The sequence below is a fragment of the Pinus tabuliformis genome, chromosome 2_2 (assembly GCF_031772625.1).
Source record: "Pinus tabuliformis cultivar Carrire ecotype Pingquan chromosome 2_2, CPIR1, whole genome shotgun sequence".
NCBI classification, from domain to species: domain Eukaryota; kingdom Viridiplantae; phylum Streptophyta; class Pinopsida; order Pinales; family Pinaceae; genus Pinus; species Pinus tabuliformis.
The window spans coordinates 1,130,023,378-1,130,095,466 of NC_142300.1; the positions used below are offsets into that span (position 1 = coordinate 1,130,023,378).

A 72,089-nucleotide genomic window follows, 5' to 3' on the forward strand; every position below is an offset into this window, starting at 1 on the left:
CTGGTGATGATCTCTATATGACACCACTGCACGGGCCACCCTACACAAGAACCTGCTAAAAGGTCCTCAGACCCCGACTACATAGCGCTGAACCCTGATTGGAATATCATCTATGGTAGTCTCCGGTATATCTACAGTAAGACGCTCCAGGTCACTTTCCAACTCAGCCAAAGTCTCCGTGGCCTCGTCCTGTGGGGCCGGTGCCGCTGCAACTGGTAGTCTCCTCTCGTAAGGCCGGAGATTGGCTGGACGTCGTGGGCCTACATCTGCATTTTGAAAATTATTACTATCAGTTTTGAGACGATATAAAACAAACAAAAATAATAGATAGTTTAAAAAACTTGTGAAAAATGAAGTTACCTGTATCATCCCATTGTTCTCCCGGTGGAAGAACCATGTCCGGATCTCCACGAAAATCAACTCCGGCATAAGGAAAATCGTGTATAGAAAAGACCTGGTCTTCTAACCACCGAAAGTACTCTGGAGTAAATCGGACAACCTCCGTCCCCTCATCAGGATGATGGGCCATAACTGCAACCCATCGCATCAATTTGGGCTCTCGAGGAAGCCCGACCTCAACAGTGAGCTGCTGTGGGATCAGCATCAGAACCCTCTCTAAGCCAAAACTCACAACTAAAGCCCCATAACCAAAGGTCTTTAGCTCTCCGTTTTTGGCTCTAGTCAGTTGGCCTTTTACATTGGCCAACACAGCATCACACCATTTGAAAATGGTACCTCGATAGCAATCAATTGCCATCCGCATCTGGGATCCAGTGGCAATGTGTAAAGCGGCAGCCCCGCAAAGTCTAGTAATTGTAAAGGCAATCACCATAAGTTTAGGACGGGATATAGTTTTGATCTCTATCCCCTTCTCCTGAGACTGAGTGCTACACCACTCTAGTCGGAGACTAGCGATAGACTGGCCACATGGCCTAGTCCCGAACAGAGTCAAGTGTTCGCCTCTCTTGGGAAAACCAGTGAGAAAGTAGATATCTGCCAGCTCCATCTCAAGTTGGTGCCCTCCAATATAAAAACACTGGTCCTGAACGTTCCATCTTTCTACTAGCCACTCTAGAAAGCTCACTTGGGCCCTCATGCCAGGTATGGCCCAGTATTTATAAAGGCCGCATGCCTTCAAAGCATCAATTGACGGTTGATGATTAATGGCGGCCAAATCAACATCTTCGTGCTCTCTCTCACGCCAATCAAGCATGGTGAACAATCTACATGCCAAAAAACATCCATTAGATTCCATAAAATCAAAACATTTTGGTCCAATTTGCAGAATTTAGGGTTTAAAAACTCGTTGCGCGGGGTACGCACCCCGCCTTTAGGAACAGAGCGTGGGTACGCAGGGTCCTTGAAGGCAAGGTGCGTACCCCTAGCATTTTTCCAACTGAGAAAATTTTGGGGTACGCGGGTCCCTAGTGTGGTGCCTGCGTACCCCGAGAGGCGGTTTTTGAAACCACAAAACCTCCCAAAAATGAAATCTGGGGCCTAAAAAAGAATTCTAAATGGATGAAATTGAAGAGGAGGATGTTGTAGATTACCTGGAAGAGACGGCGTTCGATTTCGACGGTCGGATTCTCCGCAATGTCCACGGGAAGTTTCTTGCCAAAAGCCCTTTTTCTCTCCTCAACAGTAAAATGGTAAAAATGAATTGGTAAAAGCCCTTTTTATAGGTTTTTTGGGTAAATAAATGGTAAATTTGTTTATTTTTCACCATGAAAAGGTATTTTTCAAAGTATTTTTATCTATCTTCAACAGGTATGAGTAATGTGTTGGTTTTTGTGCAGGATAAAGGATTTTCAGGGAAAATTGTCATTTTTTACAAACAAAAACATCAGAGTCATCTTTAAGCCCTTTTCTGACTCCTAAAACATGAAAAGATTGCTGAGCGTTTCTTTTACACTCGTTAAAACAAAATTAAAAGACGGTCCTCTTACAGCCCTTTTCTGACCGTAAAAACATGAAAAGATTGCTGGATTTTTGTCGTTTCAAATTCAATATTGGAAATAAAACGACGTGTCCTTGATCGGTTTTTACTTTTCAGATCAGAGACACTAATCATGAAAGTACTCCTTGGTCGTAAAGATCAAGCAGTTCTCTCAAGTATTATTTTATACTTTTTCGGGCTTGGGAGACACAAATTTACGAAAAGGTCAACCCTGGAGTCTTCTTAAGTTTTTCAGACTCTCTAAAATTGGAAAACGACGAGTTTCTCCTATACTGGACTCGTTAAAATTTCACAGTAAAGGACCTGTTCGATTACAAACAGGAACAGACCACTCCTTCTTAGGGTTCGAATCTAAACTAAGTTGGGATGAGCTTATAATCGAGCAAATGTTATCCTCCTCAAGCTTGTAAAAAATAAAGAGGTACTTGCCAGAAATGGTGCGGGAAAAGACAGGAAAATGAGCCTATTTGTTATACTTTGTCTCGGAAAAACCTTATCACCACTCTTGAACACGACACTTTTCATTCACCTGGGTTGGGAAATCCTTTGCCTAACAGTTGATCAAACCACATTGAAAGTCTTCAGCTGGTTTCCGGGTATTAACTTTGGGTCAATTGTCACCAAGCCATCTATTGTGTCGTTATGTGTTCAAGAGGTCACTGCAAATAAGCCATTCATCTGCAAAATATCTGTCATCCATCTTGACCATCCCTGAGTTAGTCCTTACAGCTACATTTCTTCAACTTGATCTATGATTTCGTGTTGTGGGCTTGCCTGCAACGGATCGCTTTCTATCGACATCAGCACATTATCTAGAAAAATGATCTAGGAATCATCAGTACCTTGAGATCTGCATGCCTCAATGGCAGGTTTCTCGCCTTTGACGACAGGTTACATCAATGACCTTCGATCAAGGGATTCAGTGACATGTTCGACATCAACACATTCATTCACATCTCATGGATTGTACTGGGTACTTTGAGAACCATTGACATCACTGGTGGTCTCCCTCACACTTGTTAACAGTTTACATCATTGACTAGTAATCAAGTGGTTTCTACCATGTTCGACATCAACTCATTTATTCGCATGGATAGAATCGTACTATTTCGGGAAGCATAAATGAAGACCCTGGATCTAGTTTCCGCCATCCAGGCTGCGAGGAGTTTTGTATTCATTATACAGTAGATTAATTATAAACAAATGGCTGCGTCCATACTGTGTCTACATATGTCTATGACTATGATGTACTGCGAAATCATTCCTTTATCAGAGCAGTAGTTAGTTTGTTAGTTAAGTTTTTGGTCTGAGTATGGGAATGCCTACCTCAGTGATGATATGATCTCATATATGTATTTTGTGTTGAATATTTGCAGGTTCCGACTGGGCTCTCCACGAGATAATCCTAGAAATGATAAAGTGCTTCACCCTTCCTAGATGATATGAAACCCTAATCTACTACAGACCTCGCACTTTAGGGGGCAATCTGTTAAACTAAAATTTGTCACCATGACTATTTACAGTCAGTATGGCTCCATCAATAACCATACTGTCCTCCTTGGCAAGTCTTATACCTCTGCTCCTCATGTCAAACTCCAAAAAAGAGAGAAAGCCTTTAAAAAATTAATATAACTCTCGTTACGCACTTTCTCTTGCTCTTACCTGCGGGCCCGCACCTCAAGTACATAATACCTGCGTACTTGTACGCTCTGTCTATAAAGGGGTGGGTGCGTACCCCTGTAAAAGTCAAAAGGTGCAAGTTTTACTTCAAAAAACTTACTTGCGGTCGATTCTAGAGCATTCTAGAAGATGGTTTGACGTGGATTGAGCGCCTCCAGATGGTTCATGCATCCCAATGAAAGAGGAACTTATCCCATGAAGAGGGGAGCTATCCCTTTGAAAGAGGGGCTTATCCCATTGATGGTGGACCTGTTTAACTTCCTCCAAAGCATTATAAATACAGGCATTGGGCCAGAGGGAGAGGAGGTTGAAAGTTCAACAAGGGTAGATGCTGCTGAAATTAGGACTCCCTTATAGAGCTTGAGAGGAGAGATCCCAATCCTTTCTTAGCTTCATTTGGAAGTGGGTGAGCTGATCAAAGTAGAGGAGAACTCTTGTTGGACCTTGGGAGGGACCTACACAACACCAAGGCACTGGTTGTAAGGTTTCTCTTGTTTCCAATTAATACAATTAAGTTCATTTTTCTCAACAAGTTGTTATATATAATTTGTTTCATAAACTCCTTGGTCTTTATGATGGATATGTTTTATTATATGAGTTATTCAGGTGCTATGTAATCGTTTGCTTGTTAGTGTATGCAGGTTTCAAGGAGAGGAGCTCATCTGGATCCAAGAGGCTTGGCTGCTACAAACAGCGTTGGACTAAAGGTAAGCCTTAAACACCTGGTTGCTTTTATTTTAAATGCATATTTAGGGAAAGATAGTGCTTGATTGTTTTGTTTGTCACTAGAAACGCCTTAGTTTCTAGGGAGGTCGGTTTTGTCCGCAAAATTGACTCTTTCCGCTTGACAAGTGGGTTTCCCACCAATCCTTGACGTGGGGGGCTACTTTGAGAAGAGCAAAAATAATCTTTTCCTGACTGGAAAAATCATGAACAGAAAAATAACCCTCTAGCGCATTTAACCATTTATCGACGACATCTGCATCTATCTAACCCTTGAATATGGGGATTTCAAAATTAATTTGTACCTTAAATGGTGTGGCATTTCTAGAGTAGCTGTGAAGCCGATGCGTCGCCCCTGGGTATCCATTGAAGGATCTAGGAAACATTGTCTATCATCGTGTTCATTTATCACTCGAGGGCTTCTTCAAGCAAGATTTTGATAGGATCTCCTGCTGCCCTGTCTTTCTTTTCATCCGCCATGGGAGGCCGTCAAGATTTGCGAGGTTGGTCTTAAGGTTCGACCAGTTCAAGCCCTAACTCCTTATATCCCAACCTCGTTGGGGACATGCAAAGAAAAACAAAGAAGAAAAGTAGACCGCTCTAATACCACTGATCTAAATTTAAACAGGAATGGAACAAATTACAGAGATAACCATAAGCACAGAGATGCAACGGAAATAATACTTCATTTCATTAATGTAAAACACTGAAATACGCTTACAAACAGGAATGGAAATAACCAGCTAGGGTGATGGTATCTTATCTCTGAGAAGATATGTGGCAGCTACATGCCTCTGAACTGCCTTACAATGAGGCTCAAGGGCTTTTTTATTATTGAACAATAAGATCAAACGCTAAACAACCAAAACCCTAACCCGAGGAGATGTAACACCAAGAGTTTATGGGCCCCGTTTGGGTGAGTTGGATAGCCAACTTCCCAGGGTCGCGACTTGGTCATATTATCTCCGTTTGATTTTCATGATAGCCCATTGGAGAGATCTCTCCGAGGAATACGATGGAAAATATTCTTTTAGTTAAAAAAATCGATGATGGTAGATTTCCAAAAAAACATCGTATAGGGCCTCAAAACGGCTCCAGAAGTTTAGGACCCGAAAAACTGCTAAAAATAGTAAATTGTGCCATAATTAAGGAAACTGAAAAATTGAAAGAAAGAATGGTGGGGGTCCAAGTGGAATTGGCGGGTGGCCTCCAATATCCACCTAGATCAGATTTCCATTTGAAGTTTCATGTCCCTACTGCCAAAGCATTTTTCCAAGAGATCATTTTCTTTTTATTGACAGATTGATGTTCCCTTAGGAAACAACATCATAAAAGTTGTCACTTAATTTATTTATTTATTTACATTTTTTAAAACAAAATATTGTTTATTTTCTATTTTCTCTTATGTTTTTGTGTTTCAGGTGTTGTTTCCTTCAAAGTCGTAGTTGTCGTTTCGTTAGTGAATGCGCAGTTGTTGTTTTGTCAAATGAACAGCTACTGTTCGGTAGAACGAACGGAACTGATTTGTTTTTGGTATGTTTAATAATTGTTGTTTAATCAATTGAACAACTCTGATTTATTTTTGGTGTGTGATTGAAGAACTGTTGTTCAGTCGATTGAACAACTCCTATTTCTTTTTTATGTGGTTGTTATTCAATCAATTGAACAACTACTGTTCAATTAATTGAACAACTCTCATTTCTTTTTTGTGTATTTTTTCAATCAATTGAACAACTGTTGTTCAGACAATTGAAGAACTCTGATTTCTTTTTTGTGTATTTTGTTGTTCAATCAATTGAATGATTGTTGTTCAATCAATTGAATGATTGTTGTTCAGTCAGTTGAACAACTTCGATTCCTTTTTTTTGTGTTTGATGTTGAATCAATTGAACAGTTGTTATTCAATCAATTGAACAACTCCGATTTCTTTTTTGTGTGTTTGTTGATCAATCAATTGCACAACTTCAATTTCCTTTTTGTGTGTTTGTTGTTCAATCAATTGAATAGATGTTGTTCAATCAATTGAACATATCCGACTTATTTTTTGTGTGTTTGTTGTGCAGTCAATTGAATAACTGTTGTTTAGTTAATTGAATAGCTCCAATTTCTTTTTTGTGTGTTTGTTGTTCAATAAATTGAACAATTAGTATTCAGTCAATTGAACAACTCCAATTTCTTTTTTGTATGTTTTTCTATTCAATCAATTGAACAGCTGTTGTTCAGTCAATTGAACAACTGCTGTTCAGTCAATTGAACAACTCCGATTCTTTTTTTTGTGTGTTTTTTGTTCAATTAATTGAACAACTTTGATTTATTTTTTGTGTGTTTGTTGTTCAATCAATTGAAAAACTTTGATTTTTTTTTTGTGTGTTCATTGTTCAATCAATTGAATAGCTCCGATTTCTTTTTTGTGTGTTTCGTTGTTCAATCAATTAAATAGTTGTTGTTTAGTCAATTGAAGAGTTGTTGCTCATTCAATTGAACAACTCTGATTTCTTTTTTGTGTGTTTTTTGTTTAGTCAATTGAACAGCTGATGTTCAGTCAATTGAATAGCTATTGTTAATTCAATTGAACAACTTTGACTTCTTTTTTGTGTGTTTGATGTTCAATCAATTCAACAACTATTGTTCAGTCAATTAAACAACTCTGATTTATTTTTTTGTGTGTTTTGTTGTTCAGTCAATTAAGTTGTTGTTCTTCAGTCAATTGAACATATCTGATTCCTTTTTTTTTGTGTTTGATGTTCAATCAATTGAACAGTTTATGTTTAATCAATTGAATAGTTCTGATTTCTTTTTTGTATGTTTGTTGTTCAATCAATTAAACAACTATTGCTCAGTCAATTGAAAAGCTCTGATTTTGTTTTTTGTGTTTTGCAGTTCAATCAATTGAACAACCATGATTTATTTTTTGTGTGTTTGTTGTTCAAGCAATTGAATAACTATTGATCAATCAACTCAACAATTGTTGTTCATTCAATTGAACAGTTGTCGTTCGATAGAACAAACAACTGTTATTTATTTTTTATTATGATCAATAAGTGTTGTTATAATTCCGTTCATTTTTAATCAAACAACCATTTTTCTCTCCCATGTTTTCTTATCAAAACTATCTTTTTGGATTTGAATTTGTACCCAAAATAAAGGAAAAACAATAATATTAATACCATTATGACTTGTAAAACCTTTGATGGCTATCTTTATTCTGAAACTGATCTAGTTTATCTATATAATAACTGGCTAAATATCTTCTCTTTGTACATGTTGTACCTTAAGAAACCAATTTCCTGGCTGTATAGAAATTGTGCTTAAGACATTAATCAATGGAATTAGTTTACTTTAGAAGATAGAGAAGAGTCTCTTGTTCAAGAGTCTTGATTGTACTTCTACAATCTTTCTATAATAACATTTCCAAACATCTATGAAAGCGAGAAAGAAAGCATATAAATGGAAGCAAGTAAATATTGTTTTCAGTTCAGTTCTTAGCTAATGGAGAAGAGTCTCCTAACCTAGGAGGACCTGATTGTCCTTCTCACATAAAAACTAGTTACTGAAATGAAATCAATCTTCACATAAATGTAATCTAGGAAAACATATAAGAAAGTAAATCTTGTTTCAATTCAATCTAGTTCATGGAGAAGAGGCTCCTAACTTAGGAGTTCCTCATTGTCCTTCTCACATAAAAAATAACTACTGAAAGTAAATCAGTCTTCACACAACAAAACATGGCCATAACATGAATTCATACTAAAATTATTTACAAGTATTTACAACAAAGAAATAAAATGAACATACAAAATTAAAATTAATATATTCACAACTATGAACATTACTCTACAACAAAGTGTACTTATCTTGGTATGGGGATCCTTCCATTGCTCAATGAGCACACATGAACAACTATCACACCTTAAGAATCAAACAACACTCATAACTCATGATTTGGAGAAAATAATATTATCTACATTGAATGAACAATCATAAATCTAATGCTAATGAATAACTGACAACTGTTCATTTTTTCTTTTGAAGGATGTTCCTCTTATTTATACATTAATTAGGGATATCTACTCAATAAATGTAGATCCCTTAAATATCTACTAGATCCATACTTGTCCCAACTTATCCCTAAATACTAGATACAAATCCCATGACACATCAGATCTTCATGATCTTTCTCCTTGGAATATGGTCCACCTCTTGAGTTGAAATTCGAATTTGATCTTGGGAGGCCACATAAGGGTGCCTTGGAAGCTTCCAAATGATCTACACATGTCATCAAACTCAAGCCACTTTTAGGTATAAGAAAATACATGTTATTTCTCTAACTTTTAATTATAAATTCACTCTAGATACATGAAATTAATAACTTTGGAAAATCTAAATGTATACTCATGTAGTATTGATAATGTAGGTTTATCTAATGATAATGTAATGGAATGAGGCGACAACATGAGGATAAAGGTGAAAATTAGTGAAATTGAATGTTAATTTTGGTGGCCCAACATACCCCACAACTTAAGTTATTGCATTTCCTCATGCAATCTATTGCATTTCCTCATGCAATCTATTGCATTGATTCACTTTATCATGATTTACTTTTTTAGCATTGTCTTAGTTTTATATCGACTTTGGCTGATATCAATTTTTTTAACTTCACATAATTTTTTATTTATTTTTTTTCTTTGACAAATTTGTTCTTTTTGCAAAGTGTTCTTTCCCAAAAACATTTGATTGCAACATATTAGTTTGGTTGGTTCTTGTGTGACAACCAAAATTATTTTAGTATTGGTTCTTGTGTAACAATACTTTTGTTGTTTTTGTGTTGCATCAAAATACTTTGAAAACATTTAATCAAACATTCATTCTTCGATCATTATTTGCAAAAAATGTAACATTTGAATCATAATGCAATAATAGTTGTTTGGAAAAGTATGTTGGTTAGGATGACATGTGCATAAAGGACATATATGGCATATGAAATGTGATAATGAATTATGAATGTGAATATGAGGTATGAACATGAACATGGTGAAGTATTTTCCAAAAATTATAATTTCAGTATTAAATGAATTTTATGATAAAAAGAGAGAGAAGAACATACCTTTACTTACCTAAGTGGACAAACTGTGTATATGTAGAAAAGTGTAGCTCCTGCTGCGGAATCATGGAATGAAGAATACAAGAATTTGATCTCTGTCTTGGTTTCATACATGATGGATGAAGTCGTGAATGTGGATCCCTTATTACTGCTATTGAATCTATTCCAAATTACAAAATATTGTTGAATCTGCTACTGAATCATATAGTCTTCATGTTGTTCCATATCGTGGCACAATTATTTCCATGTGAATAAATGTGTTGATGTCGAACATGGAAAGAAGTCATTAGATTATTGGCCACTGATGAATGTCATTAACCAATGCAAGGCAAACTCACCATTAATTTCAATGAGTGGCAACGTACCTAAGTACATCTTGAAAAGTGTGAATAAATGAGTTGACGTCGAGCCACTTACAAGATCCAACAAACAAGGGACAATAATGTATTCCCATTGTTCATTGGTGAGAAGACTTGCCATTAGGGCATGCAAGCCTCAAGGTACTAATAATGACTCTAGTCTTTGTCCCAGATAAGGTGCTGAGGTCGATGGGTCAAGACTTGTTGAAAGGTAGACCTTAAGGGAACCCCACATCAGTCAACGCGAGTTCATACAAAATGATTGGTAGGACTATAGATACAAGATGTTATGGTCAAACAATTTTTATGGCAAGGAAAACAAGGCAATGTAGAGAGTTGGATGGTTTATTCGTGAGGCAAAAAGATGAACTGAAAAGAAGGTGAAAATGTATGCAACTCAAAAAAGTAAACATGTATGAAGTCATGATGGATAAGGCAATCAATCAGTGGACTTTACCATGGATCACTGATCAGGCTTTGAAGAAAAAGTGTGCGTAAACATATCATGACGCAAAAGATTTCTGTGTAGCGACAAATGTCACGACATATGTAATTAGCTCCGTCAAGCTTTCAATGATGAATGTGATTTCTAGAGATCACATTTGCATGAACTTGGATCCTCTGCCCACCTGTAATAGCTTAGTACAAATTTTGTTGCCTTTGTGTGCAAATTCCTTTGAATTAACTCCAAGAAGACAAGTTAGTATAAAATGTTTTCAAAAGTTATGAAATGCCCACTTGCAAAATTTTCAATTTGTTTTTCAATTTTTTTTTAATTGTTTTATTTTGTTATATATATATATATATATATATGAATTGTTTTGATTTTTTTTTTTATATTTTTGATTTTTTTTTAAATAAAATACGAAATTAAGAAATTTATTACAGCAACCACGAGCTTGGCATGCTTGTAAAAGTGTAGAAGAAAACATTTATAGATAAATAAAATAAAAAACCAAAAATAATGGACATCAATCAAATGCCCTTAAATTTTCCGCAACACAACACTTTTTCTCAAAACAAATCCTAACAAAAATACCAGGACAAATCTTTCAACGGTAGGACTTCTGGAAACGAGCACGGGCACCGCCACCTCCAAACTTCTTCAGCTCGTAGCGCCTATGATCAGCCACGAGCATGGTCCTTTCGTACCTAACGAGAATATATTTAATCTCCTTCTTTGACAACTCATCAACGTATTTTTGGTAAAAGGTGACCAGGGATTTTGCAATGCTTTGTCGAATAGCATAGATCTGTGATGTGTGACCTCCTCCTTTTACCCTAATTCTCATATCGACATCGGCAAAGCGGTGGCAACCTAGCAGAAGAATGGGTTTCGAAAACCTTGTAGCGGAGAATCTCTGGCTCGATTAGCTCAATAGGGCATTCATTGATCTTGATCAAACCTCGCCCTCACTTGCAGTATGTCACCGCAATGGTCATATTCTTTCGGCCGAATCACTGGACAGAATCCACTACCGCCTTTGTTTGATAGATTGTATGTTTCTTTGTCCTGATTTCACCTTGGGGTTTCCACACTACTCTGCGATACAAAATTCTCAACAAACCTTGGAACTTAAAGCATTACTAAGGAAGAGAGCTTGTCTCTGGCTATCAATCAAAGTAGCCACTATCATCTAGAGAAAAGAGCAACATGCAGTGAAATAGTGGCCACAACTACTACTCGACAAATAAGTACCCACAATCCACAATTTTCCAAGTGATGAGAGAAAAAGCCCGATTTTAGCATGAGGAATTGGCGCGATACTTTCCATATTTTACTAACAAAAACCTAATTTTCCTCATGGATTTTCAAGGATTTAGGTTTTTAGTTGAGATCTCCATTATTTTCTGGATTTGTTGTCATCTAGCCATCTTGATACCACTCTGAGTTGTAATTACAAGCGCCTATTCACTGCCAACGAGTGATAGACCAGATCAGGCCAAGAAAAATGGTACTTGGTCCCTTCCTGAAAGCTGCGAATGGAGTGGATATACAGAGCCCTACCCTACGAAAAGCAGAAAAGAATTTGTGTAGAGAAGCGTTGCTTCTCTAATTTTATTCACTTGACTCCATTTCTCCATGGCACTTGACTCCATTTCTCCATGGCGAGGGTATGAATATGATAAGTGCGACGAGCATTTTTGCGAGGTTTTGGCGTGTTGGGTGGTGAATGTGGACGTGTACAGATGATCTTCTGCATGGCAATGGATGCCATTCTCAGTCAGTAATCTTTATGCTTCCAGGCTGAAGTTTGATTTGAAACTGTGAAGAAAATAAAACAGTGTGGCAGCAGTCGTTCGCCTCAAAAGCATGCTTCAATACTAAATGCAGAGCCGCATCGACTGAGACATGGAGAGTAATATGGATTCTACGCTCGGGAGAATTTGTAGAGCTTTGCGATTCATGCGAGTTTGTGTATGAGAAAATGAGATTTTGTGAAACATTTCACTCAGATGATGCTGCCTGGAGGATATGCAATACATATCAAAAGCCTGTCCATTGTGGATGCATTTCACTGACTTGATTAAATTTTATTTCTCTTTTTTTTTTTAATTGTTTATTTTGTATTGTGTTAAAAAGTAAAAAAAGAAATTAAATTTTATTCTAAGATAATTTTTATTTATTTTTGTGTTACGTTAATTTATTTATTTTTTAAACTAAAATTGTTTTATTTTGTATTCTCTCAAAAAACTAAAAAAATAAAAATTAAACCCTATATTTATTTTTTCCTTTAATTAAAATCTTTTAAAAAGAAATTAATTTTTTTTTTATAATTTTATTTATTTATTTTGTATTGTTATTAAGAACTAAAAATTTAAAAAATGAAATTTATTTTGTATTGTTTTTTCTTTAACTAAATTTAAAAAACAATTAAATTTTATTCCTAATTTTTTTTTAATTTTATTTTAAAATCAAAATATTTTAAAAAGAAATTGAATTTTATTTTAATTTTTATATTGTTTTAAAATCAAAAATTTTTAAAAATAATTTAAAATTTATTCTAACCCTAAAAAAATCTGGAAAATTTATTGATTTAGGATGAATTTTTTTTTTTTTTAGCAAATTGAGACAAGTATATTGCAAACCCTGAAAACATTTATAAACATCCTACTTTCTGATCCTTGAGATCATGCAAAAATGCAGGAGGAGAGCATACTTATTCGAGATTGAAAATATCACCCTACCTACTCTATCCTAATTGAAAATTACAAACCATTACGTGTAATTAAATTTCCAATATAACCATTCATGGAATAGTAATAAAAATATATTCATTTTCAATTTTGCAATTCTAAAATGAAAATATACAAGGATGATCGAATCTAGTTTTTGTGAATGTGATTTAATGGAATAAGAACAAAAGCAAAATTGATATAACTTGGTACCTGCTTGAAACCATCGAAACCATCTTTTGATAAGGCTTTCATAGGCGTGATTTCCACTCTGATTCAGATCATGCTGCAACTTCTCTTTGTCCTCTTCATTCTCCTATTCGAATAATTGTTCATCATCAGATCTACAGGATTCTTCGAATGTTAATTCATTGTTTTCTTCTATAGTAGTTAAGCTTTTGGCTGCTATCAAGATTTTTCTTCGCAAGAAGAGGAGATCCTAACATTTGCTAGGATTTGAGTGAGTTGTTCCAAACTTATACTCATCGTTTTTCCATATATACATATGGATTTTGTTTTTGTCTTCTTTTTTTGTGAATGGGGCTTTTTTATTCGTATTCTATTTCTGTGTTTTCTATATCAGAATAGACTTTAAATGAAAATGCCTAAATGCAATTAACCCTAAATAAAAATGATCCTAAATGAAAAATGCTTCTTAAACAATCCTCCTATCTAGCTTACATCTAAGTTTGCTTCCTCGGCAACGACGCCAAAATGTTGGGCGATTTAATTGTATGCTAAATCCCTGTCATTTAATTTGTCAACCCAGGGGTTTCGTAAACTTAGAAGCAAACCAAAATATATGGGACCTCGGATGAAACTGGTGTAGGAAGTTTGTTTAGAATGGGAATGCATATTACAAATCTAAACTATTTTGAAAAGAAAAGATTCAAACCTATTTTTATGAAAGCATAAAATTGTTTGATCAATGGCATTAGTTAACTTTAGAAGATAGAGAAGAGTCTCTTGTTCAAGAGTCCTGATTGTCCTACAATATTTCTATAATAACATTTCCAAATGTCTAAGAAATCACGAAAGAAAGCATATAAATGAAAGCAAGTAAATATTGTTTTCAGTTCAGTTCTTAGTTCATGGAGAAGAGTCTCCTAACTTAGGAGAACCTGATTGTCCTTCTCACATAAAAACTAGCTATTGAAATGAAATCAATCTTCACATAAATGTAATCTAGGAAAGCATATAAGAAAGTAGATCTTGTTTCAATTCAATCTAGCTCATGGAGAAGAGGCTCCTAACTTAGGAGTTCCCGATTGTCCTTGTTGGAATTTCTAAGTCTATCTTTTAGAAATTCTTCTTGTACTATCTGATTTATTTCTTCCTACTTGTTTTGTTAATTACCAAGTTATTTACCATGTAAATATTGAAAATAAATACAAGTACAATCTCAACACATACAGATCATCAACTGAAGGAAAACAAGCACACAAGTGACACCATTATTTTTGGACTAATGTCCCTGGAAAAACCCAATGCTAGAAAACTGGTGCAACTATTCAGAGGGTTTTATTATTATGCAGCTTCAGAATACAATCTGGGTGCCAGAAATGTCTCACCCAATAAAGAATTCCCTCGGTAGTAGTTCCTCTCGGTCGAAGACATATATTCTGGCTAAATCACCAAATGAACGATCCCACAGCAACAATACAAATTTCGTTCTTCTGCGTCACCCTGATAAGGACTACATCACCCTATCTAGCTCTCCATCTCCATTCAGTCCCACGAAAATTTCCCAGCGCTGCCTCTAGGGCCTGCGTCAGCCTCTCTGGCCTAGCGTCAGCCTGTCTAGTCCAGCATCAGCCTCTCTAGGATCTATGTCATCCTATGGAGCCTCTGCGTCTCCCAGGCTGGCCCTCCTCAGGTTCTGTGTAGGTCCTAGGTGCCTCTGCATGGCCTTTAGCTACCTCTACGTCAACCCTCTCTCGACTTCTGCACTGTTTCTCCCGATACTATCTCTGCCTCTTTGCTACTGTATTCATTGCCCCTCAGCTGCAATTCTGATCACTCCTTTGATTTCCTCAATAATCCCTGCCTCAGAAAACTGAATTCTTGATCAACTCGGTGTGTCCTCCAACTGACCCTCAAGCCTCCTCTTATACTTTTCTTTTTGACGATTCAACGGCAGAGATTAAGTCCCTAATCAACAGCTAAGATTATATCTAGCTTGATCCATGAATTTTGGACCATTCTAACTCAGTTTTATATTAATTCACATTAATATTTTATTTTTCCTAAGTTTAGACTTAGGAATTGCATTAAAAATATTAATTATTTTAATATCTCCCAAACTAGTTAGATTCTGCCCAAACCGTTTCTGGGTCTTGGAGATCTCATGTGGTTTAGCCTGTCCACCAATTTTCATGGCTAGATCACATCCGATGCTACCCCAAATCAACACTCCCTCTTAGTGAGGATTGTGCTCTAGTAATACTCCTCACTGAGTATCAGTGCCGATGCTAGGCCTGCTGCCCAACATCCTATGCATTGTTTCATCATGTACTGCTACCCATGGCCCTACCACTACCACTGCTGCATCCATACGATAGCTCCCTCTACATCTGTGTTGCTGCCCATGGCCCTGTCACTGCCACTACTACATCTGCACTGCATACCCTCTCATCATGCTGCATCGTGCTGCCCATAGCACTACCACTGCTAATTGTTACATTGCAACTCAATTACTAAGAAGTAAGCAACTGATCTACCAACTCTAACATCTTTGTCATGCTAGAAACACTCTTGATGCTGAAGCTCCCTATGTTGTTAACAAGTGCTCCCTCTCTAACCTCTGCACTACTACAACAACTCCATGCATCTTGCACCGTTTCCTCACGTTGTCCTGGGACTCCTACAGTGTAGCTGCCTCTGTTGCTCCATCCGCATTCATTTCTACCGACATCTGGTAGTCCTGCTACTCCTCTTCGGGGCTCCTGTAACAACGTATAATCCAAGAGGTTTGGTACCTCAAGTATCCTGAACCTCATTGTCTGCAGTCCGTCTGAATACAGCTCGATGTCTCCCCACTTCCTCTCAATTGGTGCATGAGCACTCATGCAACAGTCATCATCTGTCTCCACTTCTTTCTCCACCCTCACTAGCACAGCCTTGGTCTCAGAAGCCTCTCCCTTTCTCTTCTTCCTTGGACACTAGCTCGCATAGTGACCCAGTTCCCCACAGTGGAAGCATTTGACCTTGGAGAGGTCCTTCTTCTTCCATTTCTCCTGCTTTCCCGCAGATGCAAGGGTAGCATCCTCCTCTTCCTCCTTCTTGACTCTGACCCCGTTGCCACTGCTTCCTGCCTTGGTTAGCCTTCTGATCTCCTCTTGACGAAGAGTCGCCCATAGTTCCTCCCAATCTGGAAGGGTTGACCTACCCAGAAAGCTCTGGACAAATACCTCCCAATCCTCTGAGACTGCGTTCAACGTGGTCCTCTAATCCAGGTGGACATTGGTGGCCACCTGCCAAGTCCACCTGGACCCCCACCTTTGTCTTTCTCAGCATTTTCAGTTTCCTTAATTGTAGCACAACTTACTATTTTTAGCAGTTTTTCGGGTCCTGAACTTCCGGAGCCATTTTGAGGCCCTAAACGACGTTTTTTGGGGAATCTGGGGGCAACACGAGTCCATGGACTGGTGTTGCCCGTTCCAACAATGATAGTGCTCGGATAGATCTTTCTAATGAGCTATTGTACGTGTCAAACGGAGATCATATGCCAAAGTTACGACCCCGGGAAGTTGATGTACCAACTTACCCCCAAATGGGGCCCACAGTTTGGCGTTTCATCTCCTAGGGTTAGGTTTTGGAATGTTAAGGGTTTTCCATTGTTTCTCAACAATAAATAGGCCTTCGAGCCTCATTGTAACACAGTTCAGAGGCATGTAGCCATCACATCTCTTCTCAGAGATAAGCTACCATCGCCCTAGCTAGTTTATTTCCATTTCTGATTGTAAGCATATTTCAGTATTTCCTATTAATGAAATGAAGTATTATTTCCGCTCGGGATATAAGGAGTTAGGGCTCGAACTGGTTGAACCTTTGCAAGACCAGCCTCACAAATCCCGACGGCCTCCCATGGCGGACGAGAAGAAAGACGAGGGGGCAGGAGATCCCATCAAAATCTTGCTCGAAGAAGCGCTCGAGCGACAACGGAACGCGATGATGGACAGCTTTGCGCAGATCCTTCAGCGGCTACCCAGAAGCGGCGCATCAGCTTCCAGCAGCTCCTCTAGAAACGCCACACCCTTTAAGGTACAAGTGAATTTTGAAATCCCCATATTCGAGGGTCAGATAGACGCCGATGCCATAGATAAATGGTTAAATCTGCTAGAGGGTTATTTTTCTGTTCATGAATTTTCGAGTCGGGAAAAGATTGTTTTTTCTCTTCTCAAAGCAGCCCCCCACGTCAAGGACTGGTGGGAAACCTACTGCGAGCAGAAGGATGAAAGTACTGGCTCACTATTTTCAGCTGCACCCACCTGGGATTCGTTCCAGGATGCCATCAAGGAGCAGTACTACCCTGTCGGGAGCTATGAGGATGAATACATAAAGTGGACCACGCTGCGGCAGGGAAGGGACCAAGATGTGCTGGAGTTCACCAATCTTTTCCATACCCTTCGCACAAAGTTGGGTATCAGGGATTCGGAGCAACATTTGATACTCAAATACCGTGGCTGCCTGCACAAGTACATTCAGGAAGAAATACAGTTCCTAAACATCCCCTCGCTCGGCGCAGCATACCGGTATGCCGTCAAGGTCGAGCAGAAGTTTAAACAAAAGAAGCGAGACTTTGGATCTATGAATCCAAAGCAGGGGAAAGGTGCCCCTAAACCACAGAACAAAGGACAAAGCCAAGGCGGGGCAGCCCAAGACAACCAGCCGAAGCTGCAAGCAAAGAACAGCGCCGCGAAGCCGAGAAAGGACACTGGAAAATGGTGTGAGTTCCATAAGAGCTCCACTCACAACACAAGTGAGTGTCGGGCCAAGCAGTCACTGGTGGCTGAGCTAAAGGTTTCAGAATCAGATGCATGTTCCGACTCTGAGTCAGAACCCGATAAGGGGTATGAAAAAGGGAAGCAGATCATTGATGCGGACCCCAGCGCCACTGTTGCTACCGCAAAGATCCAGAAAAATGAACCCGAAGATCCAGAGGAGGAGGAGCGTCTCTTTCACTCCCAGATGTGGGTAAAGGGCTCCCCGATACAGTTCATTGTTGATAGCGGGAGTCAAAAGAACCTCATTTCGGCAGAGGTCGTGAAGCGGTTGGGCTTACCGACCATAGCCCATCCACAGCCATACACCATTGGGTGGCTTCACTAAGGACGAGATCTTCGCGTGAGCCAGCAGTGTCGCCTTCCGTACAACATCAATCCCTTCACGGATGAGGTATTGTGTGACATTGCTCCCCTTGAAGTTTGTGATGTATTACTAGGACAACCATACTTGTGGAAGCGACATGCTGTGTATGAATCAAGGCCCCGTGCTGTTATTATCACATTGGGAAATAAGTTGTTCAGGATACCAGAGGTAGCACCACCTGCCGCCATCTCTTTGATTACTGCAAAACAATGCAGTAAGATCATTTCCAAAACCAGGAAATTTGTTTTCCTGATGATACGCCCTCAAGGGAAGAAGAAGACAGTGGCCGCGACCTCCAAACGGGGTCCCTCTGCACGGCAGCTGCAGATGGACAAGATTGTGGAGGAGTACGAAGACATCTTCACCTCCCCGGCAGGGGTTCCTCTGCACTGTCAGGTCAAGCACTCCATCGATCTGACCCCAGGTGCGCCGCTACCCAATGGACCAATTTATCGGCGCTCCGTTCTGGAGAACAATGAAATCAAGAGGCAGATTCAGGAGCTCCTGCAGAAAGGTCACATTCGTCCGAGTTCTTCGCCCTGTGGGAGCCCGATAGTGTTGGTACAGAAGAAGGATGGGACGTGGAGACTCTGTATTGACTATCGGGCGTTGAACAAGATCACTGTCCGTAATAGGTACCCGATCCCGCGGATTGATGACCTCCTAGACCAACTAAAGGGGGCGAAATATTTTAGCAAGATCAATCTGAAGTCAGGATATCACCAGGTACCAATCGAACCCTCAGATGTGTGGAAGACTGCCTTCAAATCCAAGGAGGGCCTCTTCGAATGGTTGGTCATGCCTTTCGGATTGACGAATGCTCCTGCAACCTTTATGAGGCTAATGGATGACATCTTGCGGCCATTCACCAACTCCTTTGTAGTAGTATACTTGGATGACATTCTGATCTTCAGCCAGAGTTGGGAAGAGCACCTCCACCACATCCGACAGGTTCTCCAAACACTGCGGCAACACAAGCTATGTGCGAATTTGGAGAAATGCACTTTTGGCATGACCGAGGTTCAGTATCTGGGATACATCATTGATGAACAGGGGGTGCATGTCGATCCAGCCAAGGTCCAAGTCATTCGGGATTGGCCCTCTCCAACCACTCTAACAGAGCTCCGCAGCTTTCTAGGTCTTGCCAACTTCTACCGCAGGTTTGTGTTGGGGTTTTCTCATATTTCTTGGCCCTTGAGTCAAGTCACCAAGGGCGGGGCGAAAGCAAAATTCTTTTGGTCTGAATCTCAATAGAAGGCATTCAGGGAGTTGAAGGATCGCCTCTGCACGGCACCAGTGCTCGCGTTACCAGATTTACAACAACCATTTGAGGTCGAGACAGATGCCTCTGACTATGCTATTGGGGCAGTCCTTACTCAACATGGACATCCAGTGGCATATCACAGTGAAACACTTTCAGACACAGTCCGGAAGTACCCCACTTATGATAAAGAGATGTATTCCATTGTACAGGCCTGCCGACAATGGAAGCATTACATTTTGGGGAAGGAAACGGTCATCCACACAGACCACCGACCTCTGTAGTTCATACAGACCCAAGGGAAATTACAGAATGATCGCCATCAGAAGTGGTCTACATACCTGCAACAGTTTCACTTGAATATCAAGTATAAAAAGGGCAGCACCAATAATGTTGTAGATTGCCTCAGTCGACCACCGATCATGGCGCTAACCACCGTGCTCAACTCTTGCGGGCATGAGACTTCTGATTGGCCACTTCTCTACAAAAGCGACCCAGAATTCAGACACTCTTGGAGGGTCGGCAGGTTGCAGATTTTCACCTCCAGGATGCCCTATTATGCCACCTCGGTCACCTTTGTGTTCCTTCAAGCGAGCGTGCCAAGATGATTTGGGAAGCACACTACAGTCGGGCTGCTGGGCATTTCGGGGTTGAGAAAACAGTGGCAGTACTGCAAAATTATTTCTATTGGCCGAATCTTCGACAGGATGTTGGGAAGTACATCCGATCATGTACTGCCTGTGCCATTGCCAAACCGACCATTAAGAAGCAAGGCCTCTATACCCCGTTGCCTACCCCTAGTCGACCTTGGGAATCCATCTCCATGGATTACATGTCAGGCCTTCCTTCCACTAAGCATGGAAATGACTGTGTTTTTGTGGTCGTCGACAGGTTCTCAAAGATGGCCATTATGATGGCCTGCAAGAAGAATATCACAGCAGAAGCCACTGCTAAACTCTTCTTCGAACGAGTGTGGGTGCACTTTGGGATCCCACAGTCTATCATCTCAGATCGGGACAGTCGGTTTCTCAGCACATTTTGGTCCAGTCTTTGGTCAATGCTGGACACCAAACTCACGAAGTCCACAGCCTTCCATCCTCAAACTGATGGCCAGACAGAGGTTGTCAATAGGATGATTGTGCACATTCTGCGCATGTATAATTCAAAGCATCCACGCACATGGGATGAGAGCCTCCCCTATGTTCAGCACAGCTACAACCGAGCTCTTCATAGCTCCACTGGCCATAGCCCTTTTCAGGTGGGTTTGGGATTCCAGCCACTATGTCCCATTGATGTGGCCATGCCACTTGCAGCCACTCACATGAATTCAGCTCATGTCCAGTCCGAAACAGATAAGGCCACCAGCTTCATTGAGCGCATCCAACATATTCGCCAGCAGGTCCATGACATTCTTGAGAAATCAAATGCCAAGTACAAGCAGCGACATGATCAACATCGGGTGCCACACAAGTTTCAGGTGGGCGACAAAGTCTGGTTGCATTTGCAAAAGGAACGCCTTACTGGAGCCTATCGGAAATTGAGACCACTCCGATATGGTCCTTACACCATTACTAAGGCTGTGGGAGACAATGCATTTGAGCTCAGCATTCCCCCATTCCTTGGCCTGCACCCAGTGTTCAATGTGGACCGCCTTCGGCCATACTTTCCACCATTGCTAGACACATCCGACATTGCAGAACAGCTCAAACCCACAGAATTAAATCCAGATTGCCTGGAACAAGCTGCCACTGATCGGATCATGGACACACAGATCAAGAACACTCGCCAACAGAATATCCAACTGTATCGAGTTGTCAAAGCAGGCCAACTCCTTCAGCAGGGCAAGTGGCTCACCAGGGAACAAGTTCAGCAGAAGTTTCCTCATCTCATGGAGGAGCTCAACGCAATGGGGACCATTGCTTCCTAAGGGGGGAGGAATGATCCAGGTGGACATTGGTGGCCACCTGCCAAGTCCACCTGGACCCCCACCTTTGTCCTTCTCAGCATTTTCAGTTTCCTTAATTGTAGCACAACTTACTATTTTTAGCAGTTTTTCGGGTCCTGAACTTCCGGAGCCGTTTTGAGGCCCTAAACGACGTTTTTTGGGGAATCTGGGGGCAACACGAGTCCATGGACTGTGTTGCCCGTTCCAACAATGATAGTGCTCGGATAGATCTTTCTAATGAGCTATTGTACGCATCAAACGGAGATCATATGCCAAAGTTACGACCCCGGGAAGTTGATGTACCAACTTACCCCCAAACGGGGCCCACAGTTTGGCGTTTCATCTCCTAGGGTTAGGTTTTGGAATGTTAAGGGTTTTCCATTGTTTCTCAAAAATAAATAGGCCTTCGAGCCTCATTGTAACACAGTTCAGAGGCATGTAGCCATCACATCTCTTCTCAGAGATAAGCTACCATCGCCCTAGCTAGTTTATTTCCATTTCTGATTGTAAGCATATTTCAGTATTTCCTATTAATGAAATGAAGTATTATTTCCGCTGCATCTTTGTGTATATGGTTATCTCTGTAATTCGTTGCGTTCCTGTTTAAATTCGGATCATCCTCACCAACATCTCCTCATCTGGCGTTGCCCCTATGGAATTCAGCTGATCCCAGATCTCCGTCAATCATCTGAGGAAGTGATCTATCTACTCCCCCTTCGGCATCTTGTATGACCTCAGTTGATTTTCTAATAAGATCTTTCTCTGCACGGAAGTTTGTTAATATAACTTATTTAGGGCATCCCACATATCATTTGTCATATTATTCTCGGAAATATGTGTCACCACATGATCCTTACCCCATCAAGGATAATGCACTAACTCTCACCATTGCATCCTTGTACTTTTCATTCTCAGCCGGGTCAACTGGGATTGCTATTATTTTCAAGGCGAAGTGCTTGAGGTGATCCCTGTATAGAATGGACGAGATCTTGGCCTTCTAGACTACGAAGTTAGAAGATCCATCCAATCTATCGTGATCTTTCAACACATTCACTGCCATTTTGTTGTTTCTCTTTCGACTATTTCAAGTCTTTCTACTTCCCTCATGGAATTCCTCGGATTGAATCCCTCTGAGCCTCGATTTTCGTCTTGGAAATTCCTCTGCCAATGTCGACATGCCCCACTTTGATCATTAGTACAACTGCACCACTGATCCAGATTTCTTAGCTAGAAATCCTTGATAGAAACTCCCTCCTCCTTGGTCATGCCCTGTTCGGTATTGTTCTGACCACAGTATCCCACCAGCTTTGCTCCACAACTTACTCACACCCTCCTATGACCCAACAATTTGAAGGTTGGAGCCTCTAGGCTCTGCGCAATCTCGGCACTCGCAAAATCTGCACCTCCTATCCATAGGCGTCAATCCTTCCTAACTGAGAAAGATGATCGGGCACTATGTAGGTCAGGCCTTCTCCTCTCTGCCACTACGTTGATCCTCCTCTTGGCTCGAACTGATGACACAGGCTCTCTATGTCACCCCTTATTTGCTGCTTTCTGCTAGGAACAACTTTTGTCACTCGGGATAGCTATTTCTATTGTTGCTGGTCTACTCAGCTGATGCCCTCAGTTATCCTGTGATCTACGACCACGTTCTATTACCATGTTGGAATTTCTATGTCTAACCTTTAGAAATTCTTCTTGTACTATCTAATTTATTTCTTCCTACTTGTTATGTTAATTACCAAGTTATTTACCATGTAAATACTGAAAATAAATACAAGCACAGTCTCAACACATACAAATCATCAACTGAAGGAAAACAAGCACACAAGTGATACCATTATTTTTGGACTAATGTCCCCAAAAAAACCCAATGCGGGAAAACGGGTGCAGTTATTCAGAGAGTTTTATTACTATGAAGTTTTAGAATACAACTTAGGTGCCCGAAATGGCTCACCCAATAGTGAATTCCCTCGGTAGTAGTACCTCTCAGTCAGAGACAACTATTCCAGCTAAATCACAGGATGAACGATCCCACAACAACAATACAACTTCTGTTGCTCTGCGTCACCCTGATAGGGACTACGTCACCTTATCTAGCTCTCTAGCTCCAATCTATCCCATGAAAATCTCCCAATGCTGCCTCTAGGGCCTTTATCAGCCTCTCTAGCCCAGTGTCAGCCTATCTAGCCCAGCGTTAGCCTTTGGAGCCTCTATGTCTCCCACATTGGCCCTCCTTAGGCTCTGCGCAGATCCTAACTGCCTCTATGTGGCCTCTGGCGGCCTCTGCATGGTCTATAGCTGCCTTTGCATCAACCCTCTCCCAGCTTCTATGTTGATGCTCCCGATACTATCTCTGCCTCTCTACTATTGTATTCGCTACCCCTCAGCTGCAACTCTGATCACCCTTTGATTTCCTCAGCAACCCCTACCTCAGAAAATCGAATTCTTGATCAACTCGGTGTGTCCTCCAATTGACCCTCAAGCCTCCTCTTATACTTTTCCTATTGATGATTCAACGGCTAAGATTAAGTCCCTAATCAATGACTAAGATTAGATTTGGATTGATCCATGACTTTTGGACCATTCTGACTCAGTTTTATATTAATTCACATTAATATTTTATTTTTCCTAAGTTTAGACTTAGGAACTCCATTAAAAATATTAATTATTTTAATATCTCTCAAATTGGTTAGATTTTGCCCAAACCATTTCTGGATCTTTGAGATCTCATGTTCTTTTGCCTCTCCACCAATTTTCGTGGCTAGAGCATATCCAACGCTACTTGAAATCAACAGTATTTTTCACATAAAAACTAGCTAATGAAAGGAGATCAATCTTCACACAACAAAACATGGCCATAACATGAATTCATACTGAAACTATCTACAAGTATTTACAGCAAAGAAATAATATGAACATCCAAAATTAAAACTAGTATATTCACAACTATGAACATTACTCTACAACAAAGTGTACTTATCTTGGTATGGGGATCCTTCCATTCCTCAATGAGCACACATGAACAACTATCACACCTTAAGAATCAAACAACACCCATAACACATGATTTAGAGAAAATGATATTATTTACGTTGAATGAACAATCATAAATCTGATGCTAATGAATATGTTATCCCAAAACCTTCTCCTAATAGGCTGCTAATTAGGAAGACCTTGAGTAACTGTTTCAAACCAACTTTTGGCTGAGGCTTAGCCTCCTCAACCTGAGAGGGCTCTCTCACTAGGTTAAAGATTTTAGTTAAATATTAGATGGCTAACTTTATGAAAAATAAGTGAAGAAATATAATTGGTTGAACACAATCAATAAACATCCATTGGGCTTATGGAGTCAGAAAATGTTTCAGTATCACAGCAAAATTAGCTTTACATGGAAGTCAAGGCATCGAGAGTTCAATATATCAGTAACACATAACAATATGTAGGGAACACTGTCTGCAAATACATGAAGGAAGTTAGAGAATTTTTAATGAGTTCTAAGTAACATGAATTCATACCACTGCAAGTGAGGAAATGAGGGCAACCATAAGACAATCAAACATTAAACTCTCTTCTGAATCCTGAGTAATAAAGCCAAATCTCTGTAGTACATAAAAAACACAATCTTTCACAATAACATAGTATGAATGTTCTTTGAAAAATTTCCAACCCTTGGTGCATTACACCTCTTGTCCTTTATAGAGCTAATTACATTCTTGGATTCCTTCCTCAAACCTGAGGGGAATTTCGAATTTACTTGACATTGACACCTATTCATACTTAAAACAAACTATTAATTACAACTAGCTGTTAACTGACAGTCCTAGAATCCTAATACAACTAAGAGTGTAACTCCTTATTATGCTAGCAACAACCTCAACTATGGAATAAATTTGGTCTTTGAAAGCTGTCTCTCCTCAACTTTGGCTTTGGTGATGACTTTAAACTCCATGCTAGCCTTCGATTACCTGTCCTTTGACTGTCCTAGAAACTAGGAAACTACCCCCTGTATTGTTGCTTTGGTTTTCAAGAAGATTCTTCGAAGTCTTTGCTAACCATGTTGACTCTTTTAATCACATGACATGCATTAAATTAACCATAGACCCTACTCCTATACTTGTGCTAAGACAAAAATGCTTGAATGTTGCATGAAGCATGACAAACCGATTGAGCTACAAAATAACTACTATTTTCGTAGTGTAGGATTTGGCATTTGTATATGTCTTTCATTTCTTAAATCTACCTTTGCTTAGGGTTCAAACTTTCTTAAGTGGTCTTCTTATATCTTTGCAGTAGCAACCTTTCAAAATAATCTCCTTTTCCTTTCGAAATAGATCCACAAACAATAAAACTGGCAGCTACAGCAGTTTCGCAGCGCGCTACAAAAATGTTGTTCAATACATGTCACCTACAACAGTTTCGTAGCGCGCTACGAAACTGTTGTGTGAGTCAAAAACACAGTTTTTTCTCAAAATTGTCATTCTTGAGATTTCTTTATAGTTTCACCATATGCTAATGGGCCACATAAATTTGACATTATCCATCCAAAAACAATCTTCAAAAAGGTAAGTTCCACATCAAAATTGTATTAAGACTCCTCACTTACTGTATGGTTCATTTAGGCTGAAGCTGTCCTTCAAGTTCACTCAATGGAATCTTCAAGTATTCAATTTGTCTTTTCATCATCTAATTTTAGTTCTTAACTTACCATTGATCCTTCTGATATATCTTGCCTCCTTTATTGTAGGGACAGTCCAAGTGAAATATTGAGCATGATTGTCAACTACTTCATGTCTTGGAACTTTTCCATCTTCCCAAATGGCTTTTACTCTTTTGAAATTGGATTTTTCAACTGCATGTTTCCTTGCCCTTTTCTTAAGTTGAGCAATCTCAAGATTGGTAGACATCAATTTCTTTTTGACCTCCTCAAAGCTACATTCTTCTTCTTGAGTGCTAACTGCCTTGTTTTTGTCATCTTTGTGCATTAGTGATGGTTGCACTGGTGAAACCACAGGCTCTTCAAGGAACTCTGCTACCTCCCCTGTCTCACTTATCTCTGGCTCTACCTCTTATGTTGACACCTAATCCGAAACGGATGAGGTGAAGCCGGACAGTCATCTAGAAGATGAACTGATCCGTTTCTGTACATGTATAAATAATAATAGTTGAATGAATAATATCACTAAGTTGATTTGCGCTCATTAATTTCTGAGCTAACCTGGCCTGACATGGTATCAGAGCACAGGTCCCAGGCTTCAGAAATAGCGTAACTCCTCTGCTGCCATTGCTCCCTGGCGCACCAGCGCTGCATACGCTCTCTGAATGGCCTGACATCTGCTCCCTTCTGACAGCGCTGCATACGCTGCGTTGAGGACCGTTCAAGAAAATGAAGACCTGCGTTTATGGTTTTGAAGACACTGTGACTGCGTTTTGAAGAAGCCTGCGTTTTGTTTTTGCAACGTATTGTGGCATGACATGTTGGACTCAGATGATGCAACCGTTTCAGCGTCGAGGTATAGGTATCGAAACTGAAATAAGGAGTAAACTTAGAAATCTCCATTTCGTGCATCAATTCATGTTGCACATGTTGAAGACTGCGTTTGTTTTTTAAAAAGATTGGTATCACTATTCGACTGTCTACTCTTTCCATTGAAAAACTGTCACTGCAACTAATGTCGTTCCCTAGAATTGGAAACCCAATGCCACCTACAGATCAGATGTTAATTTTGACAAATGATATCATCCGATAACATACAAGTTGATGTCGTTCAATTCTCTATTCGTTTGTCTACTCTTTCTCGGCAAAGAAACTGTGTTGGTATCGTTTTCTTTTATCGTTTTTTAATCTGTGGTAAGAACTGGCATATAGCTGTGGTGACTGCGTTGCGGAAGTGTGGAACCCATGATGTGGGTGCGCCCAAGTGTGAAACTGTGTTGGTCAAGTGTGAAACTGTGTTAATATATTTGAAGCTGCGTTCTGAGAATGGTATATACTGAGCGCTCTCTTTTTTCAAAACTGTGATATATATATGCGCCCTTTTTTTTTTCAAAACAATGGTATATGCTGAGCGCCCTCTTCTTTCAAAGCAGTGATACATATATTTGAACAGTGAAGTGAATGCCTTTCTTTTGAGCAGTGATACATATATTTGAAAAGTGAAGTGAATGCCTTTTTGAGCAGTGATACATATATTTGAAAAGTGAAGTGAATGCCTTTTTGAGCAGTGATACATATATTTGAAAAGTGAAGTGAATGCCTTTTTGAGCAGTGATACATATATTTGAAAAGTGAAGTGAATGCCTTTTTTGAGCAGTGATACATATATTTGAACAGTGAAGTGAATGCCTTTCTTTTGAGCAGTGATACATATATTTGAAAAGTGAAGTGAATGCCTTTTTGAGCAGTGATACATATATTTGAACAGTGAAGTGAATGCCTTTTTTGAGCAGTGATACATATATTTGAACACCCTCGTTTTTTCTTAAAACATAATGGAAGTGATATAAAGAAATGGTGATATAAGAAATGCTCATGATATACTGATGAAATGTTAGAAGAAAAATAACATGCATAAGGCTATCACATAAGGATTTTTTTTCTCTCTCAACAGAAGTGTTTTTGGCAGAGATAAATTTTTTTTACAGAATGCATTCAATCATTTCAATGGTCGGAATAGTTCTCACTGGCAAGGAGAACTATTCTGAATGGTCCCGGATGGTAAAACACACCCTTATCTACAATGAGCTGTGGAAAGGTGTGTGTGTTGGAGAAGAAGACAGAGACCCTGTGCAGCCCACATCAGACAAAGAACTCGCCATTTGGGAAAACAAGAACAGTAAAGCTTTTGCATTGATCGCAACATCTGTCAATGAGGAAGTAAGTCGTCATATTTCTTGCTATTCCACTGCCTTTGAAGCTATACAAAAGCTGAAAGAACTCTATGATACACATTCTGCACTTGAAGTTGTTCAGCTCATGATTAAACTCTTCACTCTTGAACTGAAAAATAATGATCCTCTTGCTCTTGCATCTGAAATAAAGTCTATAATGCGTGATATAAAATCCACTAAGGTTGAGCTGGATATCTCTCTTATTGCCTTTCTCAAAGCACTCTATCCTACCTACTCCAATTATCTTGAGTCTTTACAAGCAAATGGAAACCTTAAAGATATAACCTTTGACTCTCTTGTGAAAAAGTTTGCTGAAAGAGAGAAAGCCTTTGGAAAGAAAACAGTCCCTAAATCTTCTGAAGAGACTGTTTGCCTTGCTCACAAAGAAAAGCATCCTGCTCAAGATTCTGCAAGAGGAAGAGGTGGACGAAGAGGAAGAGGAAGATACTTCAGAGGCAGGGGGGGCAGACATTCTCAAGCAGAAAAGGCAGATCTGCATTGCATTCGCTGCAAACGAAATGGATCACATGATGCTTCTACATGCAAGCTACCATGGGACAAAGTTGAGCAGAGAAGAAATCAGCAGAAAGGTAAAACTGATGACTCAGACAAAGGTAAAGCACCCGAATCTGCACACTATATTGAGGCACAATGTAATATTGGAGTAAATGAAGATTTGTTTAATGCTTCACTTGCTTCTTCGAAAAATGACTGGTTGCTTGATTCAGGAGCAACCTGTCATATGACTCATAGGAGAGATTTCTTTGAAGATTTCACTAACAATGTTGATGGAGCAGTATACTTTGCAGATCAGTCAAAAATCAAGCCATCAGGGCTTGGCACAATCAGGCTTAAACTGCCTGGTCTTCCAGACTTTCTTCTGGATCATGTTCTATATCTCCCAGAGCTGAAGAGAAACTTGCTGTCCCTGGTCCACATCCGCCAGCAAGGTCACTCCATTCACATGTTTGATGGCAAGCTTGAGGTAAGAAAGGCATCTGACCACTCACTTGTCATGAGGGGTATAGAAGAAGAAAGACTCCTTAAACTGCAAGGAACCTCTGCTCATGCACAGCATTTCTCATATATTTCTCATCATGAAGAATGTACACTTCCATCAAGTTTATTATGGCATGCTAGATTTGGGCATTTAAACTATGATAGTCTCCGCTTGTTGAAGAAAAATGGTGTTGCTGGTTTGCCTACAATTCCTAGAAAACATAAACAATGTGATGCTTGCATTCTAGGAAAGCTTAGCAAACAGTTTTTTCATGATTCACATTCAAGAGCACATAGGAAGCTTGAACTTATTCATTCAGATTTATGTGGTCCAATGCCTGTTCCTTCTGCAAATGGAAATAAATATATCATGACATTTATTGATGATTACACCAGAATGTGTTGGGTTTACTTATTGAAGAACAAATCTGATGCTTTTCAAACATTTAAGAATTTTCATAAGTGGATTGAAAATGATGCACAATCTCATATTGGGTCTATTCGCACTGATAATGGAAAAGAATATACATCAAATGAATTTGAACACTATCTTCGCCAACATGGGATTAAACATCAAACAACTGTGCCTTATAATCCTCAACAGAATGGTGTAGCTGAAAGAATGAACAGAACAATTTTGAATATGGTACGATCCATGCTTTTCTTCAAAAATGTAAAGACAATGTTTTGGGCTGATGCTGTTCTATGTGCTGCATATATAAAGAATAGATGTCCATCTAGTACTATAAGAAACAAGACTCCTTATGAATTGTGGTATGGACATGTTCCTTCGGTAAAACATCTCAGGATATTTGGTTCCACCTGTTATGCTTTAATACCAAAGGTACATAGAAACAAACTTGGTGCTAGAAGTCGTAAGTGTATCTTCCTGGGGTATTCAAACACATCTAAAGCATACCGCCTTTATGATGAAGTAAATAAAAAGTTTGTTTTATCTAGAGATGTCATTTTTCTTGAATCATCCAAATCTGACAGTGTTGTTGAGCGGCAACTTGATCGCTTGGATAGATTCACAAAACCAAAATCATTCCAAGAGTTTGATAATCAGATTCCACATCTTGAAGGGGGGATTCCTATACTAGATCAACATGTGGAATCTTCTTCTGAAGAACAATCTCCCCTGCATGACACTCCAACAACGGATGATGCTTTAAGTGATGTAATTGATAGAATTGGGAGACTCAATCTTGATTCAGACCCAACTCAATCAACAGAACAGCCTGGACCATCTCAGAAAGGTCCCCCAAAGTGGCTGACAAAGACACTTGAAAGTGTTCATCCTGATGAAATTGGAAAAACAGGAACCCGAAATTCAAACCGACAAGATGGAGGTGATGTAGATAACTCTAATTCACCTGTTGATATGGATGTTACTTATGATTGTGAATTGAACTTGTCTACAGATTTTGAACCAACTTCCTTCAAAGAAGCTGCTTCTCATGATGAATGGAAAGAAGCAATGCGAAAGGAGTATGATGCCCTCATAAAGAATGGCACTTGGAAGCTGGTTGATCCTCCATTTGGAACCAAACCAATTGGATGCAAGTGGGTCTACAAGAACAAGTACAAAGCTGATGGCTCACTTGACAAGCACAAAGCTAGGCTTGTGGCAAAAGGTTTTGCACAGAAGGAAGGGGTCGATTATGAGGAAACTTTTGCTCCCACAACAAAATGGGCCACCATCCGGACACTCTTTGCACTAGCTGCTCAGAACGGTTGGAAAGTCCATCAAATGGATGTAAAAACTACATTCTTGAATGGAGATCTAAAAGAGAATGTTTTTATGTCCCAGCCTGAAGGATTTGCTGTGAAAGGACATGAACACAAAGTATGCAAACTTGTGAAGTCCTTGTATGGCCTCAAACAAGCACCACGAGCCTGGTATGAAAAACTAATTGAGCATCTTCTGAAACTCAACTTCAATCATTTTGATCTTGATGATGCAACTTTATTTGTCAAGAAAGTTGGAAAAACAGTTGTATATCTTGTGGTATATGTAGATGATCTTTTAATGACAGGGAACAATGAAAGCTATATTGCATCCATAAAGAAAGAATTAGGAAAAATCTTTGAAATGACTGATTTGGGCTATGTTCATTACTATCTTGGCATTGAAGTAACCCAACATCCAAAGTCCATATTTCTTTCTCAAAAGAAATACATTGGAGATTTGTTATACAGATTTGGCATGACAGAGTGCAATCCCCTCTCTACTCCAATGGAACAAAACTTGAAGCTCACATCTACTGAAGGAAAGGAATTTGAGGATGCAACAAAGTATAGACAGCTTGTAGGAAGTCTCATCTACCTCACTACTACCAGACCAGACATTTCATTTGCTGTTGGAATCCTCTCCAGGTTTATGCAAAGGCCTTGTGAGGGACATTGGTCTGCTGCAAAAAGAGTTCTAAGGTACTTGAAGGGAACTCAAGACCTTGGAATCAAGTATACACAGGTGGACGACTTCAACTTGATTGGATACTCTGATTCAGACTTCGATGGAGACAAAGAAACTGGGGTATCTACTTCAGGATATGCTATGAGTCTTGGATCAGGAGCTGTCTCCTGGAGATCATGCAAACAATCAGTACCAGCAGATTCCACAACAGAAGCAGAATACGTGGCAGCAGCTGAAGCAACGAAAGAAATTGTGTGGCTCAGGAAAATTCTTGAAGATTTGCAAGTAAAACAAATACAATCTACTCCACTCATGATTGATAACACATCTGCAATAAAGTTGGCCAAGAATCCAAAGTTCCATGATCGTACTAAGCACATCAATACTAAATATCATCTAATCCGACATCATGTTGAGGCCAAAACAATCCATCTCCGTCATTGTTCCACGAACGAGCAAATTGCAGACATCTTCACCAAAGCGCTTGGAAGAGAAAAGCTTGAAAGATTCAGAACGATGCTTGGACTCACCAACATCCCTTCAGATTAAGGGGGGGAATGTTGACACCTAATCCGAAACGGATGAGGTGAAGCCGGACAGTCATCTAGAAGATGAACTGATCCGTTTCTGTACATGTATAAATAATAATAGTTGAATGAATAATATCACTAAGTTGATTTGCGCTCATTAATTTCTGAGCTAACCTGGCCTGACATCTTGTAACATTCTCAAATGTCTAGTCACAGGCCTTCTTGGCTTGAAAACAAACTCTGAGACCTGGTCATCAAATTGGAGTTTTTTAGAAGATTTAACTCTTTTTGTTTTGCTCTTACCTGCTTCAATTAAGTCTACTTGGACCAGAGGGGACTCTTCTATGTTGATAGCCTGGAGGAGATCATTCAAACTACCTTTTGAAGCTGGGCTATCATCAGTGATCACTGTCTTACCCTTTTCTTTGGCTAATTGGCTTTTGGTTATTCTTCTCTGGACTGTTTCATCAATAGATTGTTTTTGTACCACTTCCTTGATTTGAACCTTCTTCTTCTGTGACTGTTGAGGAGTATCTTGAACAATTAGTGGTGTCATAGGTTCCTTCACCTACTTTCTAGCTTTAAGTTTCTCAAACCTGCTTGACCTTGCTTCTCCTTGATGACTTGCTACTGGTGAAGATATTTCCTTAGCCCTAGGGCTAAGTCCTGTTTCAGTTCCAAAGCCAGACATAAATAGGAAAGCAGACCATTCCCTATCTACCCTCTGAAGCTCATGTAAAACCAATAATTTGATCAAGACATGATGGAACAATGATGTTTCACAAGCTTCTTTTTTCAACTGAATCTTATCAGACATCTTGCCTAAGCTTCGAAAAAGATAAAAAGGTAAGTCTAGAGATATTTTTCCAGTGAAATGTAATAGAAGCTTGAAATGGTAAGAGTACACCTTATGGTATCTTCCTTCATAGGTAAAGTATCTTTGGATGCATGTGAGTAAGTTGGGAAGTGAGTCTTTGACATAGCTCCTATGCACCCATTTAGTTAAGTCTGAGTCTATGAATTTGGGCTTCAGGAATACCCTACAAGGTGCCATTACAAATTTGAAGTTCTTAAACCATCTCTCTTAGCCTCTGGGAATCTCTGTGACTGCAGAAATGACCTCAGGAGAAATGGGTAATTCTAGCACTCCAACCTTTGAATTCAAACCTATGAAATTAAAAGCAAAATCCTTGGTTGCTTGACTGTGACCTCCATGAAGTTTTTCACAGAACCTCCAGCAGCCCACCTGTTTGAATGCTTCTTCAACCTCTCTATTCTTCATGAGAAAATCTAAACCTTTAGGCTCAGCTCTCAAGCATCGGCCTGATCTATGGTTCTTCTTTTCTTCAGACATTTATGTGAAATCCCCGTAAAGAAGACTTGGAAAAACTTGCCCTATTTTAGTTTGAACATTGCCTCGCTTGAGTTGAAATGGAGAACTGCCTCACTGGAGCCTTCAAAGAATTCTGATGTATGCTGACCCTGAGCTTACCAAGCGCTTCTTATGCATGAAAGGAACACGAAAATGACCAAGACTAATTCACCCTTACCTTACCCTTTTTGAAATTTGAAAAGAGTGCATACAAAACCCCTAACGAATCTAATGATGAGAGTGAATGGCTGCATGTGATGAGTAAGGTTCATGAACTGACACCTAATGATGAAACATTAACGAATTCAGGTGGATTTGACAACTAGACTCGATTTGACACGAATCCCCGATTTCATAGTGCATCCAGTGCAAATTCTAGGTTTTGCACTACGAAAACTCCTAACTACGAATCCCCGATTTCGTAGCGCATATAGTGCATTTTCTGAGTTTTGCACTACGAAAACTCCTAGGCAATTTCATAGCGCATGTCAATTTTGAAACAACCTAACACATGACACTTTTGAAATAATGTGGGATCTATGATAGGAGAAATAAGGTTGTTGACCTTTATTTAATAATGGAAACAAGACTCCAACTCTATGATTTAGACTCTAAAACAAAAACAATAAAAATGACTTGACCAAGACTAACATAAAACTTTGGAACCATACCAGTTGTCCAAAATTTTAGAACTTTTTTTTTTTTTTTTTTTTTTTACAATGATAATAGAATAACTGACAACTGTTCCTTTTTCTTTTGAAGGATGCTCCTCATATTTATACATGAATTAGGGATATCTACTCAATAAATGTAGATCCCTTAAATATCTACTAGATCCATACTTGTCTCAACTTATCCCTAAATACTAGATACAAATCCCATGACACATCAAGATCTCCATGATCTTTCTCCTTGGAATATGGTCCACCTCTTGAGTTGAAATTCGAATTTGATCTTGGCAGGCCAAATAAGGGTGCCTTGGAAGCTTCCAAATGATCTACAGATGTCATCAAACACAAGCCACTTTTAGGTATAAGCAAATACATGTTATTTCTCTAACTTTTAATTATAAATTCACTCTAAATACATGAAATCAATAACTTTGGAAAATGTAAATGTAAACTCATGTAGTAATGATAATGTAGGTTTATGTAATGATAATGTAATAGTATGAGGTGACAAAATGAGGATAAAGGTGAAAAATAGTGAAATTGAATGTTAGTTTTGGCGTCCCAACAATGTCCATGTCCAACCCATGCTAGGAAACTAATGTTGGGCACAGATTGCATCAAGAAGATCTGCGGACATATAGAATCTTTCTTTCTCATATCTAGGTGGATTTCGGTTGCTAGTCACATGCACTTTCAACTGAAGAGCCAAGAGATCTAACCAGTTGAATGGCGGCCAACTGATCCAACACAACCACCCAATTCTGCCGGAAGGTCTCTGTGCTTTCTTGACCATACAATCGGCATGCATAGATGAACAAGATTTGATAGGCCTTTCTGAGTGACTTAGTCTTCTAAACATGAGTGGGTGTCAATATGAAATTTGACGACTCTTTCACCCATCGCTTATGATGTCCATAGTATTCACATAAATGTGCATGCCATAGAAAAGTGCATCCATGCGATTGACCGGTTGAGTTAGGTGATATATCTTATGATAGTTCTCGATCATGAAGGTAGAAAATTGTGTTCCACTGGCACTGCTCAATGTCATAGTCTCATGATCTGTATGTGAGATAATCCAGTGAATGATGTCCACACATGGGAAGGCGTAGAACCTACATGCAACCTTATGTAAGCCTCACTGGTGGATGTTGACATATACCTGCAAATCTTCTAGATCTTCCTTGAAGTTCCTTGCAAAGATATCCTTGATTTCCTGCCATGTTATCTTCATGCCCTTCTCTATGAACAATTGTGTGTCTGCATAGACTGGAAAATTCACTGACACCTGTTCAACTTCTTCTTCAGTGCTACTCTTGATAGTATCCTTTGATGCAACTTTCTTGGAAGCCATATTACCCGTAATGATGGAGATTTTCTCAACAACTACTATACCTGGAGACAGAGAGGACACTCATGGAATGCAAATGTTAACTTGAAACCAAAATAACTACAAGAACAGACCAAGCAACAAACTTGAAAATTGTTGGGAAGAATTGCGCAATTCTGGCTCTCAGAGGTGACTGAGAGCCAGTTGGTTCTGTGCATTTCGCAGTCCCAGTTGCCAGTGGGGAGATGTTGCTGACTGGAACTACGCAATGCACAGTTCAGTCTGGGTTGGGCTGGCTAGGAATGTGCATTACACAATCCCAATGGCCAAGGTTTGGGACTGGCTCCTGGAATTATGCAGTGCGCAGCTGGAGCTAGGCCTTGGCAGCCTTTGTGCAATTCCTAGAGCCAAGGCAGAGCCTTGAGATCCAGAAATGCGCATTGCATGCTGGGGAGGAGAAAGATTCAAGCCAAGGAAGCCCAGATCTACCCAATGGCAAAATGAAAATGAGTAGATATGAAATTGTAAGTGATGTTTGGTGCAGATCTAAGTGAATGATGATGCATGCAAACAAAAAATGTGTAGGAATCAATCAAACTAGATAACAATGAAGCTTGTGGAGAGAGTCGCCACAACAACGATTGTTAGTGCAAAAAATGGGTAATGCGCGCGACACTTAGGAAAGGCAATGCAAAACTTAAAATAATAGTTCTACAAGCTAAAACAAATCAAAACACTAGTGGTCATTCAATAAATGGGTAAAACAATGTGCTCACAAGCCAAGACAACAAAAGTGACAGAAAAACAACAAAAGACTAGAAAAGGAAGACTTAACTAGAAAAGTTGCAATGACTATGCCAAAGGTTTCTAGATCTCCTCGGGAATGCCAGTGCTCCAAGATCAAATGTGCAAATTAGATCTAGCAGTGTCCATTAAATAGATTGAGTCGATTTAGGGTTTATGACGCGAAAGCCAAAAATCTAGGAGAAAGTGACACTTGGCGACAATTTCCAAAATAACTCAAGTGTGACCTCTGGACTGCCAAAAATAGATCCCTATTTTCTAGGGATACTTTTTCTATTTTTTCTTTTATCTTTTTTTAGATGGCAAGATGGCAATTGGTATAGGGGCATAAACCACACCCTAAACCGAAATTAGTTGAAAGACACTTCTAGGAGTGAGGACATGATTTCCTCAATTTTTATGTGATTTTTAATTACTTGTAAGTCTCTAGAAGGCGTAACGTGTCTAGAGGATGAGATTCCTTTTATTTGTAATGGATAGGGTTGTTTTCTTTTATAGGGGATGCTTGAAAGTGTGTTAGGTGGTGGCTAGTACCATTGTGAAATTAGGTCAAGAGGTCGTTAGGGACTATGAGGCCATAACTTGTAACTGAGTTATTTCTTTTAATTTAAGTATTCAAAGTGGCTTTTTGTTTGTTTGTGTTTTCTTTTAGGAAACCCTGTCAAATGTCTATTATGTGCATGAACCAAGAGGATTGTTTATAATCGTATTGCAGGCACATATGTCATATGACATTGAAGCCTCGAGAGTAAAGGCTTCGAAGAAGTCTGGGCACAGTGAAGGAATTTAGGTGTAGGGAAATCTCACTTAAATGTTGGAAACACATTAAAGAGGGGAACATTTTGGAGGAGACCACATTGGTCAGGTGATTTGAGCCGTAACATTGTAAGTCACAAATAGAAAATGGGTCGACCAACCTGACCCTGACTTGGGCAGAACCTAGTCAGCTTGGTTGAACCTTGAGTTAGTTAGTAGTCGAAGTGGAAATAAAATGGGTGGGGACTAGCCCAAAGCTGATCTTCTCCGCAAACCTGAGTCGAGACTTGAGTGTTGTTTAATCAACATGTGCACACAAGAAGTGTTGGGGATTTGGATTCACAAGTCCATTGTTGCACAGAAAGGTGGTAAGAGCCAAGATTGTGGACCCATAACCCATAGGCATCCAAAGTTGAACCATCTATGAATAAAATTTCCTGACCCCCAGAATCAGTTTTCATCACAATGTCACTAATTACTTTTTGTAGTGCTATGACACACTTAGCTTTGACTTTGTTTCGAACATGAATTCAAACATTGCGATATAATGGATGACACTTGATATTCTTCAATGATCTCGTAGGTTAGATTATTAATAAAGGAAATCCAATAGCTCAAATGGATAATGGTAATAATAATAATAATATAATGAACTACGACTGCAATGCCATTAACTACTTTCTCTAGTACTATGACACACTTAGCTTTGACTTCCTTGACAACATGAATTTAAACATTGTGAGATGGATGAAACTTGAGATTCTTCTATCATTTCATAGGTCAAATTCTTGATAAAGTAAATCCAATAGCCCTAAGGGATAACGATCTAAATTATAATAATAGATAATGGGATAGTTTTCATTATTCATGGAAAAGAAGTTGCGGCTAACCCACTCGAAAGAGCCACACCATACCCAAACTACGAGGCCTAACCCTAATAGACTCCAGAAAAATTGAACCCGTGCCTCATGACAGAAGGCCAAAAAATTAACAAGAGACTTCAACCAACTAAACTACCCACCAAAAATGCTTCCTGCCCTTCCCATAAAATTTAAACCAATACTATAATTGAAAACTAAACTCCAGGTAAACTAACTCGTAAATGTCTTAATAACATAACATCATTTATTTACATTGATATACATGAATCTAATCTCCCAAACACACATTAGGAAAATGGAGAATCCTTCTTTCCAAAGCATTGACTACTCTATTGTTACCTCTTTTGGTGTGCTTCATGGTATATGCCGAAGGCTGACGAATGCTTCTTAAATTTGAAATCAACATCCAATGAGTTGTATCGATTACGCTGTTCTACTATGTAAGTCTGTTTTAACAAGTGGGAGTTGCCTATAGTCCAGCTGGGAGCGATTATGCTATTCTCAAATGTGTAAGTCTATTTTAACAAGTGGGAGTTGCCTGTAGTCTAGCTGGGAGCGGAATCTATTTGGCTAAATTGGTATCGTATATTGATTTATAAATGTCAATACCAAGTAAATTGCTATCATGACCATGTGCCCCAAGTAACCGTGTCGGTAGTTGGGTCAATCGTTGAAGTAGTGTGCTAAGAATATTAATTGCAAAAGAAAAACTGGTAGTCGCGGGGTGAGGGGAGTCATGGTGAGCACAACTCACGAGCTGTCAAACACTAAACGTCTATCTGTTGGCCACCAACAGAGAGGATCTTTATGTGGTGGGATGTCGCCCACATAAGGCGTAGCTCAACATTGCTTTGTGCAGTTCGAGCGATCATATGTATGTTGGGTTGAGCTTCATCTATCTTGTTATCTATATCTTATCTGCGCCAACTTCATCATCTTTGCATTTGCCAGTTTGTCTTCTCTTGGCTTCATTTTTTTGTTCATCAATGGCAACTGCTCTTCATGGCAAAGTTTTTTCTCTCTTTCCTTCTCGTCCTCCTACTCCACCTGCACTTATAATATCTGTTACGATGTTTCCACACAACGCGTGGTTTGATGTCAAGAACATTTTACCTTTTCACCTGTAGGATCACTGAGTACCATGTTTTTATCAATCACCATGGTCAGGATGTCAAGAACATTTTACCCTCTCATCTCTAGAGTTACCGGGCAAAGAATGGATTGCGAGTTCGCTGGAACTGGTAAAAGGAAGATACACCTTTCTTCTAGAGTAGAAGTTTTTGTTCCAACAATGTCCATTCATATTGCCATTTTATATGCAAACCATGCGCAATCGAATTGGTGCTTGGATGAACTAGACCTTGTGGGAAAGTCAACGTACTACCATTCTTACGATATTTTAGGGAGTCAAGTGACATTCAGTTGATAGATTTGGTAGATCGGATTATCAAACCTTGTGATAGACTGCTGTTATCATTGAAAGTGTTAGGAGCGCTTGTTGGAAGAAAATCACATGTTACTGGTAAGTGAATATATGAATCTCTGTATATTGTTTGTCTTTTTGTAGAAGAAAACAGGGTGCATCAATATGGGGTTTCCAAATTTAAATAACAAATGCCAAGAAACACAGCTGACCTCAACAAAGATTTTGGGAGAAACACTACTAAGGAAAAATGGATCAGTATGAAGTTTTATTGGAGCTATCATCTAGTTCAAGTGCTTCAATCTTTTTAACCCTTTTCTTCTATTTTGAATATTTCAAGTCTGTTTGTTCCAAGCATGATAGATCTGCCTGGTGTATATTTTTCCTCATTGAATTAGTAGATAATGAAGAGTGATAGATCTGTACACTTCTCAAGTTTGTTTAAGGGCAGAATGATAAATCTGTATATTTTTCTTCAATGAATAGGTAATAAGCAAAGTTCACGGAGGTCATTACCTCCATATCCGATATGCAAGGGAATGCAAAAGATAAGGGATGAGGTCCTTGGCGTCTGTGGAGGCATCTATTCACTTGTTTCCAATTTTGTGTTATGGAGAACTGGCATATTGTTGCACCAGAAGATGGTTATTTAGGAAGAAGCTTGTGAATACTTGGTTTAGCACATCTTATACTTCCTTGTATTCCCAGATTTATGTGGAGAAATTCAATGTTACAACGATTGTAGCAGCATGAATTTCAGGTAGACAAACATGTGTTGATTCATATTTCAGTCCATTTCATTTATTCTGAAATTCTGGAGATTTATGAAAACATATTGTCTAACAAACTGCCGAAGCAACAAACAATATTTACAAAGCATAAATAGATGATTACATTATGTTCACCAAAATTGGTTCACTGATTCTTCTGGCTGTTGTGCTCTTTTCTTGCTGTATCTTGAAGAAGTCTCGCCTCACTAGCTTTGATTCAATGAGTTGATGTAATCCACGACGTCCTACAAGTGTTTTCACTTATCCTTTAGCTCTTCAATTTCTGCAATTTGCTTATCTATTTCACTTTTCTTATGAACATTTATGATCTTCATCTCAGATCGTAGATCTTTAAGAGTTTGGATGAAGCGACCTATCATAAATCTATTTGCCTCACATCTCAGATTGTAGATCTTTAAGAGTTTGGATGAAGCGACCTATCATAAATCTATTTGCCTGACACATTGGACAACTCTCATTTTTTTCAACTTTTTCAAGGGGATTACAAGACATATTTTCTTTCTGGTTTGGTCTTTCAGCAGAATTGTTTTTGCCTGGGGTAGCTCTTGTATGCTTGATTTGATGACTTCTATTATTTCTGCTTCTTTTGCCTTCTGTCTGACCTCTTTGCGCTATCTGCTTGACTTTTTTGTTGATTCTGTAATGTTGCTTATGATGCAACTCCCACTTACTGTTACTGTGCTGATTGATGATCTGCTTATAAGAAATTTGATGAGGAAACTAGTAGACTCAGGAGCTAAGGGCTGAGTATTGATTTTGGAGGTGTTGCGAGAGTGAGTGAAATCGAAAGAAGTCAGAAATTGGCTCAGATGGTGTCTGTGGGGCCGGTTAACAAGCAACAAAACAACGCTAAAGGAATTATCAGTCCTAGTGCTGTGAGGAAGATAAAACTGAAAGTGAAAACATTTATATATCTTTTTTCAAGAGAGCGAAACCATCATAATTTCATTATATCTGAAACCTAAATATTTGCATTTACAGGTGCCTCTACGAGAATTAAAAATGTGGGCTCCCCTTTGACACATTCCAAAGACCATAGGGAAGCAGAAGCACCTTGATAACTTATTTGCCAACATCTCAAGTAGTATATTCTTGTAAATAATTGAGGCAATTATGGGAGTTTGGCTGTTGACCGAAACTTTTAAAGTTAAATATCACCAGGTGTGAACAAGTAGAGTAGTTGTAGTGCCTTGAAACTTTGATATCTTGGAGGTGATTGATGCATCTTTATGTCAGAAGCTGCCTGGTGTGGAGAATTCAATGTCTTTGGACGAGTGTAATGTTCCTAACTGTTCCGAACAACAAAAAGGATGGGGGAATTTTTTATCAGTTGCGCCAACAATTAAATAAAAACCTCTGCAGAAGATGGTAATGTTGTGTTACACACAACACAACAAAAGCAGGAACATGTATTGTTTAAGTTATGATGAGCGCTGAGATTGTTTAATCATCATCAAAATAGTACGGTAGTATAGCGTAGTGTTGAGTTATAAAAAACACAGCGAAAACGACAGTGTGTAATGCTTATGTAAAGTTGATCGTTGAAATTGTTTCATGGTTATAAAAATAATGCAGATACAGCCATCGGTTCATTGAATTATGATGCTTTATTTGTAAATAAAGTGATGTTTTTTGGGTATGATACAGATCAGAGATGTTGCCAAATTTGTGGTGGACATTTGGTCTGGATTTGTATTCTGTTTCCATATTCTTTGTACGTTCGTGGCACTCTCCATCAGAGTGGAGATAGTAAGATGAATTTAGAGGAAAAGTTTGTAGCTCTGTAGAATATTTCAACTTTTGTTACTAGATAATTATCTAGGGAATATAAAGACCATTTAATTAGTCTGTTTCATTTATCTTAACATGGTATTGTATAATTTTCTTAAATTGCTGTTCGCTGCCATCTGTCTCAAATTGCAGTTCCAATGAACTTTTGATAACAAAACAAAACTACTGTTTGTTGAAGGTAACTCTTACCTCATAAAGAGGGTAACTCTAACATCCAACTGCAAACCCCTCCTTTAGTGGCTTTCAACCAGATCGACCTCATCAAACAACATCTTTCATAGCATACTCTTGGAAGGGAATAAATCATGCATGTCTGCTTCAAATAGGCAACCTACAGCTACAGCCAATCAAAACCCTCTAAATAAATCAAATAAGGCGACTTCTTTGAACAAAGAAACCTCTCCAATTATAGCGCTACTTTAATGAATTGAATTGTTGTTTAGCATAATCACTTCCAAATTGTTATATTGTTCAGAACTGCATGCCTTTAATGAGATGTTTCCACCAAGCCCATCTACAGAACCTTCACAGTTCACCTGAGATCACTCTGAATCCTATAGAATAATGGTGGGAATTTCTCATGTCTATCTACAATTAATTCAAGCTTTGACAACTCCGAAGGTTTTTTCCTTTTTCAAAGAGTGTCATTGACTTCTTCCTACAACAAACTCGGCCTGTATGCAATCTCTATGTCAACTCCTGTGCCACTTTCATATTCATTAATATTTATGTCGAACCTATCCAAGCAAACTCTCACAGTGCCTATTCTAATTAAGTGTTGCTGTCTCATTGATCTTGTCATGTAGGTACTCTCTAAGTCAAAATAGAGGTCATGACATTCATACTATTAATTTCCTCTAATGCTAGATGCTAGCAATATTTCTCATGTTAACAATGGTCAAGGAAAAGGTTTTAAAACTATTCACCTACCAAAAAATGAAGTCAAAATATGCCCACTACTTGGAAAATCAGATCCCTATTCCACATATCAATTGCATTGAAATTGCTACTTCGTTCTGGTATATTCCATAGATCAAATGCATTGAAATCGCTACTTCGTTCTGGTATTTCACTTGGCAGTTGGTTTGGATATTTGTTGGTACATAGGCCAACTGAGGTAACACCTTGGGGAATTTCTTGAATATATTTGTCTTTATCCATACCTTTAGATATGCCACATATTCAACCCTACTCATACTTTTATGGAAGCCACATATTGAACCTAACTCATATCTTAAGAAATACTATGACACTTACATTATATAAAATCTATATCCTACTCTAGTAGGGATACGGAGGGGTTTGAATCTTGACACCAAACCTGGAAGTGCCTTTGCCTAATTCATCCCGTTCATTTGGGTTTTCTCTACCATTGCTTCAGATTAAATAGTCATTGCCTCCCAATAATTTGGGTTGCTATGGGAGAGTCCTCCACTTATAAAGGCCATTGTTGCTAACACACAACAACATATAAACATGAGGGAGACTTTAGAGTGAAATGGGCATTAATCCCATGGGGTTATTATTGCGTATTCTCATTTTTGAAAGGCTTGAATATGTGCCAGATTTCATAAACAAGTACCAGACTTAGAAGAGAACTCATGGTTGTTATGCAGCTACTGAACGGAATTCCAATTATATAGGTATAGAACTAAATAATAGAACTCAAAGTTGTTATTTTGTATTGAACTCAATTCCGTAGAAACAAAAATCTGAACTAGTTAAAACTCAAACCATGGACAATTAAGGAATTACATTGACAACTTCAAGAATGCTAGCGCTGTGCTCAATGAGAATATATGAAATGCACCAACCCTATCTATGCATTGATAAGAAATTTTGACAAACATCTTTGGCATCTAGCTTTTAATGTTTTACTTGAAATGCATGAAGCCCTTTTTAGAATCCATTCCATGTGGTGGCGATCCCGAGGAGGGGCACGTAGCAGTGACCATTTAACTCTTATCATTTTTCAAATTAATCAGTGGCAAGGTTTTGGTGTGAGGTTTTAATGCGATTTATGTTTTTCAGCCTGCCCTTCATACTGGCCTTGGGTTTGCAAACACGGTCTATCACACTTGCTGAGGGTATTTGGAATTCATTCTTCCATTGTCGTGGTCTAGTTTGGCTCTATGGGTGCACTGTGCCTTTGCTTGGTTTTTGAGATGGTTGGTAAGCGTTGTTCCTTTCTTGTCCTGTATGGTGGTTTGCCAGTGTTGTGCCTTGCTTGTTCCTTGTGGTGGTTTATTAGCACTGTGCCTTCGCTTACTCCCTATGGTGGTTTACTTCGCTGGTTCTTGGGGTTTTCAAGTTGATTTTCCACCTGCAAGTCGATTCATCTCTATGACCCGTCTCATACTTTGTCTCTATTCTGTTTGCGATGATTGTGTTCTTGATGTTGGGTCTAGTGATGATTTGGATCTCTGCAAACATAGGTTCTTGCCTTGCTACTGTATTGGACAGCTCAACGAACTTGTTCTCAGGTAATTTTCTTGTTCCGGTTTCATTTCTGCTTTTCGTTTTCATGTCCCTAACCCTCCAGCTCCTTGGTGAGCAGGCAAAACTCTCTCATGGCATTTCTGTTGGGAGAAACCCTTTGTTGGAAGTCTCGGCTCTCGTCCTCTATCGCGGAGTTAGACCTTCTCTAGGTAAATCCTTACTCCCTCTTGGTTAATCTGCTTCATTGTATTGTTGGCCTTGTTGCCCTACTTAACTACTGCGTTGTTTTGTGGTGGTGTGCAGGTCATTCTAGGGGAACGCTGCTCCACGGCCTCATCCTTGGGAGTTTTTGAAGCTTAGGGAAGTTCTGGGTAGGGTCTTTCTATGGCTGTATATTTCTTTTGCTTGCTATGTCTTTAGTTGGGTATAACCCTTGGGGTTTCGCTTCCTCTGTGTATGGGTGTGGTTTTAAGGGTTTTCATGCCCTCGCTGTTTCACTAGTAGAAGTGTAGGTTCAAGGGTTTTCATGCCCTTGTTGTTCGACTAGTCTGGGATTGTGAATTGTAGTTTTTGGTGTTCATGTGTTTCTGAACCCTCCACAGTTTTTGGGTTGTATAATTTGTACCATGAACTGTTAAATTGGAAATGAAATGAATGCACAGTTATGATTGAATGGTGAATATAAAAGTACCTAATTTTTTTTGTTGAGGAAAGAAAAAAATGTATTGTCTATGCTAGCTTTGCCTTTGTCTGGTTCCTGGTTTGAGATGCCTTCAGCCACAAGATTCTTGTCGATGTCTTTCGACTTCTTCATGAGTTATTTCACTATTTACTCTCAATCAAATGTCTGAAACAATCATGCACAGGAAAATAAAAAACTGTCTTGCTTCCTTAATGACAGGTTCTAGATTCATTTGCTTTTATAGATATTCAAGACAATTCTAAATTACAAATCCTGAGTCCTCTCTTCTCTCTGGATGGCAGCCCCTCAATCAGGCTCTAGTTTTTCTTTTTCAATGCATTACTAGTAGTTTCTTTATAGTTGAGGAACTGTTCCTTAGTTACCTTTCAGTTATCTAACAGTTTCTTTAAACATGCTCTTAACTAATCCTATCTTTACTTGCTTGCCTAATTTTTAAAGAACAATGGCTGAGTTAGCCTTAATTTAAATAAAACAAAAATAAAATAGAAAATCAAAATGTTTCTCTTTCTTTCCAGCAAAAATAAAAAGAACATTTCCCAACTGTCACCTTTTCAGTCAGATGCTCCTACGTCAGGCTCCCGGGGTAAATTAAACTCATGGCTCCTATCCATGAGCTCTTCAATAGAGTACCCAACGCTTTGAATTTGGCCAGCATCTAAGAAGGAACTATCTTCAATAGGATGGCCCTTCCACTTGACTATGTACCGCAAATATTCTTTCCTTCGAGTTCATCTGGCCACCTGGGTGTCTAGGATCTATTCAATCTCTAAAGGCTTTGCTAGGGGCATTTGTTTAATCCATGAGTCGTTCTCATTCTGGGTGTCCCATGTTCGTCTTTCTGAACTGTCTTCTTCATTTGCCACAATGTATGGGTACAGATCTGCCACATTAAAAATGGGTGAAATTCCTATACCTGGGGGTAACTGCAATTCATAAGCGTTTGCAGAAAACTTTCGAAGAATCCTGCAAGGCCCAATTTTCTTCCATTTTAACTTGTTGTATTCGCCTTTAGGAAACCTCTCCTTGCATAGGTGTGCTAGTACCAGGTCTCCTACGTTGAATTGTACCTCCCGCGTTTTCAAATCTACTTTCTGTTTATATTTTTGGCAGTTGTCTTGTAATTTTAATTTCACCTGTTCATGAAGATCACTGATTGCCTTTGCGAAATCTTAACCATCAGCACTCTTGCACTCCAACTGACCCAAATCCCGCAACTCATGTACTCCACGTGGGTGCATTTCATATAGGATTTGGAAAGGAATATTGCCCGTGCTTTTGTTGGGCGAATCATTATAAGAAAATTATGCTTGTGCAAGCACACAATCCCACTGTCGAGAATTTTCTCCAACCAAACTCCTTAATAGATTTTCCATACTTCGGTTTGGCTGTTAGTCTGCAGATGATAAGCTGAGCTGAAGTTCAGTTTGGTGTCTAATTTTGTCGATAAGGTTCTCCAAAAATGACCTGTAAACTTAACGTCTCGGTCCAAAATAATAGACTTCGGCAAGTCATGTAATCTGACTATCTCTAGGAAGAACAAAAGTGCTACATGTGTGGCATCACTCATTTTTCTGCACGGAATGAAATGTGCCATTTTGGTGAAACGATCCACCACCACCATGATGGAATCGAATCCCCATTGTGTCTTCGGCAGACCTAAGACAAAGTCTAAACTGAATGAGTCCCATGGTCTATTCAGAATACGTAAGGGCTTATACAACCCTGTGCTCTGGCTGTGTCCCTTTGCAAGCTGACACACTTTGCATCTAGTCACAAACCTCTGTACATATCTATGCTTCTTCGGACAATAGAAGAAGTGGCTCAACTGATCCAAGGTCTTGTCTATGCCAAAATGCCTAGCTAAACCTCCATTCTGCTTTTCTTTGATTAAGTTCTCTCTCATAGAACATTCCGGAATACACAACTGCCCTCCTTTTAACAACAACCCTTCCTGCATATTATAGTCCAGCCATGAACTGTTATCTATCAACAATGGATTTTGGCAAGCTTCATAGGCTTCCTTAAAATCTGCATCTGTTTCATACAAGTCCTTAAGATGTTCAAATCCTAATACTTGTATAGTACTTTCTTGTAGGATCAAATTCCTCCTGCTTAATGCATCTGCCACTTTATTGGCTTGATCAATGATGTGTTTCAACACAAATGTAAAACTCTGCAGGTACTCCACCCACTTCGCATGTTTATGGTTCAGCTTATGCTACTTCATAATATACTGTAATGCAGAGTTTCCTGAAAATAAGACAAATTCATTGGCCAATAGATAATGTCTCCAATGCTTTAGTGCTTGAATCACTGCATAAAATTCTTTGTCATAAGATGTGTGCTTCTACCTACTTTCATTTAGTTTCTCACTGAAGTAGGCTACTGGCCTATCTTCTTGGCTGAGTATTGCACCAATGGTTGTTCCACTGAAATTGCAGCGAACTTGAAAAAGTTTGTTAAAGTCCAGTAATCTCAAAATTGGTTTTTCAGTAATATTTCTTTTGAGTAGCTGAAAACTCTTCTCTATCGTTTCTATCCAATGAAAAGGTTGATCTGCCCTCTTCATGGTATCCACCATGGGTGCACAAATCCCACTGAAATTTTTAATAAACTTTCGACAAAAGCTCGCCAATCCATGAAAACTCCTTTCCTCAAACAAACTTTTGGGAGACACCCAGGTAACTATGGCTGCAACCTTTTCCAGATCAATTTTTAATTCATTCTCGAAAATCACAAATCCCAAATAAATTAATTCTTTCTTGAAAAAAAGAACATTTCTTCAAATTTATCAATAATCTATTTTGCTGCAATTTTTCCAATACATACCTCACATGTCGAAAATGCTCTTCATTCGTCTTACTGAATATAAGTATATCATCCAGATATACAATCACAAATTTACCAATGAATTCCTTTAGCATCTCGTTCATCAAATGCATGAACATGCTGGGGGCATTGCTCAATCCAAATGGCATAACCAACCATTCATATAAGCCTTCATTAGTCTTGAAAGTTGTCTTCCACTCGTCACCTTCTCGAATCTTGATTTGGTGGTAGCTGCTTTTCAGGTCTATTTTTGAAAAGTATGCTGCTCCACTCAAACAATCCATCATATCATCCATCCGAAGTAAAGGAAACATGTACTTGATATTGATCTTGTTAATTTCTTGGGAATCAGTGCACATCCGCCACTCACCTCCTTTCTTGGGAGCTAAAACAGTCGGAACTGCACAAGGGCTTAAACTTTCCTGAATCAATCCTTTATCCAACAACTCCTGCACCTACTTCCTGATTTCTTCATTGTCCTTTGGACTCATCTGGTAAGCAGCTTTGTTTGGCAAACTGGCTCCTGGAATAAAATCAATATGGTGACTAATGCTTCACTTTGGTGGTAATTTGTCCTGTAGATTGTCTACCACAGTATCACTAAATTCCTGCAGCATGTCCTGTATCTCTTTAGGTAAGTCAATGACTTCAGTATGGATCAATACTGGTTTTGGCCTTCGCACAACTGTATATTTTACCTCATCATCCTCCATCTGTCACAGAAACTCTTTTCCACCTGACAGTAATGCTTTTGTCCCACTGGTTTTATCAACATCCTCTTTCTTCATGGGCACTAGCATATACTTTATCCCATCTTTAACAAACTTGTAACAATTTGTTTCCCTATCATGGATGGCCTTCCTATCATACTGCCATGGTCTGCCCAGCAGAATATGGCACACGTCCATAGGCATGATATCGCAAGTCACCTTTTCCTTGTACTTGCCAATATGAAACTCTATTTCTCACTGCTCATCGACCAACAATTGGTGACCTTTTTGCAACCAAGACACCCTATATGGAGTTGGGTGCTTCAACTTCTTCAAACCTAATTTCCCCACCATTTCAGTAGCTACCAGATTATCAGTACTTCCACTGTCTATGATTAATTTGTAGCATTTTCTATGTGACTTGCACATAGTCCGGAATAATGCTTTCCTCTGTGTCTGATTAGCTACTTCCTTAGCTGGTTTCAATAATACCTTGTTCAACACCAAGGCTTCGCCAATTTCAGCCATATTTTCCACCTCCTATGGTGGTGCATCCACTTCATCGAGTTGAGCGACATATGCTCCCCTCTGTCGAGTTTTTTCATTTTTAGGACATTCAAAGGACCTATGTCCCCACTTGTGACACTGATAGGGATTTCCACTGCCTCTGTCATTACCTCTTCCTCACTGGTATGACCTTCCTCCTCTGGTGTTACCTTCCCTTTCAGCCTGTCCTGAAGTCTTCGAACTACTGCCCTCTTCATTGTTGTTGGTAGTCCTACTCTGCCAAAGGACTGTTCCCGACCTCTGCCAGAACCACATCTTCTTCTGGCATTCTGTTTCCTAGCAATCTTTTCCTCCGCCTTCAAAACACTCTGATAGGCTTCCTCTATGGCCTTAAGGGAAAGAATACTAATTTCATCTAAGATCTCCATCCGTAGACCATTTAAAAACCTTGTTGTTTTTTTAGGGGTATCTTCAACATAACTAGCTCTCGGGTTTACTTTATAAAATTCTTCAGTATATTCCTTTACGGTCATCATTCTTTGCCTCAGGTTCTGTACTTGTCTATAAAGAGAAATTTGGTAATCTTTAAGCAGAAATTTGCTCTTCATTCTAGCAATCATCCTGTATCATTTTTTTAATCAATGGCTTGTTTAATCTCCTCCTTTATGCCTGTACACTATCCCACCACAGTGCTGCATGTCCCTTCAACTTGGTGACAACAAACCTGATCCTCTTGCTTTACTGATTTCTTCACATTCAAAATATTTATCTAGTTCACTTATCCAATCTAACAATGCTTCCGTGGACAAACTGCCATCATAATTAGAGAGCTCCAGCGTTGGCCTTCTACTAGCCAACAAAACTAACCTCAATAGTTTAATCTCTGGTCCTTCTTCATCTGACCCATCCATCGTGGCTGTGTTTTCCCCCTCACTGTCATCCCCACCTTCCAGATCTCTATGCCTTCATGCTTCCACTGCTGCCAAACATGTAGTTAAAGTCCTAATTTCTTCTTGTAACCCTTCATCTACTACTCTTTTGATGGCTCTACCTTGACCCCTTATTCCTCTTTACTGAAAGAAAGGAACAAACTGTTCTGATACCAAAAATTGGTGGCAATCTTGAGGAGGGACACGTAGCAGCGACCATTTAACTCTTATCATTTTTTGAATTAAACAGTGGCAGGGTTTTGGTGTGAGGTTTTAATGTGATTTATGTTTTTAGGCCTGCCCTTCGTATTCGCGTTAGGTTTGCAAACATGGTCTATCACACATGCTGAGGGTATTTGGAATTCATTCTTGCATTGCCATGGTCTATTTCAGCTCTATGGGTGCATTGTGGCTTTGCTTGGTTTTTGAAATGGCTGGTAAGCGATGTGCCTTGCTTGTCCCGTATGGTGGTTTATTAGTGTTGTGCCTTGCTTGTTCCCTGTGGTGGTTTATTAGCATTGTGCCTTCGCTTACTCCCTATGGTGGTTTACTTCGCTAGTTCTTGGAGTTTTTCAGGTCGATTTTCCACCTACAAAACGATTCATCTCTGTCACTCGTCTCATACTTTCTCTATTCTGTTTGTGATAATTGTTTTCTTGATGTTGGTTCTGGTGATGATTTGGCTCTATGCAAACACAGGTTCTTGCCTTACTACTGCACTGGATGGCTCAGTGAACTCATTCTCAGGTAATTTTCTTGTTCCGGTTTCATTTATGCTTTTCCTTTTCATTTATCTAACCCTCTAGCTCCTTGGTGAGCAGGAAAAATCTCTCATGGCTTTTCTGTTCGGAGAAACCCTCTGTTGCGAGTCTCGGCTCTCGTCCTCTGTCGCGGAGTCAGACCTTCTCCAGGTAAATCCTCGCTCCCTCTTGTCTTGTTGGCCTCGTGGCCCTACTTAACTGCTGCCCTGTTTTGTGGTGGTGTGCAGGTCGTTCCAGGGGAACGTTGCTCCACGGCCTCATCCTTGGGAGTTTTTGGAGGCTTAAGGAAGTTTTGGGTAGGTTCTTTCCGTGGCTGTATCTTCCTTTTGCTTGCTCTGTCTTTAATTGGGTATAACCTATTAGCCTCCTATTGCAATAGGTGTTCATATTTCATGATTGACTGTTTCACATGCCAAATATGTCATCTTGTCATGCTGCAAGGTTCCATATTTCCAAAAAGAGGCCAAAGAAGAGGCCATGAAAGTGTGCTAGCCTAAATGCCACTGTTGTTTTCCAATTTTGATGAGTTATTCCATTTTTGAAGAATTTTCAGTTAAGGGAAAGCCAAATAGCTTAATCTTGGCTTCCCTAGGTTTAAATTGTTTGTTTTAGAAGATAGAGAATGAATATCTGTCCAAACTGTTTAATCTTGGCAGATTTGTAATAGGTAGAGAATCTTGGGTGCTCAACAGCTTAATCTGAGCCCTGGAAGCTATAAGGGAAGATTTAGATAGGAGGATAGCAAAAAGAAAAGAATGAAAAGCTGGGTCTGCTAGTTCAAGTGCACCCAAACCAAAAAGAAGAAAAATTGTTAGGTAAGTAGGCTGGGTAAGTAGTTTTGTGGTTGCAGAATCAAGCTATGTGATCCATTTCATGTTTTCAAGTGTTATATCCATTCAGATCACAAGTATGAGGTAGTTTTCCATTTGGATCAGCTCAAGCGAGGTATGTCTAACTCCCCCTTCTTCCTATTCCCCAAATCATTCACTAACCTCCCCAAAGAGGTCAAGATCTGCTTGATATCTCTTAAGTTTCATCATTTGTCATAACATTGGCCTAAGTAAAGGTTTGCTTTGCTTAGGAGTACTCTTATTCACTCTTTCAGTCATTTTCCCCTTTAAATAGCCTAAGATCATCAAACTTAGCGCGTTCTTATCATTTTCATATTAATTTCTAACTATATTATGTAAATCCCTGTCTATTTCCCCTTCCCCTCACTAAAATGCACTAAATAGCTCCCCTATGTACATATCCCCTCCCCTGGCTGAAAAATAACCATAACTATGCTTGGGAATTGCTAAGTTTATCTGAAACTTGGCAAGAACCCTCATTTTCCCCTCTAAACCATCTTCTAATGCATTTTAGGACTCATTCCTATGCATAAAATCCCTTCCGAGTGTATAAAAACCATCATTAACCATGTTTTAACCTTTTTTAAGGCTCAAAACCCTTTTCACAACATATAAAATTCCTCTTAAATTCTTTTGGATTCCTTCCAAGCATTAAAACCCATCTTTTTAGGCTATCAGACCCCTTCCGATGCCTTAGAATCCCTTCAAAAACATTAAAAGGGCTCCTCCAATTTCACAAAGCCTCCCTTTAGTGTTAAAACCCTCCTCCGAATTCATTTGCCCCCCTCCGACGCGATATCGCTGTCGGAGGTCGCAGCGATCATTATTGGCCCCTTTTTATATGCCTCCGTTCCTTTCCCTGCTGATGCGATATCGCAATCGGCGTATCGCAAAGTCATATACCCCATATACATGCTCCTTCCCCTTTCACCGATGCCATATCGCTATCGCATCCGAAGCGATATCGCTATCGGGAGCCCTTCGCATCGCAATTTCACGTTTTACCGCATATATCACATTTTACCGCATAAACCTAAGTTTTTCATAAAACTTAAGTTTATCGCAAAAACCTCGCATTTTCATCTTTCGCAAGCCTTATCGCAATTTCCCCGATGGTAAAGCGCCGATGTAATCATGGCCGTCCATCGTCCCGCCCAGATCAACGGTCCAGATCGTTTCGGTGATCACCCATTTCGGCGATCGCATATGTGTTAACCACCCGCCCCGCCGACTACCGAAACGCCGAGTTAATCTCCGGCACCCATTCAGGCCCGAAGATCAACGGCCCATATTGATTCGCATCATTCCCATATGGCTTTGACCAGCGGAGCCAAAAAGCTACAAAGCGCGGCATATATATATTTCGGGTTCGAAAAGGCCCTTTGTACAGCGAAAAGGGAAGGCTCTGATATTCCAGAGCCGAAATAACAACAAAGCAAGCCTAATGTGTGTCGGGTCCGAAAAGGGGTAGTACTGTACCCTTCGTTTCGTGACTTGAAAAGCTATAGAATGCAGTGTTAACGGGTTTCAGGTCCGCTGACCTGTTCCATTATAATTCCGCCGATTTGGGTTCGCCAATGGGCCGGACCCGATTTCAAATAAAATGGGCCTTAATGCAGTTTCGGGTCTATATGGTATATCGGTCATCGAAGGTTTTATGTGTTGGGACCGCCGATCATCCGATCGCTGATTTAGTGCCAGCCATTGTATCGACCCGCGCCGGATCTAACGGCCAGGATTTAATGCAATGAACAGTGTCGCTCCCGCCCCAGATTTTTGCGATTTTTATGTGTAAATGAGTTTTTGGCTGTGTAAAAGGAAAACAACCATTTTTCCAGGATTTCTTCCAGCACCCGCGCCCGGCTCCAGTTAAAAGAAAATCATGCATTTCTAAGCCATTTTGGATCGCTCCAAAGCCCAGTTTTGATTCAGAGAGCTAGCCTCGGCCTCAGCACAGTCAGCAGCATACAAATCCTCCCTTTTTCCAGCATTTCTTTAGATTTAAGCATTATTTTTGATCGGCCAATGTCAATAGCATCCCAAAGGCCACGAAAGACATTTGCAGCAATTACTGTTGCCTGAAAGGGCAGGAATGGGGCGATTTGACAGTTTAAAGAGTATCAGAGGAAAGATAAGGCCCAGATGCATGCCAAAGTGTATCAGGATGTGGCCGAGAGTATCAGTGAAGGTTTTTAGTGGAAGACTTTAAGCCCGAAACAGGAAAACATTAAAGAGCCCCTCAAGCAAAGTCAAAGAAAGCAGTGAAGCCATTTAAGGCTCTCAGATCACAGTTAATGCACTTTAAAGCCACTCAAGAGCAGGGGATCAAAGCCCAAAGCACAGTTATGGCTAAATGAACAGCACAGAGTCATAAGGACAGATTTCAACTCATTTTTGAGGCGGTTGTCCCTGCGTAGCCTTAGATAGATATTTTGAGATGCCAGCTGCCCCAGTGCAGCTGTTAGATAGATATTTTTGCGTTTATGTTCAGTAGAAGGTAGCTAGATCATAGTTATTACCACAGATCTTCCCTGAGATCTATTTTGTAGATATTTTTGAGATATTTTTTCCCTTGAGATCTTCTAAGAGATTTGGTCTGTACATATTTCCCTATTTAAACCACCCTCTGCATTGTTTAAAGGGTTGGTTGGTTGATAACTTCCTCTCCAAACTTGCGCTGTATTGTTTAGAAAGCCTCTATAATCAAAGATCGCTGGAACGCTTAGATGATGAACTGTCTGTTGTGTTTTAATGGCTGAAGAGTGACTGTGGAATTCTAATACTTCTACATGGCGCAATAAGTGTTTTTGACCTCTGTTTACAGTTTACATGTGTTTATGCCATCACTGTGTCACTATCTAAATAGTAGAAAGAAAGAATAGTTCAGAGCTTACTTAGTTGTATTCTGTTCTCAATTTCTATGATTTATTTATGTTTTCCTCTGAATTAGTCCTGAATATGAATACTGATTTGCTCATATTTACACTAGTTCCTTCATATATGAATGTTGTTTAGGAATCCTTGATTGCTCCTATATAAATGTTCATCCACCTTCCCTCTATTAGGATAATGAGAGCTACTTAGTTGCCTTTCATTTCTGACCTTCATTCCATCTTTATTCCAGCTTGATATTGTTCTATGTGTAGCTATCCTGCTCTGTATTCCTCTTGTGACCAAGAAAACGCAACAGCAAGCCTAATCTATAACTCCATGCGCAATGGTTTGAACTTCTCACACTATGCATCCCAACTCTGCTTGAAATAATCCTCCTTCCCACCAAAATCAAAACAAAACCCTTGTACATCATATCTAGCCTAAAATCAACCCAAAACAAAGCTAAATCATAAAGAGAGAGCCGTCTATGATTGCAGGTAGGCTAGGACCTGCAATCCAAAGATTGGTTTGTGGTTACCTCGGCCGTATCCCTTAAGGAGCTTTGGGACAACCTGAGTGTTAACATAATGGCGACTCAACTAGGGAATATCCTCAGATAATTTCACAAATCAAGTTGGAAAGCTCTACTGGGAAAGAACCAGACCTTCAAAAGTTTCTTTCTAACCCATATATTCTTAGAAAAATCCCCAAAAGACAAGCTAGAAGCTGGCTCCCAAAAAGAATTCACGTTATACAAGGTCAAATCCAGACCCAAACCCCCCAACTGCTTTTGAAAATCTGAATTTAATCCCAAGAAACCTCAGGAAGCTAGAGCGAATAGAGGATTTTGCTGATTCTAGTCCTGAAACAGTTCAGCCAAGCTGTGTTCCAACCCCTGTCAAAGTTTTATTTCGTTCAACCCCTACTTCCCCTAGTTCATCATCCACCTCTCAAAGCACTCCTTCCACACCTCCATTCACTGCACATACTCCCACTACCACTACTGTTATTACCGTTGTTCTAGTCGTTCCATTTATCCCTGCTGTTCCACTTATCCCTGTGAATATGGCTAATAGATATGCACCCCTGCAGTTACCTGCTAATCTTGGGGCTATGCCTCAGGATTACCAAACTAAAATCACATATTTTGATGGTACTGGTTCTTGCACAGCCCTGCAACATACCAAGAAGATGAAAGACTATTTTGAGAACTACGAGATAGATGATGATAGTGTAAGAATGAAGATTTTTGTCCAAAGTTTAACAGGAGATGTAAGGCCCTGGTTTAGAGGTCTTGCTGCAAATTCCATAGCTAACCCAGAGGCCCTTTACCAAACATTTTTTAACAGATGGGAGAAAAAGAAAGACCCCTTGCACATATTATCTGAATATGAAACCATCAAAAGAGGCCCTCAAGAGACTGTCTTAGACTATTGTGCAAGATTTAATAATGTTTATAATGCAATACCACAGAACTTAAGACCTCCACCTGATCTCGCTTTGTATAAATTCCCTGATGGTTTTGATACTGACATGGCTTATCAGTTGAGGGAAAGAGCCCCTCAAAGCCTTGCAGACATGAAAAATGTCGTTGTTAGTGTGGAAGCGAACCTAATTGCCAAAAGAAACAGAGCTAGAATCGAGAGAAGAACCACCTTTAAAGAGGAACCCTCAGCCTTAGATCAAAAGTTGGATGCTATTATCAGTGGCATGCACAGGCTGGGAGACAGAGGAGAGAGTGTTGAGAGGAAATCATCATGGGAAGGACAACAGCCCAATACCATAACGAACCCAAATTTCAAGAAAACTCAGAACACAAACGCTGGTAGGTCTAGTACAGACCATGATATAAGGCCTCCTTTCCATGAAAACTATGCAGAAGCATCTACATCTAGTGAGTAGACAGAGGACACCCACATGAACTTGATGGATTTGAAGGGTGAGCAACAAATTTTTCTAACCCAAGAAGACCAAGATGACCATGATATAACTGAATTTCAGACTAAGTCTGGTGAGTCTTTTGACTTTAAACAAGGTTATGATTCCGCTGTTTATGAGGTCCACAAATAGTATAAGCTGAGGACAAGAACCATAGATGTGCCTGAAAAGGTTAAACCAAATGATACCAAGCAGCCTAAGAAGATCAAAGAAAAGGCTGCCCTCATAGAAACTGCTGATAAAACAGTCCCAAATCCAAAAGAAGTGACCATAGAGGATGTCACAGATGTTCAGCCCTCTAAAAATCAGCCTTTTGTATCTTTTCCCTCAAAGGAAAATGTAAACAGCACTCCTAAAAACCTTTCCAAATCAGAAATAGTTCAAGAAATCAATGAAGAACAAGAGCAAATCGCTGATACTCCAATGGAAAAAGGGAAGCCTGCCTCTCATAACACTAAAACCCAAACAGAGAAAACATTTGATTTAGAGGCAGAAATGGGTAACTTAAGATTTCTATCCCTTTATCTGAACTTGCAAAGCATGATATCTATAGGCAACAAATCAAAAGATCGCTGCAAATGCCAGAGAATAGGGATGATGTGAATGTATTAGATGATCAACCTGAGCTCCTTTTCGGACCTGAAGTCGATGGAAAATTAGCACATGGAGCTGTTCTACCCTTTTATGTCAGTTTACACATACATGATAAAGTCTTGCACAATGCTATGTTTGATTCAGGTGCCTCACACAACCTTATGCCCAAAGCTGTAATGGAGAAGCTAAACCTTGATGTTACAAGACCCTACAAAGACTTATTCTCCTTTGACTCAAGTCAGGTCAAGTGTTTAGGCTTAATCAAAGACTTATGTGTGTCTTTAGTCCAATATCCCAACAAAACAATTCTAATGGACGTGGTGGTTGCTGACATTCCACCAAAGTATGGCATGCTCTTATCAAGATCTTGGGGAGAAAAACTCCAAGGATCTCTCCAATTAGACCTCTCTTATGCCACTATTTCAGTCTTTGGGCAACCAAAGAGACTGTATAGAGAAACACTAATGAAATATGTGGTAAGTAGTGAGGAAAAGCCCCAAAACTTCCCTATCTATTCAATCCATTCTGATATGGATTCTTTTATTTTGTTTAATGATGAAACAAGTCCTCCAACTGATGATAAGCCTTTGGCTTTAGAACAAGACACACACATCAATGAAGAATCAATTGCCCATACTTATGAAACTCTCAAAACAACCAATGCAACCAGCATACAAGAAGAACCTCACCAAATAGAAAATTCAAATCTGCCCACTTCAAAAATGACTGAAACTCTTAATACTAACCACAAGCAAGAAATCACATGGTATTTAGAGTTTGATGGTTCTGTTAATAAGCTAGGAGCAGGGGTAGGAATATGGATTCACAATACACATAACATCCATGCAGAGAGTCATGCTTACAGACTTAACTTCAAATGCACCAACAACATGGCAGAGTATGAGGCTCTCCTTTTAGGCCTTAAACTGCTTAAAGCTCTAGGAGCTGCAAAGGTGTCCATTCTAGGTGACTCCGATTTAATCATACAACAAATGAAAGGAAACTTTGTTACCAATGATAGAAGGCTAAGAGCTTATAGGACTGCTGCCACTACAATACTTGATACCCTCACCGATTCTAAGCTTGCTAAGATTTCTAGAAGCCATAACGTGCATGCTCACAGCCTAGCTACTTTTGCTAGCACTTGCAAGCTTCCTTTTGAGCCCAATTACCACTTTACTGCTGAGGTAAAGCACAGGCCTGCTGTCCCTAACAATGTCAAAGACTGGCAAGTATTTGAAAACGATGCACAGATTAAAAGTTTCTTGACTTTACAGCAAGAATTTTCAAGCTTAAACATTGATATGGATGCCATGGATGATACACAACAAGCAGTAAACCAAAATGAGCAGACCATAACAGCTGAAGCAACAAACCAAATGCTGCGCCCAACCATTTTTGACAACACTAACATAGAAGAGCTGAAACAGATGCATATAGAACAAATAGCTGAAACAGAGGCAGAGATCATTGATTTGAAAGACAACTTTCTGCCTGCTGGTCTCATTCCATTAGAAGACATCTTTGATGCAAACGATATCCCTAGGAAACCAAAGATGCAGCCCTTAAACGCTGCCATAGAAGAATACAACATTGGGACAGTAGAGAGGCCCAAAATGATTAAATTGTCCAAAAATCCGCCACCTGATCAAAAACCAAAGTATGTTGACCTGTTCAAAGAGTTTCAAGATGTGTTTGCTTGGAGTTATGAGGACTTGAAGTCCTATGACACTTCAATCATTCAACATACCATTCCTTTAAAACCAAATCAAAAGCCTTTCAAACAGAAACTAAGGAGAATCAATCCTGTGCTTCTCCCCTTGATTGAGAAAGAAGTAAAGAGAATGTTTGAGGTAGGTATCATAGCACCCATCAGATTTTCTGAATGGGTATCCAATCTTGTTCCCACAAGAAGCAAAACAGGTGAGATTAGGCTTTGTGTAGATTTGAGAAATTTAAACCAAGTCTCCCTTAAAGACCACTACCCATTGCTGAAGATGGATCACATCCTATAAAGAGTAGTGGGGTCATCTAGAATCTCTTTGTTAGATGGCTTTTCAGGTTTTAATCAAATACTGGTTCACCCGGATGATCAAGACAAGACAGCCTTTACAACACCGTGTGGAACATTTAAGTATGTGAAGATGCCTTTCGGCCTAAAGAATGCAGGTGCTACCTTTCAAAGGGCCATGGACATTGCATTTGCCAAGGAAATCCATGATTTCTTGGTTGTCTATCTTGATGACCTTACCCCTTTCTCCAAATCTGATCAAGAGCACCTAAAACATTTGAGACAAGTGTTCCTAACATGTAGGAAATATGGCATTTCCTTGAACCCCAAGAAGTCTTTATTTGGCCTTGAAGAAGGCAAATTACTAGGCCATATCATTTCAAAAGATGGGATTAGAATTGATCCTGAAAGGATCCAAGCCATCCTTCAAATCCCCTATCCAAGAAACATAAAAGAGTTGCAAGCATTCCTTGGAAAGATCAATTTCCTAAGGAGATTCATCCCAAACTTAGCTGAGTTAACCAGAATGCTAAATAACATGTTAAAGAAGGATTCCAAGGTAAAATGGACCTTAGAGGCTAAGCAAGCCTTTGAGGGCATAAAATCTGCCTTAACCCAAGCCCCAATCCTCACAAGTCCGCAATTTGACAAAGATTTTATCATTTTTTCTTTTGCATCTGATCACACCATAGCTGTTGTCCTTTTGCAAAAGGATGATCAAGGAGCTGAAAAGCCAATTGCATTCTTCAGCCAAGCCCTTAGAGATGCACCCTTGAAATATCAAATAATGGAAAAGAAGGCCTGTGCCCTTGTTAAGGCCATCACGGATTTCCGAGTTTACATTTTATACTCACATGTGATTGCTTATGTGCCAAATGCTGTTGTAAAAGACATATTAACTCAAGAGGGATTAGAAGGGAAAAGAGGCAAGTGGATTGCCAATATCCTTGAGTATGACATTGAGATAAAACCCACCAAGCTCATAAAGAGACAAGGTTTAGCCAAACTGATGTCCGAAACAAATTTTCAAGCCTTAGACATTAATGAACTAGACAATGAACTGGAGCTGGCGACTCCACAGATCAGTGAAACTTTCTTGCAATCCCCATGGTATGCTGATATTTGTTTTATATTGTTAAACCTGTTTGCTCCCCCAGGATTGTCCAGAACCAAGAAAAGATTTTTAAAAATGAAGGATTCAAAGTTTTGTGTTGTAGATAGTGCTTTATTTTGGAAGAACCATGAAGGCATATTGCTTAATTGTTTAACTATGAATGAAACTGACAATTGCATGAAAGAATTCCATGCAGGGGACTGTGGAGGACATTTATATTGGAAGTCCACTGCTGATAAGATTTTAAGGGCTGGTTTTTATTGGCCCTCTCTCTTTGCTGATGTGAGAAAATTCGCTGTTTCATGCCACAAATGCCAAATCTTTGAGGTCAAAAGAAAGCTGCTGCCCTTGCCCCTTAAGCCCATCTCAACCGAAAATCCTTTTCAACAATGGGGTCTAGACTTCATTCGAGAAATCCATCCCTCTTCCTCAGGCCAACATAAGTGGATTCTAACAGCCACAGATTACTTTACCAAGTGGATTGAAGCCATCCCATGTAGGCAGGCCAATGACTCCATCATTATCCAATTCCTTGAGACCAACATCCTTTCTAGATTTGGCTGCCCTGAGAAAATCATTACAGACAACGCTGCTGCCTTCAAATCCAAGAAAATGATCATTTTTTGCCATAAATTCCACATCACCTTAGGTCACTCCACAGCCTATTACCCTCAAGGTAATGGCTTGGCTAAATCATCGAACAAGAGCCTGATCAACATCATCAAGAAAGTGTTGGAGGAAAACAAGAACAACTGGCACAAAAAGCTTGTAAATGCCCTATGGACAGACAGATTATCAACCAAGAGATCCATTGGGATGAGCCCTTATGAGATAGTATATGGCATGGAGGCCAGATTTCCTTCATCTTTGGGCATTCCTATCATCAAGCTGCTGCAAGAGATTCAAGCTGAGCCAAATGATATATAAAGGAGGATACATCAAACAATTCATTTGTAGCAAACCAGAGAGCAAGTTTAAAATAGAGCTCAGATCTTGCAAGACAAGCTAAAGAAAGTATTTGACAAAAGGACTAAGGCTGAGGATTTCTGTGTTGGCAACAAAGTTCTAAGATGGGACTCACGAAGGGAAGACAAGGGAAAGCATGCAAAATTCGATTTCCTTTGGAAAGGGCCATTTGTTATCTCTGTTGTTCAGGGCAATAACACATATTTCCTCAAATCTACAGATGGCAGCGCAGCTAAAGAAGGCCCTGTTAATGGCCAAATGTTGAAGCATTATCATGATCCTTTTTGTTGAAAACAACGCAGCTGTATTATATTTGTACATAAATCCTTGTATTTTCAGCATTTTGTTTTGCTTTTATAGCAGGCCGAATAATGGAATAGCACAGCAAAGTTCTTTAAAGGCAGAACCAAAGCAAGTCCTCCATTTCAGATCTCTGTCATTGCATTAATCTCAGCAACAGAGCACAGGCAGTTTTTTCAGTCAATAGTATCAAAAGAAAGGAGTATTTTCAATTTACATCAGCACCGTTTTTCAAGACAGAATCAAGGGAACTCCTCTAGTTTTATTCCATGTTTTGAATCCATTTCAAAGGAAGGTGCTCAAGAAGAGGTGCATATAGTAATAAGCACGCAGATGAAAGCAGACAATGCTGTTATTGTATAAAAATTCAGTTTATGAGAGTGTTGTGTGCAGGCCTCAAAACTCCAGTCATTCAGCAGTCAACAGAGAAGTGTTTCAGTCTACAGAAACAATAGAAGATCAAGGCAGTCTGACCTGCTGTTCTTGGCTTTTCACAAGGAAAAGCCATCCCCAAGTGGAGCCACTGTTAGCCTCCTATTGCAATAGGTGTTCATATTTCATGATTGATTGTTTTACATGCCAAATATGTCATCTTGTTATGCTGCAAGGTTCCATATTTCCAAAAAGAGGCCAAAGAAGAGGCCATGAAAGTGTGCTAGCCTAAATGCCACTGCTGTTTTCCAATTTTGATGAGTTATTCCATTTTTAAAGAATTTTCAGTTAAGGGAAAGCCAAACAGCTTAATCTTGGCTTCCCTAGGTTTAAATTGCTTGTTTTAGAAGATAGAGAATGAATATCTGTCCAAACTGTTTAATCTTGGTAGATTTGTAGATAGGTAGAGAATCTTGGGTGCTCAACAGCTTAATCTGAGCCCTGGAAGCTATAAGGACAGATTTAGATAGGAGGATAGCAAAAAGAAAAGAATGAAAAGCTGGGTTTGCTAGTTCAAGTGCACCCAAACCAAAAAGAAGAAAAAATGTTAGGTAAGTAGGCTGGGTAAGTAGTTTTGTGGTTGCAGAATCAAGCTATGTGATCCATTTCATGTTTTCAAGTGTTATATCCATTCAGATCACAAGTATGAGGCAGTTTTCCATTTGGATCAGCTCAAGCGAGGCATGTCTAACTCCCCCTTCTTCCTATTCCCCAAATCATTCACTAACCTCCCCAAAGAGGTCAAGATCTGCTTGATATCTCTTAAGTTTCATCATTTGTCATATCATTGGCCTAAGTAAAGGTTTGCTTTGCTTAGGAGTACTCTTATTCACTCTTTGAGTCATTTTCCCCTTTAAATAGCCTAAGATCTTCAAACTTAGCGCTTTCTTATCATTTTCATATTAATTTCTAACTATATTATGTAAATCCCTATCTATTTCCCCTTCCCCTTACTAAAAAGCACTAAATAGCTCCCCTATGTACATATCCCCTCCCCTGGTTGAAAAATAACCATAACTATGCTTGGGAATTGCTAAGTTTATCTGAAACTTGGCAAGAACCCTCATTTTGCCCCTCTAAACCATCTTCTAATGCATTTTAGGACTCATTCCTATGCATAAAATCCCTTCCAAGTGTATAAAAACCATCATTAACCGTGTTTTAACCTTTTTTAAGGCTCAAAACCCTTCTCACAACATATAAAATTCCTCTTAAATTCTTTTGGATTCCTTCCAAGCATTAAAACCCATCTTTTTAGGCTATCAGACCCCTTCCGATGCCTTAGAATCCCTTCAAAAACATTAAAAGGGCTCCTCCGATTTCACAAAGCCTCCCTTTAGTGTTAAAACCCTCCTCCGAATTCATTTGCCCCCCTCCAACACGATATCGTTGCCGAAGGTCGCAGCGATCATTGTTGGTCCCTTTTTATATGCCTCCGATCCTTTCCCCGCCGATGCGATATCGCAATCGGTGTATCGCAAAGTCATATGCCCCATATACATGCTCCTTCCCCTTTCACCGATGCGATATCACTATCGCATCTGAAGCGATATCGCTATCGGGAGCCCTCTGCATTGCAATTTCACGTCTTACCACATATATCACATTTTACTGCATAAACCTAAGTTTTTCATAAAACTTAAGTTTATCGCAAAAACCCCGCATTTTCATCTTTTGCAAGCCTTATCGCAATTTCCTCGATGGTAAAGCGCCGATGTAATCATGGCCGTCCATCGTCCCACCCAGATCAACGGTCTAGATCGTTTCGGCGATCACCTATTTCGGCGATCGCATATGTGTTAACCATTCGCCCCACCGACTGCCGAAACGCCGAGTTAATCTCAGGCGCCCATTTGGGCCCGAAGATCAATGGCCCATATTGATTCGCATCATTCCCATATGGCTCCGACCAGCGGAGCCGAAAAGCTACAAAGCGCGGCATATATATATTTTGGGTCCGAAAAGGCCCTTTGTACAGCGAAAAGGGAAGGCTCCGATATTCTGGAGCCGAAATAACAACAAAGCAGGCCTAATGTGTGTCGGGTCCGAAAAGGGGTAGTACTGTACCCTCTGTTTCGTGACCCGAAAAGCTATAGAATGCAGTGTTAACGGGTTTCGGGTCCGCTGACCCGTTCCATTATAATTCCGCCGATTTGGGTTCGCCGATGGGCCGGACCCGATTTCAAATAAAAAGGGCCTTAATGCATTTTCGGGTCCGTATGGTATATCGCTCATCGGAGGTTTTATGTGTTGGGACCGCCGATCCGCCGATCGCCGATTTAGTGCCAGCCGTTGGATCGGCCTGCACCGGATCCAATGGCCAGGATTTAATGCAATGAACAGTGTCGCTCCCGCCCCGGATTTTTGCGATTTTTACGTGTAAATGAGTTTTTGGCTGTGTAAAAGGAAAACAACCATTTTTCCAAGATTTCTTCCAGCGCCCGCGCCCGGCTCCAGTTAAAAGAAAATCATGCATTTCTAAGCCATTTTGGATCACTCCAAAGCCCAGTTTTGATTCAGAGAGCTAGCCTCGGCCTCAGCACAGTCAGCAGCATACAAATCCTCCCTTTTTGCAGCATTTCTTCAGATTTAAGCATTATTTTTTATCAGCCAGCGTCGATAGCATCCCAAAGGCCACGGAAGACATTTGTAGCAGTTACTGTTGCTTGAAAGGGCAGGAATGGGGCGATTTGACAATTTAAAGAGTATCAGAGGAAAGATAAGGCCCAGATGCATGCCAAAGTGTATCAGGATGCGGCTGAGAGTATCAGTGAAGGTTTTCAGTGGAAGACTTTAAGCCCGAAACAGGAAAACATTAAAGAGCCCCTCAGGCAAAGTCAAAGAAAGCGGTGAAGCCATTTAAGGCTCTCAGATCACATTTAATGCACTTTAAAGCCACTCAAGAGCAGGGGATCAAATCCCAAAGCACAGTTATGGCTAAATGAACAGCACAGAGCCATAAGGACAGATTTCAACTCATTTTTGAGGCGGTTGTCCCTGTGCAGCCTTAGATAGATATTTTGAGATGCCAGCTGCCCCAGTGCAGCTGTTAGATATATATTTTTGCATTTTTGTTTAGTAGAAGGTAGCTAGATCATAGTTATTGCCACAGATCTTCCCTGAGATTTGTTTTGTAGATATTTTTGAGATATTTTTCCCTTGAGATCTTCTAAGAGATTTGGTCTGTACATATTTTCCCTATTTAAACCACCCTCTGCATTGTTTAAAGGGTTGGTTGGTTGATAACTTCCTCTCCAGACTTGCGCTGTATTTTTTAGAGAGCCTCTATAATCAAAGATCGCTGGAATGCTTGGATGATGAACTGTCTGTTGTGTTTTAATGGCTGAAGAGTGACTATGGAATTCTAATGCTTCTACATGGCCCAATAAGTGTTTCTTACCTCTGTTTACAGTTTATATGTGTTTATGCCACCATTGTGTCACCATCTAAATAGCAGAAAGAAAGAATAGTTCAAAGCTTACTTAGTTGTATTATGTTCTCAATTTCTGTGATTTATTTATGTTTTCCTCTGAATTAGTCCTGAATATGAATACTGATTTGCTCATATTTACACTAGTTCCTTCATATATGAATGTTGTTTAGGAATCCTTGATTGCTCCTATATAAATGTTCATCCACCTTCCCTCTGTTAGGATAATGAGATCTACTTAGTTGCCTTTCATTTCTGACCTTCATTCCATCTTTATTCCAGCTTGATATTGTTCTATGTGTAGCTATCTTGCTCTGTATTCCTCTTGTGACCAAGAAAACGCAACAGCAAGCCTAATCCATGACTCCATGCCCAATGGTTTGAACTTGTCACACTATGCATCCCAACTCTGCTTGAAAGAATCCTCCTTCCCACCAAAATCAAAACAAAACCCTTGTACAGCATATCTAGCCTAAAATCAACCCAAAACAAAGCTAAATCATAAAGAGAGAACCCTCTCTGATTGCAGGTAGGCTAGGACCTGCAATCCAAAGATTGGTTTGTGGTTACCTCGGCCGTATCCCTTAAGGAGCTTCGGGACAACCTGAGTGTTAACATAACCCTTGGGGTTTCACTTCCTCTATGTATGTGTGTGGTTTCAGGGGTTTTAATGCCCTCGCTGTTTCACTAGTAGTGGTGTATGTTTAGGGGCTTTCATGCCGTCACTATTTGGCTAGTCTAGGCCTGTGAATTGTAGTTTCCGGTTTTCATGGGTTTCCGAACCCTCCACGGTTTTTGGGTTGTATAATTTGTACCATGAACTGTTAAATTGGAAATGAAATGAATGCACAGTTAAATATAAAAGTACCTGGTATTTTTTGTTGAGGAAAGAAAAAAAATGTATTGTCTATGCTGGCTCTGCCTTTGTCTGGTTCTTGGTCTAAGATGCCTTCAGTCACAATATTCTTGTCGATGTCTTTCGACTTTTTAATGAGTTATTTCACTGTTTTTCTCTCAATATAATGTATGAAACAATCATGCACAAGAAAATAAAAAACTATCTTGCTTCCTTAATGACAGGTTCTAGATTCATTTTCTTTTATAGATATTCAAGACAATTGTAAATTACAATTCCTTAGTCCTCTCTTCTCTTTGGATGGAAGCCCCTCAATCAAGCTCTGGTTTTTATTTTTCAATGCATTACTAGCAGTTTCTTTACAGTTGAGGAACTATTCCTCAGTTACCATTCAGTTATCTAATAGTTTCTTTAAACATGCTCTTAACTAATCCTATGTTTACTTGCTTGCCTAATTTTTAAAGAACAATGGCTAAGTTAGCCTTAATTTAAATAAAACAAAATAAAACAGAAACTCAAAATGTTTTTCTCCCTTTCGACAAAAATAAAAAAAACATTTCCCAGCTGTTGCCTTTTCAGTCATGCTCCTGCATCACCATGCCTCCACTTGTGCAAAAATTGGGCTGATACATTAATATGGGATTTATATCATAAAATGATACTGAGCCTTCACAACATTAAGACCATCTTAAACTCTGATTTTGAACTACATATTGCTACTGGCATTGCGTACTGCAAGAATGCAATGTCAAAATTAGGCTGTCGCTACATCTAAAAAAATACTTGCTGAGAAAATGTATCTTGGATTCAATCCATTCACTATAAACACATCATTAGAGTTTGTTAATAAAGTTCTGGGTGCAAAGAAATAGAAGCACCAGTCCTGTTATACTTAAAAGATAATATTTCAGCACATCCCTTGCCCATGAAAGATAAAACAAGTAGAAATAAATGTACAACTATGCTCAGGATACACGCAAACTGATATGAAACTTTTAGATCTGTTGGTTAAAAATTAAGTTGGCACTCGCCATTACAAATGAATAAAACAGAGTAATGATGACAGCGTAAAGTTTTTATCTGGATGCATTTCTTACACTATCCAATTTTTTAATATGAAGGGTGCTCATGACTCCTCCATTTCCATTGCCAAAGAGTATTCCGGAAAATTCAATCGAACAGCGCCTTGGTCCTATTTCTTGCACATTTAACTAAACCGAAGTATGAACAACTCTCAACTAAACCAAAGTATGAATAATGTGTTCTTGAAAAGGCTCCAACGCCTCATAAACGCTCGAAACAAACTCAATCGATTCAAACCAGAAAACTCTAAATGAAATTTTGTTTTGCCAGAATCCAGTTAGAGTATCAAGAAAAAGGTGGATTTTTATAATCTGTATGTCATCAATGTCCCTGAACAACACTAAATATCACATTTTATAATTGGTGGTGCAAATGTCATTGGCATGGGATTTATTGATATCGGGTTAGCATATCCTCCTCAAAAGCAGCATCGCTGTGGACATGATACTGCCAATTTGATCAATCAAGATGCATTTGGCACGTACATTATTCAGGCATTGTTTGTAAACCTTTAGCCCAAATGCCATGTGAATTTCTACAAGGTTAACACCTTCGTTCCCTTAAGTAAGGTGAAAGACCGTCATAATATAAACCAAAGGTACAACAATGCAGGCAATGTGCAAGATCAAGGATGGTCTTGTGATTTGCACTCTTTTAAACATGACTATTTGTCTTCTGTTCAACTGACAAACTAAATGGGGATTTCGATGAAAAGTTCGTTGAAGGTCATTATAGATCATTATTAGATCACTGATAGGGAAATACAGAGGCATGCAAATGCATTAGACCCAACACAATGCAATGCATTTCACAGCTCAAATACTTTAGGGACCATAGCGCTGAATTAAAGATGATGAATCATAAAAAATTTATAGAAGAAAATACAAAAAAAATTCAAATTACAGGACTTAAACATTTCTTTCTATCTTCATCATCAATTTATTAGTTGTAACAAATGTATTTTTATATATAAATCAGAATTTCAGAGGAAAGATGATAAACTCATTTGTCTGAATAATAGAGCTCGCATGCAAACCAGTTGAGACCGATCAATTTTGCACTTAATCGTAGGTAGTCCACGGCTAGTTGGGCCATGATGATAAACTAGATAAAGGATGATTCTAAATTCAGACTAAAATGGTGCAAACCAAGAAATTTTCACGTCTAATTTTTCTTGAAGATGGAGCTGCTCTTAGGCACCAATAGTACCTACCCACACAACACAAAGAGTACTCTCTTCTTTGCTAGGGAATGCAACTCTTTAGTATGGGATTAGAAAGGGATTAGAAAGGCCCAGATGGATATCTCAAAAGTTTTGCACAACTTTCTTGGGTTATTCTGTTTGTTGCTCTTTTACCAAGTTTAAAAGCTCATCACTTTGGCTGGTTTTGCTATATAATATATTAGTTTTCTTTTTCCATTGTTCCATGTCTCTAAAGCTTCTTCTTTTTATCTCTCTAATAGACTTTTCCTCATCATTCCAATTTTCCATGCATGAATGGTAACCAGAGAGTTCCTAGCCAACTTCTTTCTGGTCCCCAAAATGTAGAAAGACAGTTTGCTCATTCTTCGGAAGTGATGACAGTCCTCTTAACCTCTTTTAACTTTGTAAACTAAGTTTTGAATCAATAAAATTTCAATATAAAATAAGGTTTATGATTTTTAAGAGAAATTCTGGTGGAATCCTGCAGCTTTCCCTTCTTGTGATATTATAGTTCCTTTAGATGTTATTGCTCCATCGGCCTTGTGATATTATAGTTCCTTTAGATGTTATTGCCCCATCGGCCTTAGCCATTTCTATTAATTGCAAAAATAAAATAATTAAAATATCTAAGATGGTTAAACTAGGATATTAAATAGTGATAATCTTCACTCTCCAACTAGGGATTCATTCTTTGTCCTTATTACCCACTAAAATGGGTAACTCCATACCAGGAAAATTTTCTCCTATATTGGACAACCAACCGGTGAGCTAGACAACTAGCAACCCTTTCTAGTTACCATTAGACAATGATATGCAATGTTCCTTCGCCATTTGCACTAGCCATATGCTTCTCACCCTCTATCATTGGCACTCGGATGAATGTGGGCTGCCACTAAAAATATACTATGATGATTTTGCAATATGGTGCTTATACTTGTTTGTTTTGGGCATTTAGTATGGATAATGGGGTGATTTGGAAGATTGACAGAGCTTGATCTTATTCTTGTTTTCTCACCTTACTGTTATGGCCACCAACAACCCACCTCCTTATTTAGTATTAGCAATAACACTAGGTAAGTGGGGACCCTTAGTAAAAAATTCAAAAAATTCAGTTAAGGCTCGTGTATTTTACTCCTTAAGAAAACATCGCATCGCGCAAAGAAGGATAGGACATTTCCTTATGAGTAAAATGATAAACTACGAAAGTGCGACGCGAATTCCATTGCATCGCATGCATTAAGAAACGCTCACATTGGAAAACCTTAAAAAATCGCCGATATCCGATATGCGATATCGCATATCGCAATGTCGCATAAAAAACACATAACCATTTAACGATTGTAGCGATCTGCGATCTTGCGATAGCGTGATACTGCGATCTGTGATCTTGCGATAGCGTGATACTGCGATCTGTGATCTTGCGATAGCGCGATACTGCGATCCGCGATCTTGCGATAGCGCGATACTGCGATCCGCGATCTTGCGATAGCGCGATCGAGCAACCCTGCGATAGCACATCTTAATGAAATTTGTGATAATGCGATATGCGATGCTGCGATGCGAATCGCAGAAACATTCCATCGTAGATTTTCCCTAGCTCAGCATTCAAGAAAAGCTTTCCATAAACCAAGAACTGGATGCGCGCTTTAATGATAATTAATGAATGATACGCCAGTTGTTAATGAAAGACGGTTTTGTGTTTTTCGAAGAGTTAGTTCACGTCAGGTGGCATATGTTTGTACATCCGTAGAGATTAAAGCTTTCTTATCGATTTTTATTATCATTACTCTCTCCTCATATGTGAACTGCAGGAATGAAAAACAGAAGTAACATGAAGCAATGTGCAGGAAGCCATGAAGGAAAAGGGTAAAGTTCCAATGCTCAGAGACAGAGAAGAGATGCCCTCATAAACGGATATCACATGCAACAGAGCTGCAGATTCACAGAGCGCTGCTGAGCTATCCATTACAGATCTTTCATTCACGGCCATGGTTGAAGGAGTAGTTGAACAATGCTGATATCAACATGCGGTTTAACGCTCAAGGTCAGAAGCTCATGAAAATAGTATGTTTACAAAATTTTGAAAGCTTATACCCGGTGAAGGAAAAGGCGCTAAAGGCGAAAAATGCATCAGAGAGGCCCGGATCAAAGAACGAAGGCAGTTTCCGATGCGCAATCGCGCATCGCTGAGAAAATTGCTCAAAAAGAAAACCCTCTAACTGCTCAGTCACTTGTAAGCCCGGAAAATGCAAGAAAGCAATGGTAAAGAATAAACTGGAAACATAACGCTGAAAGAAGAGGCAGAAGCAATTCGAGGATTAACCAAGTGGAACTTGGATTATTACTGAGCATACACAGTAAATCCACATAGCTAGAGGATGATTCTCGAGTATATCATCAATTTTGCTGAAAAAATGGTGCCAACTCTTACCATTTTTGTTTGCTTAGCTCAACCAGAAGCGGAAAACAGTCAGCCGACTCTACCTAGGCAAATATTGAATGCTCGCAACATTAAGGAGCAAATGCAGAAATAGTTAGATATTAAATTTAATTTTTAGAAATAGTTTTGCTTAGAAAAAGGGAGGTCATTTAAACCGTATCCTGAATCTGTGTAATTAAGTTATTTAGTTAGTAGTATTTAAACCCTTCTCATGCATTTAGAGAAGGGTCCAGAAATTTATCAAAAACTTGTCCTCAGAACATGCACTTTTGCACCCTCAGAGGAGGTTTTGGTGAATGAATGGATCAAGATTTATTGATGTTTGCATTTGATATCTGCTACTGATGTTGCACTTCTGTACTCTTATTAGATGTTAGAGCAAGGAGAGATAAATCATTGTTGCTTGAAGCTTATGAGTAGGACTAGTGATAAATGGTACTTTTATCTCTTGACCATCTCTGCTTATATGTTAAAGTGATATACAGTTTTAAGTTGTTTATGTATTATTGCATGAATGCTTGAGTTATCATTTGGCACTTTTGTACGGTGATAGCTATTTATTTATGCCTAATGTATGAATAGCTCATTATGCGATATGCTGTTCACAACTGTTTCGTTTAACTTTTTATGCGAAGTGGTTCATCTTAATTGATTTCCTTTCTTATAATCGCTGAATGATCTTTATTACCAGTTGTTATTTGAAATCTCTTTAGATCGCATAATAGAAGAATTACATCCCAGGTTAGTATAGATTTAGATGTGCTATTTATTAGATTACAATATCATAGAATTAGATTAAAGTTTGAATTAGAATAGCTTAGATAGGAACTGTTAGATCAACAAAATCCAATTCTACACACACACACATAGATTGGGAAATTGGTCCT

General features: G+C 39.4%; 1 pseudogene; it reads right to left on the reverse strand.

The window, feature by feature from the left end:
• Positions 1-10,872: 10,872 nt before the first annotated feature.
• Positions 10,873-49,847, reverse strand: LOC149197362 (small ribosomal subunit protein uS9-like; annotated as a pseudogene).
• Positions 49,848-72,089: the final 22,242 nt, after the last annotated feature.